The 72,089-nt window shown below is 33.6% G+C and overlaps 1 protein-coding gene across 2 annotated transcripts; it reads right to left on the bottom strand.

The window, feature by feature from the left end:
* Window positions 1–34,592: 34,592 nt before the first annotated feature.
* Window positions 34,593–60,001, bottom strand: LOC131034883 (transcription repressor KAN1). 2 transcript variants are annotated; one of them, XM_057966499.2, is made up of 6 exons: window positions 57,924–60,001; window positions 56,869–56,945; window positions 56,572–56,614; window positions 43,235–43,418; window positions 36,341–36,449; window positions 34,593–35,274 (listed from the first exon to the last, which is right to left on the bottom strand). In XM_057966499.2, the coding sequence occupies exons 1-6, from the start codon at window positions 58,801–58,803 to the stop codon at window positions 35,047–35,049; spliced, it is 1,521 nt and encodes a 506-aa protein (XP_057822482.2). In that variant the 5' UTR covers window positions 58,804–60,001; the 3' UTR covers window positions 34,593–35,046. The 2 variants fall into 2 exon arrangements, with proteins under 2 accessions (XP_057822482.2, XP_057822474.2); XM_057966491.2 differs by having other exon boundaries at window positions 36,341–36,452; window positions 57,924–59,974.
* Between the last annotated feature and the right edge of the window lie 12,088 nt (window positions 60,002–72,089).

The following is a 72,089-nucleotide window of genomic DNA, read 5'->3' as shown; positions in this document are numbered from 1 at the left end:
GACCAAATCTTTGTTTTGATTCGACAGTATAGCTTGCAAGGGAGACGGGACCGGAACAATCTAGTTTTTTGGCTAAGATTGAGTAGCTTTAGCATCTCCCTAATACTAGTTCTATTGATATGGAGGCCTTTCAGCTTGGTAATTCTGGAAAGGCGGCCTTGCAGGGGCTACTTGTTTCCTTTTAATATTAATTATCTTGTTTGAGAAAGTTCGTAGGATAATTTTTATGTCGTTCACCTTCGCCACCAAGGAAGACGATGCAACAACATCACTTGGTTGGGAATTTGAAAAGACATACATGGACTGTGGTGAATCTGACATGCTTGGGAACATTTATTCTGGTACTTGATTTGACAACTCGGGGAAGACTGGCATCAGAGGTCTCGACGAAAGCTTTCCTTCATTGATCAGATTATATTTTTTTTTGGACTGCAAGTTCATATGCATCTGAAAGCATATAGCCACCAAGGGATTGAATCATGACTGATATATTTGAGTTGAATGCCTTGAGATATAAAACAAATGCCATATCAGCTAGAGGACTGGCAGTGACAAGGATCCCCTATTAGGTCTTGTTAAACCTTGTTTTAAAATCTGCAATGACTTCCTGAGGAGCCCGCTTTATGGTTATCAACTATTAAAGCAGGGAGAATCTGTCACCCTTTTCAGTAAATCGCTCAAAAAATTGCTCTCTAAGCTGGTCCCAGCCAACAATTGAGTTTGATTGTAAGGTTCTATACCAATATTGGGCCTTTCCTTTAAAGGAAGCTGTGAGCAACCTTAATGCCACATTCTGTTGTGTGACATTATACACAGTGCATACATCTGCCACATCTTGCAAGTGTTCTATGGGAGTTTTGGAATCCTCTCCGATGAATTTTGGTAAAGCTTTGAGAGTGGATGCCAAAATGGGATCCCATTGGTTAGGAGGCATGGGTGGAATAAGTGGGCTCCCACTATTACATGTGAGAAAATTTTAAGGGATAACAACCATTTGTACATGAAGTTTCAACTTGAGCTTGTACACCTCCTCCTGAGATTCTTTCTTAGACTGCTACCAAAGGCGGTACTAATAGGTTTGGATTTAGGGCAGTTTGAAATCTAGTAGCAAGCTTATGGCTCATACACCCTCTCTAGTTAGAGAAAAAAATTTCCCACTGGGTGTGCCAGAAAAAGAACTGTTGATGTCTAAATTTGATTTTAGGCACACAGTCCTATGGGAAACTCGGCATTGTGGAACCTATGTGCTTTCACTGAGTAACCTCTGGAATTTTAGAAGCCAACTCCTCTTTTACTTGAGGGGAAAAGGGGAGAGAAAAAATATAAAATAAAACTAATCTAAGGTGAAGCGCTTGATCTCTCTTTTTGTTAAACAACTAGCACAAAGAGTTTCATATATATGTTACTCTAAGACCCATTCAACAATTTGTACATGCCTTATGAACAATGTTGAATACATTTAGAGACCTTTTAAATGACATAAAGTAAAGCATACATGAACATCTACTAGAATGAAAGAGTATATAACATGATTCAACTAGAAGAGCTAAGCATACACCAAATTGCATAGAAAACCATTAATGAATACTGAACAAAATAACTCCAAAGGATTGAGACACAATTTAATTACTTCTATTTTGAAAACAAAACAGTGTTGAGGCTTTTTAGTCTAAAGATCTCCTTTGTATATCAAAAAACAAAAGTCCAACAACAAAAAGTCCTTAATTTCACAAGCATTCTTCCTTAAAAAGGGAGGCCTCACCATCCACTACTGAGGAAACAGAAAAAAGGCATGAGACCGTGCCAACTAGACCAAGTCATCATTTTGCAAAGTCATCAAATGCCGTGAAAGTGATGACTACTTTTGGCCTGTAGCTTTGTGATGTTACATTTTCTATTATCAGGATCAAAGTCATCAACATGACCACTCTGTTGCAACAAACACGTGGATGAAACTCAAACGACACCCTAAAAATAGTTAAGAACCACTCATTACATTAGTCATGCCTTGCAAGTGGTTCCACTTTTTGTTACATGGATGTGTGGAGCTTCTTGCATCTCTTTGAAGTGATGCAACAACATGGTAGAGAGTCTCATCCTTGGGCAAACTTACAACATCAAAACATCTTGCAAAGAAGCCACGTGTCTCTCGAACTATGTCCCCACAAACAACAAACAAAACTCATAGGAGAGGAAAAAACGGATGCCACATGGCCCTTAGACGGGGCTCCGCAACACAAAGAAGAGAAGGCTCTCAAAAAGATGTGTTGCGTCAACACATGGTGGGCATGCGTGAACTTCAACCTTAAACTTTCTTGATCTAAAAAAAGGCCAAAGGCCTAAGCAAAAAAAAAAAAGTGGTCTTTATGGGGCGATGTGGATTATAAATCCACAAGACTTACACCATATGAGCTCGTCTATGGTAAGAAAGTAGTTTTGCCCATTGAATTTGAAGTGAAGACTTTGCGTACTGCCCTCTAGCTAGGTATGAATTTGACTGATGCTCAGAAGGACTGAATTGCACAATTACACTCCATTGATGAACTCCAACAACAAGCTCTCTTTCATGCTGAAGTTGTTCAACAACAACATGCTCTTTAGCATGATCGCTTCATTCGCCAATGCTCATTTTACCCAAAAAATTGAGCATTACTTTATGACTCTTGATTCAAAGACTTCAAAGAAAAATTCCATACTCAATGGCTAGGCGTCTATGAGATAGAGGTTGTTTATGACAATGGTGTTATCAAGCTTCATACTGTAGATTCTAAACGTATGGCTCTCATTGTCAATGGGCACCGTCTCAAGCTCTATAAGAGACCCCTCTCTATGGAATTTTTCACCTCCAATATCATAAAGGAATTCACTTTTGTTGATCAAGTTCCTATTCCCTCAATAGGTACATGTAGACACCTAAAAAATGTCTCATTAATTCTACACTAATTATTCGTCCATTTAATTAAGTAATTCTTTAATTATTTGATTAAACTAACTATTCCTTCTAATCATCGCCCTTCAACACTTATAATTATTCTATTTCTATTCTCAAATCATTTTAATCAGTTAACCCTATCTCAATTATTAATTATATATCAATTATATAATTAATTGCGACATTTTCCTTAGTTAAATAATCTTTATTATTTAATTAATTCTATTTCCTAAGTTTAAATAATTTTATTTAAATTATTTAAATTAATTAACTTATTCCTCCAAATCCCCAAATTATAATTCCAATTAATTCCATCCAATTTCATTTCATATTTCCCCAAATTCAAATTTCACTTCATGTCATCTAATTTCATATTTCCAAATTGACATTTTCCCCAAATTTGAATTTCAATTAATTTTATGTGCATTTCAGCATTCAAATGACCAAATTTAAATCCAAATTGAAAATGAAAATCAAATTCAATTTCAAATTCCTACAACACATGTTAAAATCATAATTGATTGATCAAATCAGTTGTCTAATCAGTTAACTCATCAATCATCCTTTTTAACTCAAAATTGGCTTTTTATGACTAATCCATCAATTCAGTCATCTCCCCAATCTATTCAGTGCACTAATTAATCAAGTGAGTTGACTAATCCATCTATTCAGTTCACTCTTCAATCTATTCAGTTCACTAATCAATCAAATGAGTTGAATAATCAATCAAATGAGTTAACAAATCAATCAATTGAGTTCATCGGTCAATCAATTTCAGTTATCTCCCAATCAACACTTGAGTTCTATTTCTCACCCCCTTTGTGTTGAAAATTTATAAATTCAACGTCTTTTCATCAATTCAAGCTAGCTTTTCTAGAATCATAGAATCATAGTCTTCAATATTGTTGCTTATCTTATGCAGGAAATCAAGTGCAATACCTGAGAGCCACCTACATCAACAACAATGGAGAAGAGAAAAGGAAGTCTTGCTATGTCAATTGAGGGAGTCTTAGATATATCATTTCAATTCAATTGATAATTAGATTTATTCTATTGTTATTTAGGAGTAATAATTAGATTTAGAGTTGTGATTATCTCTTTGATAATCTTATTTATGCAATTTATGCCTATTTACTACCTGAGTACATTTTGTGAACCCGACGTGAAATCACTATAACCTTCATTTTTGTTTTGACATGTTTTGCAGATCCGTACAGACACAGGAAATTGGATGTCGCAATTGCTCATATTATATCACAATTGCCCTAATATCATATCGCAATTGATTACACATGATATCGCAATTTCTTAAACAGATCGCAATTGTTCTTAAGGATTGCAAATTCAAAAAAAAATGTGTCATTTTTACATTATTTTGTATTGTGCATCTAACCCTGAAGTTTTATTAAATTCTGGAAAAATTGATTTCTACACATAAAATGTATCTAATCCAATGGCAGGAAAGGTGACATTCTGAATTTTAGGTGCAAGAAAGGCAAAGCGGAATAGGAGACAACAAAAATCTTGTCAAAGACTTCTAAAAGCTGAAAGGGAGCTTCGTTCGATTGAAGAAAGAGAGGAGATCGCTCAGTATCACAGAACCATCCATCGCTTTTTAAACAAATACAAATTCTTTGACGAAATCGATGTATTGGCTCGCGTAGTGTGGAAAAATATCATTGCAGAATGACTCCTCTATATTCTTTTTTTTCTTTTGTTTTTCTATTAAAAGTTTTAAAAATAAAATAAAATTCAAAATCAATTAAAAAAAACAAGAAGTCGCAATTTCTATCACATCATATCGCAATTGATCTGTCATCATGTCACAATTGCTTACACAATAATTCACAATTGATAATTTATCATGTCGCATTTGATTTGATGTCAATTCATATTTGATTAGTACGTTAGTCACATTTGATAGATTTATTTTTTCACTTTCTATTTTATTACAGTTCTGGTTTTTACCAGAATACCTCTCTGTCTATGAAAAGACAGAACTCTGTAACCTAAAAATTAGGCTGGATAGCCTACCATGTGTTGACTAATGTTATTCTTTTTCTGTAAGGGTAGCTTAGAAACACTTCCTTTTGATGCTTTAATAAAGAACAAAATAAGTTTCATCATTGCTATGCTGGTTAAAATGAACATCATGTTTGTGTGGAGCAACGTCTCCACTTAGAATAGAAAATCATTGCAATGAAGGGATAAAAATAGCCTTGCCTTTTGTGTCTTCGAGGAGATAGGTATTATGCTCTCCCCTTCAATGGCTAATCAGAAAACCAGACTCTCTCCCTTCATGCTTTCCTTTATTTTTGCAATTAAATCCTTTAGAAGGCCTGCCCTCTCGAGTTGCCCTTAGGGTGCCATTAAGGCCGGTGAGAGGGGAACGACCTAAGTGGCCAACAGTTAAAGCCAAGTAATCTAGGCCACTCTAAATAAATGTGTATGTGATGAAAATCATATGCAACAAGTGTTACATGTTGTCATAACGGTGTTATGCCTCCCTCAGTACCTATACGGTGCATTAAAATCTATAGAGCATAACCTCTATAGACTGGGAGACCTCCCTCAACAGAGTATAAAATGCTGCTGATTGTGACCACTTGAACGAAATCCTGTCTAAACACCATATAAATTAGAAGCCAAACTAAGTCAGTAACCATACAGTTGTTTTATCACAGTGCAAGGGTGGGGAAGAATCCACCCCCAAGACACTCACCATATATCTCCCAGGATAATGGGCCAATTGAGGAGAAATCTTCTTTGGTCTAATTTCTGGAAAAGGGCAAAAAAATGGGTGCACCCTAGGGTGTGATAGGGTTGTTTGAGCTGATGGAGTATTAAGATGTGGGTTGTGGTAATACTTGTGACCTTTTGACCTTAGGAGAGTTTGCTTGATATGCTATCGAATTTCCCAAATACAACGAAAACAAAATGGGGTCTTGAAAAAAACTCCAACATTCATGGGAATTTGAAAAAAGTTCCTTAAACAAGTATTCTTTTCATGGTTTTATTCTTTTTGATGTGTCTGTTGTGTCCTTTACTACATTTCACCAAGTTCAAACATTTTAGAAAATACCAAAAAACAAAGTAAAATCTCAACCAAAGCTTTGTCAAAAACATCAACAAGATCAAATCCCTCAACGAAGTCAAGTTTCAATATCAACAAGATCAAAACCCAGCAGCAAACAAGTTTGTCAACATCAACATCAAGTCAAACTTTTGCAATATTCTATATAAGAAGAAAACATCTTACATGTTGTGATCTTAGGTTCAAACCAATCAAGCAAACATCATGGATTGGCATTATGCATTTCATAGGGAAGGTGAAGAATTCATCTCTTCCATTCCTATTCCATCACCATCCATAGAAATATTAGCTCAACAAATCAATACTTTGCAACAACAACTGAGAGACATGACTAGTCCTAGCAACCATAGGGGTTGGTTAGAAAATATGATGAGGGAGGTGATAACCATGAGGGAATCATTATTAGGCCAACCTTCTTCTTATGAGACCATTCAAAGATGCCAACCTTCAATCTTCAACAAAATCATTCCTACCTCAGTTCAACCAACATTAGAGTCATGTCAACCTTCTTTCAACCCAACATATCAATCACACCAACCATATCAAACCAACACTCAAAGTACCTCTTTCAACCAAAATCAAGCCTCTTTCAACCAAAATCAAACCTCTTTCAACCAAAATCAACTCCTTTTCAACCAAGGTCCAAATCAAAATTCATATCAACCCAACATTCAAATTCCTTTCAACCAAAATCAAATCCCTTTCAAACAAAGTTCAAGTCAAAACTCATTCAACCAAAATCAAACATCTTTCAACCAAAATCATACTCCTTTCAACCAAAATCAAATCCCTTTCAACCAAAGTCCAAATCAACCACATCTATCCACCATTTCATCATCCCCTAAGGTTACAAAAGACCAATCCTCACTATCTTCATCCAATAACACAATCTCCCAAGGGGTATCCATAGCACAAATCCAATATAATCCAAGTCATGATTCAAAGAGTCTCATTCAGGATCCTTTCTCACCAAGTCAAAAGGATAAAACCTTCCAAGAATCTCCCATGAATATCAAACTCCTTCCCTATGTCAGGAGGACAATCCAAAATCAGAAGAAATTGGTCATGAAATAAATCAAGATCAAGAACAAACCTTTTCATCCTACCCAATTTTCGATGAAGACTCCATCTATCAAGAATCTTATGATGATCCCCTCATTCTTTTCTACTCCACTCATAATAACACCCTTGTTTCACAAGAGCAAGATGTTCTTCCAAGTACCATCCAACATCCACCTCCTAAACAAGATCCCATTATCATTTCTCCTAGTCTCTCTCATGATTCCAATACACAAGTTGTTCATGAACCCCCTATCAATAAAATCAACAATCTAGATCATACTACACTAGACAACTTGTCAAGAATTGTATGTGCACCATCATCATATGCCAATGTCGTGAAAAAAACAAGAATAACACCAGCTAATAAAATCAACACCTATATTGTTACATCATCTTCTTCAAGAACATGCATAACACTAGCTAATGAGATCAACACTTGGTTGGCTTCATCATACTCTTCAAGTGCATCAATAAAAATAGGCATAGCACCCACTCATGTCACAACTCTCATACACCCACACTTGAAAGACTAGGGGCAAGAAGATTTACTACAGCTAAATTGGTTTGAAAATAAGGAGGCTATAGCAAAAACTGTACATGAAAGACTCCCGACTGAATATCCTATTGAAAAAGACAAGTTGATCCAACTCTTCAAACAAAGACCAATGAATTATCTACACAAAGTTCATACCAACTCAATAACAACGTACACGTAAAAAGATATTACATCTGAGGGTGGGTTCATTTCAATTTTTAGTACTGCATTTGCATATTTCTTTATTGTATTACATATCTCCATTTCAGAGTGCATCACAGTTACTTGCATATCACCATTGCACAACATATAGCTACATATCATTATTGCCTTCTCATATAGTTGCATCAATAAAAACATGATGATTGTCTAAGTTATTCACCTGTCTGCACTGAAAGGAACGAAGGTTGTCTCATTTCCTAGATACTTGTTCATGAAGTCTTTAGGAGGCCTTTAGTCATTCATCTTCAATGCCACATTGTGATTAAGCTTTATCCTTGGTTGGGTAGAAGTTTCACTGCCAAGTCTTGTTACCCAAAATCTATCAATTTCTATATCTCACACATTAATCAAAAACTCTAAGACGTTATAGATACCTAGTTGATCATGTGGCTAGTGAAAAATCCAATATTCTGCTTAAACGTCACTATAATTGTCATACCCAAGTAGGTTTCATTACTTACAAGTCAAGGCAAGAAAATAAAATAAAAAAGTGTTATGTCAATCTCAATGCAAAACAAAAAAAAAATGATATATTATTGAAATAACATGCATACAAGTGCGACAAAAAGAGAAAACTTGACTATGGGAACATGCAATTAACTCCATCAGGGCTATGGAGCAATATTTGAGAGATTAGAGTGCATAACCTCGTCGGAGCCCTAAAAGCTTGCTGGCAGCGAGGCTCTATCCAGGTTTCTTTTGAAGTCAAAATAACTCATGTATCTAGCCACATAGGATTCCAAGGGTCTTTGATGGTTATAAGAGTTAGAATAAACTCAAATGCACACACATGGGCAAAAGAAGATCAAATTTTCAAGAATTGATGGAGAAGTTTTCCGTGCCTCCATTCATAAATCTTAGTTACATAGTGTGCTAGGTTGGATGGTCTAAGTCTTTTGAGAATGGGTTGAACTTCTATCTCTGAAACATTTCACACCTTTAATCCAATTAGTGCATTTCAAAATGAAATACACATTCACTCATCCTTGTTCGAATAGGAACTGCATTTTTGTCATGCATCCTACATTAGCATCTCATATAAAAAATTGATTGTCTCCATCGCATTATGCATCATCGTGTTATCATAGGTCTACATACTTGGGGGCATAACTGAAAAAATTCTAAAAATCATAAAAAGTCCTGAAATTTTTTTAAAAAAAATTAATCAGATAAAGCCATGAAAAAATAAAAAAATCACAAAATGTCATGAAAAAATTAAAAAATCACAAAATGTCATGAAAAAATTAAAAAAATCACAAAATGTCATGAAAAAAAAAAATCAAAGCAAGAAAGCATGGGCCATCCATCAAATCAAATCAACAACAAGAAAACTCTCAAAGTCTACAATCAAATTGATCACATGTCTTGTTAATAAATCAAACTCTATCGAACATCAACATGTCCTATACATGATTCTCAATATTCACAAGTTGGTTTTTACTCTAGCATCATTGAGGAAGGTCAAGCGCCTGTGTAGGATGCGGCCTGCATGAGGGCTTCGGGCTTCTGCATGCCGGTCTCCTTGGTCTCTTTCTTGCTGCATGTTCGTGGGCTTGGGTGTGGGATCGGTGGAGAGTTTTGGGACCCAGAGAATCATCAAAACCATAAGTTTTTTAATTTATTTATTGTGAATAAGGTTGCGACTTGCATGAGGGGGCTGCTGGGCTGCGACCTGCATGAGGGGCTGCTGCTCTTGCATGTGCCCGATATTGAAATACATCAGAATCTACATCATTGGATTGTTCCTCGAAACCGCATCAAATATTGGTTCATGATAGTTTTTCAAGCAGGAAGTAGCAAACAGAGTCATCATTTGACAGGCTGCGACCTGCATGAGGGGGTTGTTGCTCTTGCATGTGCCCGATCTTGGACAACGCAATCATGAGGAGTGATTTCAGTAGATGGAAACCAACTAAAATCCAAAAGAGTGTATTGAACTCCAAATTCGCGAGCGGAACAAGAAATCCACCTCTAGAGGAAATAAACCACATTACTATAGAGCTGCAGTGTCATGGACCTGTGAAAGGAAAAAACGTGTTCTTCTGGTTTCAGAATGCTGCATGCAGAGATAAACAGAAAAAAGAAAAAGCAGAATCATGTGAGATGGAAAGAGGAAAAAACAGTATCATATGATGATTTTTCTGAACAGCAAGTGCATGGCGCTAGGATTGATGATTTCTAGGAAATGATAGCACTGGTCCTTCCTCACAAGCAGATGCGATGGGCAGATGTGCCATTTGATGACCATGATTTTCTTAGTTACAAACTTCTGATCATTCTCCTCAATGGGTTGTCAAGGATGGTCACTGGCATGACTTGGCTTATGACAAATTCCTGTCGGCTTCATCATATTTTCGCAAATTTACAGGTAATTCTGTTCCAAAACCTTTGCATTCTTATTATAAATCTTTTGTTCCCAAGGCATTAATATTTTAGGGCATTCTGGGTTCTCATCCTGTTGATCACCCAAAGACTCCTTTTAAGCATTTTCATTCCTTTTTTGGTTCTAAAAAACCTAGGAAGCATAGATATGTTTCGCCTCAACTGCCATTTGACATTTGTGATGGCTCCCCACGTTCTGATGGTTTTTCCCAATTAGCTTCTTCTGGATCTCCCTCCTAGGATTGTAATCCTTCCCTCCCATCTTATGTCACCTAGCCAAATAACATTTTGGTTTCAAACCCTCACTTCCTTTCTTCCCCGAATGACATTCATGCTGCTAAACGAACTCCCTTCCATCCAAATCCACTTCCCCATAACTCTCCCTCTACATTTTCCAATTCGATAAGGGGTAATTTGCATTCTTCTATGCAATATAAGGTTATATTCCCTGATTACATGATTCAAGACTCTGTGAAGTTATTACGTTCTACTACCCTCATTGGTAAACTTCTTTCTTCGGTTTCTTTTGGTAAATTGTTAACATGGGCAAAGTCTAATTGGGATGGTATGAAGGATTTATTTCTGTTTGATAAAGATTCTCTATATTTCAGTGTGATTTTCAATTTTGAAAAGTATAGGGATTGTGTGCATAGATTTAAAGGGTGGTTTTGTTTTGGGATAAGAATTTTTACCTATGCTTGGTCTCCTCATTTTGATATTCAATCAGCGAAGCCGTAGTTTATGCCCTTCTGGGTAACTTTCCTGGGTCTTCCTTTGGAGTATCATGATATGTATATGGTTGAAATCCTGGCAAACAAATTGGGCATCTTTATTAAGCATGATTTAGTTCCTTTCGAATGACCCCATCTTCCCGTTAGGGTTTGTTTGTTATTAAATCTATCTAAACCCATTTCCTCTGAGATTACTATTTGCTCCAAATATGGTGCGTGGATTAAGCCTATGGTGATTCAAGATTTGATCGCTATTCATTCTTGTGCTTAGTTACTTGGCCATTTCACCTCTCAATGTTGTGGTATTCTGATGCACCTTTACAAGTTTGTTAAGATTATTCATCTGATTTTTGCCAATGTTCCCTTTTTAAAAGTAAGGATCATCAGTCTTTAAAGGATCATAATGTTAAGGATTCTGCTCCTTTACCTCTTTCTGTTACATCTCTCGTTCCTTTTTCTGGATATACAGTATGTGATGTGCCTCTGATGGATTTTACTTTTCTCTACTCTCTAGCCGTGTTCTTCTTTGTTTTGTCTACCATTCGTCAGTTTTGTTCTGTTTCTTCAAACTTGGTTAAGTTTCTTCCTAGTCCTTTCAAGGATTATTGATCTTCTGAATTTCGTTTTGAACCTTTTCTGTTCTCCTCTGCGATTTTTTTTCAAATTCCTTGTCCTTCGGTTCCATTTCCAAAATTGTTGTTACCTTCGAATGGTTGCACAAATCATTGCTCTGTTAATTCTTCTCCTCGTTCTTCTTTTGTGGGTCTGGCGGATGATACCAAAACTGTTCATAGTTTGATTTTTGATAGTGATTCTTTTTTGCCCATTCCAAGGCCTCCTTCTCCTCTTTCCATTTCTGAAGAGAAGATTCAGCTTATTGCTTCAGATATTTTATTTTCAGTTTCTTCTGATCTATTTGATGAGATTGTTGCAAAGGAATTTCCTGAATTTTCTTTTTCTTCTGCATCTGCCTCTTTGGGGCCTGTCCATGATGGTTGTCATGTTTCCTCTTCTCAGCCAAATTTAGTTGAAGGTGTGGATGCGAATCTTATTGATAGTCCTTCTTCAACTGTTCCTAATGTGTATGGATTTGATTTCTCTCAGAAGTTAGCCTTGGAGCAATCTCCTTTTGTTTCCCCCCCTATTGTTAAAACTCCTAAGAAGAGGGGTCGAAAACCAAAATTGGCTAAAATCAAGGAGGAGATTGCGGCTAGTATTCAATCCACTATTGTAGAGAAATTTTCTTCCCAAGTCAAAACAAGGAGGGCATGTTTCTCTCCTTGTGATAAATGAGGATTTTATCTTGGAATGTCAAGGGCTTAAATGCCCTTGACAAAAGGGGAAGGATCAAGAAATTTCTTGATTCTTCAAAAGTGGATATCATCTTATTGCAAGAGTCTAAACTTTCTCAGGATTCTTTTGATAACATAATTTCCAAATGGTCCCTTTGGAAAGTTGTTCATGTTCCTTCTTTGGGTGCTTCTGGTGGTCTTATAACTTTATGGAATCCTAAATTAGTCAAAGTTGAGATGTTATCTTTTGCTTCTCATTGGCAGTTGTTAAAGGTTGACTGGTTTGAAGTCTCTTTTGTTCTATTTAATATTTATGGTCCGACTTCTCCTTCAGATAAAACTGACTTATGGGATTCCTTATCTGAATTGTTTTTACGATATGATGTTTTTTTTATTGTGCTTGGGGGTGATTTTAATGCTCTCCTTTCCTCGAATGAAAAAAGAGGGGGTAATCCTATAGCTCAGAAGGTTATTGATGACTTTTCTTCCTTTGTACAAAATAGTGTGTTATTCGATATTTTCCCTTCTAATGGTTCTTTCACTTGGACTAATAGGAGATCTAAATGCCATATTGCCTCTCACCTTGACAAATTTCTTATTTCCCTAAACCTACGTTTGAGCAACTTTTCCTTTTCTTCTAAGATTCTTACCTCCTCAGATTCTGACCATTTCCCAATTTTGCTCAATTTTGATAAATTGGATCATATTCCCTCTGTTAGACCTTATTTTAAGTTTGAGAAAATGTGGCTCACTCATCCTCATTTTCTCTCTTTATGAAAGCAATGGTGGATAAGTGCTCCATTTTGCAAAGGTAATAAGATGTTTCAATTTTATTCCAAACTAAAATTTGTAAAATCTCAATTTATGGCTTGGAATAAATTGGTCTTTAAGAATATTTTTCATGAAAAAGAGGCAGTTTCCAATGATTTGAAGGTTGTTAATGAGGGGATTATTAGACATGGCACTAATCCTCCACTAATGATGCTCAAAAGAAATTGCAAGCTTACTGGGAGATTCGTTGCTCCCGAGTTGAAATCTATTGGCAGCAAAAGTCTCGTGAGGTTTGGCTTAAAGAAGGTGACAGGAATACTACCTTCTTTCAAGCTGCAGCCAACCTTAAAAGAGCTGCTTCTACAATCTTTAGTATTAAGGATTCTAAGTCTGGTTATGTCCTTAATTTAGATCAGAAGATTAGAGAGGAGGGGGTGTCTTTTTTTAAGGAATTGTTATCTCCTTCTTTTTCTTCTACCTCTATGGATCATCATGTGGATTTGCTTTTAGATTCTATCCCCTCCCTTGTTTCTCATAAGGATAATGGCTTTCTTATGAGGCCTTTTTCTTTAGATGAACTTCATTCTGTTGTTTTTTCCATGGCCCCTGACAAAGCTCCAGGTCCTAAAGGGTTTACTATCTTGTTCTTTCAGAAATGTTGGGATTTTATTGGTTTTGACTTATTAATGGCTTTAGAAGAGTCTAGGAGGGGTGGGTATATCCTTAAAAAATTTAACATCACTTATATTGCCCTTATCCCGAAATCTAAGAATCCCCAAACTTTTGATGAATTTAGACCCATTTCTTTGTGCAACTCTATTTACAAAATCTTCACCAAGGCTATTTATTTAAGACTTAAAATTCTCCTTCCTCATATCATCTCTCCTCAACAAGGAGGTTTTGTTCCGGGTCGAGAAACTCATGAGGGAGCAATTGTTGCTCATGAAACTTTACATTCCATAAATTCGTCCAATATCCTAGCTTTTGTGGTCAAACTTGATATGATGAAGGCTTATGATAAAGTTTGCTGGGCTTTTTTGCTCAAAGTTTTGAGAAAATTTGGTTTCTCTAAAAGCTGGTGTAAATGGATCAAGAGTTGTATTTCTACTGCTTGATTTTCTGTCATCATTAATAGAGCTCCCTTTGGATACTTTTCTTCAACCCAGGGTGTTAGACAAGGAGATCCTTTATCTCCTTTCTTATTTATCATTATGGCCGAAGCTTTTAGTTGATTGGTTATTAAGAAAAGGGATCTGGGCTTTTGGCAAGGGGTATTAATTCCTAGCTCTAATATTTCAGTCACTCATAACCTTTTTGCCGATGATACACTTTTATTTGGGTCGTCTTCTATTCAAGAGGCTACTCATATTAAATTTATTCTGGATACTTATACTGCTGGATCTAGCCAACAGATTAGCCCCCATAAATCCAAGATCTTCATTTTTAATACTCCTTAGTTGGTGGCTGATAGACTTGTGAATATCTTAGGTTTCCCAGTAGACTCTCTTCCTTCTACCTATTTGGGGATTCCTTTCTTTATGGGATCTGCTAAGTCTTCTTTTTGGAATTCGGTTATTGAGAGACTTAAATCTCATATTTCTACTTGGAAGGCTAGGTGGTTGTCTCTTTCAGGTAGGATACTTCTCATTAAAACGGTCCTATCTGCCATTCCCAATTACAATATCTCAGTTCTTCAAGCTCCTAGATCAGTCATCTCCCAAATTGAAAAGATTATTCGATCTTTTCTTTGGAAAAATAACATGATAGAAGATAAAAAGATTCCACTGATTTCTTTGACCAAGATGTCTCTTTCCAAGCAAGTTGGTGGTGCTGGGATTCAAGACTTATCTAAAAGAAATAGGGCTTTTGGGGGCAAACTAGTTTGGTCTATGTATACTAAGCCCCAATCTTTGTGGTGCCAAATTATGCAGGCTAAGTATTTGGATTCCCAGAATCCTGCTAGGATCTTCACAATTTCTAATCCTCCACATGGGTCTGCTCTTTGGAACTTTATGATCTCATGTAGGGAAGTGGTCTCTAATTTTCTCTCCTGGTAGGTCCATTCGGGGGAGGATATTATTTTTTGGAAAGACTCCTAGAATCGCTTTCCCCCTCTTTCGCAACATGATTCTCTTACTTCTATTTCAGTTGTTCTTTCTCAATCATGGGGAGTTAGATTAGTTGATTAAGTGGATAGTGTTGATCTATTTTCTGACAAGGTCTCATGGAAGGATCCCTCTACTCTGCCATTGTCCTTGCAGGAAATTCAAAATTTTAAATATATTTTGCAAGACCGAGTGGCTTTCCTTTCTAATGTCAAAGATCAACTTATTTGGTGCCCTTCTAAATCAGGAAACTACTCTGTTAAAGAAGGATATTTTGTTGTTCAACAAATGGCCAATCAAAATGTTCCTCATCGGGCCTTTTTGTTATGTTGGAATAATTCAATATTACCTAAAGCTGGTGTTTTTTCCTGGCTCGCACTGCAAAATAGAATTTTGACTAGTGATCGTTTAGTCAAATTTAATATTGCAGCCTCCTTTTCTTGTGTCTTATGTGGTAAAGTTCTTGAAGATGTCAATCATCTTTTTCTTCATTGTGAGTTTGCGAGTAGTTGTTGGCATTTTTTCCTCCAAAAGTTATCTCTTTCATTCCCTTTACCTTTATCTTTATGGGACATGTTTCAGTCTTGGCCAGTTTTGTATTCATCTTCTCTATTTGCTTGTTTGTGGTTTATAATTCCCTCTTCAATCATATGGGCCATTTGGTGGGAAAGAAACAAGTGCATTTTTAGATGCAACTCATCGGATTTATCGATTGTTCTTGGGATTTTGGAAAGAAGTATTATTGAGCAAGTTAATGCTCATGTTTAGAAATATTTTAATATGAATTCAGAATTCTCTTCTTGGGACAATTTCATGATATCTTCTTGGAAAAATATCATTATTTTTGTATCACTTGCCTTTCCAAGGATTCGGAAAACACCTGTAGACAGAAATTCCATAAAATGACATCCTCCTAATTCCCCTTTTTGTAAATTGAATTTTGATGGATACTCCCGTGGAAATCCTGGTGATTCAGGAATAGGGATAGTTTTTCGTGATCATTTGGGTTCTTTATTATCATTTAAAGCTATGCTAATTTCTCCTAGCACAAATAATATGGCCAAGGCTTGTGCTCTTTTAGAAGGTCTTGTTATGGCTAAGGATTTGAATTTCAAATACCTTCATATTGAAGGTGATTCAGCTATTGTCATTAATGCTTGCAAGGCAAGAAAAGCTGATAATTGGCATTTCCGATATATTCTTGAACAAATATGGACTCTTCTTGATACGTTTGAGCACCTCATCATCTCACATGTTTATCATGAAGGTAATGCATTGGTTGATTGCCTCGCTAATATGGGTTGTGACAAAACTGTTATTGATTCCTCTCAATTGGGGGGTGAGTTGATGAGCTTCCCAAACCTATTAAGTATAGCCTGTAGAGAGTTGAGTATTTAATCTTTCTTATTATATGATTGCTCATTTATATGAGTTGATATTCTCTTCTCTTGGTGATGTATTTCTTTTCATAATTCCATTTGGTTTTGATTTGAGGTACTTTGCTTTACTTGATCATCACTTGGCATTCATTAATCATGAGTTGGTTGTTATTGATGTTGTTCATGTGTTTGGTACTCTCTTGTGGTGCGAAATCTGGAGATATTGATTTTCACATTGGGAATCTGTCCTTCATATGCCATTTAAAATTTGGCATAGCGTTGTTTTCATGATTATCTTTGTACGTCGCTTCTTTTGGTTTGTCAGATTTTTTTGATATATCTCCTCTTTCTTTTCATTTATGACATAAAAATTTTGGGCTTCATTTCTCTCTAGCATTTCCGCATTCACCTTTTCTCCTTTGGTAATTTTCTATAATGGCAGACCACAGATCTCATGTCGTTGGTGTCAGTCATGTTTTGGAACCTTGCATTTCTTGTAAATTCTCTGCGTTCTATAGTATATATATATTTTGGTTGCAGTTTTTTTTTGGTGCAAGGGCATGTCAATTCTAGTTGTAGGAGTTCTTTGTTGCAGGGCCTTCAAGATATCCCAGGAACCTATATATTTTCTAAATAAGTTTGCATGCTCCTATTCTGTAAAATGAGCTTGCATGCTCCTATTTGTAAATGAGCCTACATGCTCCTTTGTTGATCTCTATTTTGTAACTAGCTTCGGCTAGAGGATTGTTCACTACTTCTCTTATATAGTCATGTTGATGAGCAATGACCAGAGTTTTTCTTGCAGGTTCTTTTCTCTGGGAGCTCAGTTTGAATCAGTTTTTAAATATATTGTAAAAATTATATATTATTAATAAAATATATCAAGTGGCATTGCCACCTTGCCAAAAAAAATAAAAATGTCCTATACAAGGAAGGGAACACTCAAAACCAGACAGGTTGGTCTTATACGAGGGTACTCACTCTTTGAAACCAGACATTCCTATCAATTATCACACAAATCAAAATAATGACATAGATTAGTATGACTGTTGGGTTTTGTCCAAGTTAGTCTTATCTTTATCAATTAATGACAGGTCATGTTTCATCAATAACAAAAACATTTGAAAACCATAAAAATACCAAAAACATTCAGAAAAACTCCTGAAAAAATCAGCACAAAAAATATCAAACATAAAAAAAATCAATAAAAACAAACTAAAAATCAGAAAACATCAAAAACTTGCAATAAAATGTCTCGCAAGAATCAAATATCCTAGCAACTATCCAGCAAACACTCCACACGAAGTTAAACAAAGGATACAACTATCTTTTCAAAACAACTGCAATCAAGCTGATCAACATTCTAATCTATCAAATCACTATCAAACTATCAACGTGATCAACATCTTGTCTTAAACAGAATCGGTACACTCGAAACTAGACAAATCGATCTTATACGAGGTCCAAAACTTTTGAAACTAGACATTATCGAAATCACATCAAGAAATCACACGAAGACACAAATCAGTATAGCTGTTGCATTTTGTTCTAGTTGGTTTTATCTTTCAATTGGCAAAGATCATTGCTTTTAGCTACTCAAGGATATCCAAAAAGTGACTAGAGGAGCCGTGATGGGCATGATCCTTTTCTTTGTTTGTTGTTTGTGGTTTGAACCAATGAATTTTTGGGGCAATTGCTCTAGTGGGTGTCTGTGATAGGAGCATTCAGCTTGTGAATGCCACATACCTCGACCCCTGGTGCTATTCCCAGAATGGAGGATTCATTCCTTGTCTGCTACGTGTTTGTTTCTTTGCAATGAGATATCTATGCATCTTGGTTCCTCATACCCTGATGTACAAAGCTTCATTGTTACATAATAAGGCTCAATGATGAAAATGTATTGCACTATGAATAAAGACAAGAAGACTATTTATCATCAATCATATCATTTCATTTTTCTAATCTCATCATGTTGATTGTCTCTTCATATCATTCTCTCATCAAACATTTTTCTACTTGATCATTCTTTCCAATCATTCTTTCATCTAACATGATCTCTCTCATCACTTAATTTCAATATTTTCATCTATAATTCTATCATTTTCTCATATCAACTATTCTATCTATCGATCAACTATTCCTCACTTTCATCATATTTTATCATTCATCCAATTTTTATCTATCTTCGTCTTATATAGGATGTATCCTTCCTGAAACCAGACGTTTTTGATCTATCATTTATCTTATATAGGATGTATCTTTCCTGAAACCAGACATGATCATCTATCTTTGTCTTATACAGGATGTATCCTTCCTGAAACTAGACAGATCAATCTTATATAGGATGCATCCTTCCTGAAACCAAACGTTTTGATCATTTTTTGTCTTATACAGGATGTGTCCTTCCTGAAACTAGACTTTCTGTTTATCTTTATCTTTATTAGATCAATCAGATCAATCCTATCAATCAATCTACAAATCACTTCAACCATTTCTTTTCTATAATCAAACTCATTCTTTTCATCAAGTTAACCATTCTTCCATCTCTCATCTAACATTCTTCTTCTTTCGAGAGATCATTCATGTCTTCAATGCACAAACAATCTCTCAAAGGGACATTATACCCTAGCGTCATCAGGGCAGTTTTTTCTTTTCATTTTCTTTGAAACGTCATTTTGATATTGTCTCAAAGAGGGGCAAATATAGACACCTAAAAATGTCTCATTAATTCTACACTAATTATTCATCTATTTAATTAAGTAATTCTTTAATTATTTGATTAAACTAACTACTCCTTCTAATCATCGCCCTTCAACACTTCTAATTGTTCTATTTCTATTCTCAAATCATTTTAATCAGTTAACCCTATCTCAATTATTAATTAAATATCAATTATTTAATTAATTGCGATATTTTCCTTAGTTAAATAATCTTTATTATTTAATCTATTTCCTAAGTTTAAATAATTTCATTTAAATTGTTTAAATTAATTAACTTATTTCTCCAAATCCCCAAATTATAATTCCAATTAATTCCATCCAATTTCATTTCATATTTCCCCAAATTCGAATTTCACTTTATTTCATCTAATTTCATATTTCCAAATTCACATTTTCCCCAAATCTGAATTTCAATTAATTTCATGTGCATTTCAGCATTCGAATGACCATATTCAAATCCAAATTGAAAATGAAAATCAAATTTAATTTCAAATTCCTACAACACATGCTAAAATCAGAACTGATTGATCAAATCAGTTGTCTAATCAGTTAACTCATCAATCATCCTTTTTTAACTCAAAATCAGTTTTTTATGACTAATCTATCAATTCAGTCATCTCCCCAATCTATTCAGTTCACTAATCAATCAAGTGAGTTGACTAATCCATATATTCAGTTCACTCTTCAATCTATTCAATTCACTCTTCAATCTATTCAGTTCACTAATCAATGAAGTGAGTTGACTAATCAATCAAATGAGTTAATAAATCAATCATTTGAGTTCACTGATCAATCAATTTCAGTTATCTCCCAATCAACACTTGAGTTCTATTTCTCACCCCCTTTGTGTTAAAAATCTATAAATTCAACCTCTTTTCATCAATTCAAGCTAGCTTTTCTAGAATCATAGAATCATAGTCTTCAATATTGTTTCTTATCTTATGCAGGAAATCAAGTGCAATACCTCAGAGCCACCTACATCAACAACAATGGAGAAGAGCAATGGAAGCCTTGCTATGTCAATTGAGGGAGTCTTAGATAGATCATTTCAATTCAATTGATAATTAGCTTTATTCTATTGTTATGTAGGAGTAATAATTAGATTTAGAGTTGTGATTTCTCTTTGATAATCTGAATTTATGCCTATTTACTGTCTGAGTACAGTACCTTTTAGGTAAGTAAAATTCAACAACAAAAACAAATGCAATAAAAGATCTTCCAATGAAAACCTTCGAGCATTGTTGGTTAGTCCATACTTGAAAACTGGATTCTAGCGGGTATTGACTACTAGATAAACTTGGAGGTAAAAACTAGTTTATCTGGCACCTCTAAGGTGGTATTAGGTTGAAAACCGAGCAAACGACAACCTAATGTCATAAAAAAAGGAAGAAAAGAAAAAATATATATATAATAACAAAACAACAACAAAAAAAAAACACACACACAAGGTGAATCCTCAACGTTACTTCTTGTCGCTTCTGTGACAGGATCTTTGCAGATCCTATAACCACCTTCCTATCATCTTTCTACCAGTAACCTACTTCTTTTCTTGTCTATTTGCTTTGGTCTACTCTGTTACTACTTATCGAATTGCCATTAGTTTTTATATTTAAAGTCATACTATATACTCTAGTCGGTTAACACTACCGAATCATGCAGTCGGTATACACAGAGAAGTCGGTATGCACAGTCTAATCGGTTACAGAGGAAAGCAGTCATAGAATGCAGTATACACCGAGCTGTCTACCGAGCAGCAAAGATGACACACCGAGTTGATATACACCGAGTGAAACATGTTACCAGATACATTGAACCTAGACATACATATGAAAATGTGTTACAAGATCAAGGCACATCCAACCATTATTACATTGGAAATTGCACTAGAAGATTGTGTATGATTCTAAGATCAATCTAACCAATGAAATATTTTGTATAGTTATTCATTTGAGGAATCTTGTTTGTAAGATCTAAGTAATGAATTAGATCACCGTCTTAAGAGATCTATTTATACAGCATGAGTTAAGAGTGTATATATATGTGTAAGAAGACAGTTACATAGACACAGAGGTCACCGAGAAGGTTTTCAGAGAACAGTCGAAGAACAGAGTAAACAGAAGGGTTTACCGAGTTACTATATGGGTTATCGAGGTATGCTATAAGCAAGGTAATCTATTCTAAGCATATAGAATTTTCTATAACATTTCAGATGTAAAGTTGCAGATATGTGTAATGATTTTATTGTAATATTGTGAAGTTGAAAGAGAAACCTTTAATAGGGTAAAAGACTCTAATCAAGTCTATAAATTGTAAATCCTCTAACCAGGTGCAGCATTCAGATTTTTGTTGTAAAATCCTTTAGCAAGGTAGATCTAACAGATCTTGTTACTCCTAACAGGGTAAGCTATCAGAAATAGCTAATATGTAGCTCTAACCGAGCACTCTTTATTATTGTAGTAGTGAAGTTGTGGGTGCCATCCCCACTGCAGTTTTTCTCTCTAACCAAGAGTTTCTGCGTAACCAAAATATATGTGTTATGGAGAGAATCATGTATGATTGTTATCTATTTGTTTTAACTTTATTTTATGTTACTGAACTATTTTGTTTATGCATAACAGTAAAGTTATTATTCAAGAAAAGTTTTGGAGTACTGATTCACCCCTCCCCTCTCAGTACATTAGCTTTCCATATTGGGCCTAACAATTGGTATCAGAGCTTGAATCTTGGAAAAGGGTTTAACTGCCTAAAGAGAAAGATCTTATCAATGGAAGGCTACAAACAATCTTAGAGGATTGTATATCTGCAAGAAGAGCTGGATCATGCTAATCAAGTAATTGCAAACATGCAAAGGCAAATGCAAAAATCTCTGAAAGTAAGAAGAAGATTATCTGATGATTTGCAGGACTCTCAATAATTAGTGGAACAAATTGAGACATCATCTGAGAATAGTATATCTGAAGAGACTCGAGAAATGATTGGAGTATTGAAAGAAAAGAAGAAAGCACTGGTTGATCAACTAAAAGCAATGAAAAGAGAACATGAACATTCCAGCACACAAATGACTAAAAATCTAGATGCATTAAGGATAGCTGAGGATAAAATAAGAGATCTAGAAAGAGAGAAACAACAACTTGAAGTCTTAGTATCTGATAAAAATGATGAAATCATAAGGTTGACTGGGATTCAACAAAATATGACAGATCAACTAGGTTATGCACATCATGAAGCAATTCTAAAGAATGATGAAAATCAAGCATTGAAACTTGAAGTATCAAGGTTGACCGATGAACTTGAAACAGAGAAGAAATCCAAAGAAACACTAAAGAAGAGTTATGAAGCATCAAATATGTTGGATGAGCAACTGAATACAAGAAGACCCAACAAAGATGCAGGACTCGGTTACAAAGGAAAAGACTCTACCGAGAGAGGAGAATCATCAAAGCAAGCTAGAAACAGGAATAACATCAAAAGAAAGAAGTCTGTTTGCTACTACTATGGAAATCAAGGTCATACTGCCAACATGTGCCAAATTAAAAAAGGTAAGCAACCAAATATCACTAAGTCCAATGATTATTGTTACAATTGCAATAAATATGGTCACACATTTAACCAATGTAGGACAAAGTCTGTTAACAATTATCAGAAGGCAAAATTCAAAGGGTTTTGTAGAAACTGCAATAGATATGGACATAGTACTGAGAAGTGATGGATTAAGCAAAAGAACTACATGTGGTCTACACATCAAGCAAACACTAGAGGTTACCAAACTCACACAGATCCTTACTGACAATATGCAGTAGTACCATGGGATTACAACATAAGGATATGGTGTGAATGTTGTGGAAGATATGGACATATTAGTGCCAACTGTTTTATAAGGTTTGGAATGAACAACCGAAGATCATAGAGAAATCCTGGTATGGCATGTTTTCATTGTCACAAAGTTGGACATTTAGCTGGAGATTGCAGAGATCAACCTAGAGGAGACACTGAAGAAATAAAAGAGAAATTAAAGATGATTTGGAAAAAGAAGGAAATTGTGTCAAATGAAGAAAGCACCTTACCTACCGAGTTAGGTGCACCTATTCCAAATTAATCAGTAAAGGTATTAAGGGACTGCATTCTCTAAAGGTTAAAATCATAACAGTTCCTATTCTATTATGTACTAAATTCAAAATCTGCATAGTTAAGATGCATTAGTAAGTTTGAAATTCTATCAAAAGTACTTTACAGGAAACCTATCAAGTCAGTGAATACAGGAAGCCTACCAATTCGGTAAATGAAGGAAATTTGGTTGCTCGGTTAAAACAAAAAAAAAGGGAGAGTAAATCGATTAAAGAGGAATCGAGTGCATTTAATGTTTTTGACCTAACCCGCATGGAGCCCGATAAGGCATTGTGTGTACTTAAAGGTATTTTCGCAATCATTCACACTTACCAAGTTTTTGAATGAGCAAAGCAGAGCGATTCCAAGGCGATCAAACCTCATTCAAAGTGAATCCAAGGTATTTACATCAAATCTCATCGCATTGTTAAGCCAATTTACCAATATTATCAAATTGTTATTATCTGCTGAGTGTGAAGTGTCAAACCCTAAGGATAGTTTGCTAAGTTTTACCTGAAATCTACAATGGCACCCAAGATCCAAGATCCCATAGTTGTCAAGAATGTAGAGAAGCCCTTCGGTGAACTCACAATACGGGTTCCCACTTTTTGACCAACTTTGACACTTAGATGAATATTTTGAAAAAAACCTTCACTTTCTGACACCTATAACTTTTAAACTGTTAAGAATTTGAAGATGATATAAACTAGTGATTTTTAACATCTTGTTTGTAGATTCTAAATATATTTTTTTGCAAATTTGTTTGAATAAAATTTTATTGATTTTTTCATCTCCCTCAAAAAGTAGTTGTTTACAGCAAACAACATTTTTTAAGAGTGATGTGTATCCCGAAACGCATAATTTTTTTTCTATAAATGATAAAAACTTAATTCCTTTGAATTTTGGTTTGTAACATCAATACCCAAGGCATGCACTTGGTTTGATAGTGATATATTGAATATTTTTTATTTTATTAAGTTTTGAAGTTTGACTAATTATAATTTGGATATAGGTGTACGTTTGAACACATAACTTGTTCTATATATATCAAAATTTAATTTTCTTTTTTTTGTTAGAAAGAAAACACCAATACCTAGTGCATAGATATTTTTCAGATTTTTTTGAATCAGTTTACTATTTTTCCCAATGCATTGAACAAAGAAGTTCATGTTCAGTGAAAAACCTACATTCATAAGAAATAAAATAAAAATATATTAAAAGTTATACTATTTGGAAAGCTTATAATAAGGACTAAATACTTTAAAACAAAAAATTTTTAAATGAATTAATTTGACCCCCCAAAAGATAATGTAAAATTGGTTTTTTATCAGCATTTGATAGATACTAAGGAGACTCCATTGCAAGTATGATTTAGAAGTAGAGAGGTTCTATCCAAGAAATTTTGATCTAAGAGCCTTTGATTTAACTCTCTTCAATTAATTACTCCAAATGGGACCTCTTAAAGCTTAAATCATTTTATTTTTTTAAAAATGTATGATTTCAGTAAAAAACAGGACGTACCAAAAAGTGGAAACCAGCTTTGTGAATTCACCCCCTCACTGAAATACACTTTGACTCCTAAAGTCGCCTTTGAACTGGATGACAAAACCACCTTTTCACTCATCCCGGATCGAGTCTTGTTAGTCGAAGATGTGAGATTCTTCACCAAATGTTGTGTTGAAGAACTCGGTCATGTTGAGATAAGAGACACCTATGATGAACTATGTACCGATGGTGTATTAAACAGCAAGTATGAACACATCAAAATCAAAGGATTGACTGAAGCCCTAACCTACCCTCGTGTGTTCAAGTCCCAATGGGTCAAATTTGTTTTAAGCAAAGTTCATGATGATTTCATGTGGCTAGAAGAGCAACCATTCAAAATCACCAAGGAAATCATTCATGTGATCACCGGTTATCCTATCTATGATCATGCACGAGCTCAAAAAATGATATCACAAAAGGAATTAATCAGTTTAATCGGAGTTGAATCTGATTACAGAGGACTGAAATTGAACAATGTCACTGATGTAGAACTTAAGTTTGCCATTAGAGTAATCGGTTACTGTTTCTTCCAATCTGCAAGGGAAACAATGTACCATGTGCCGCAGTTGACATAGCTTATAAAATTGTGAAAAAGGGAATAAAAGTTGACTTATATGAAGTGTTACTGAAGAACCTATTTGAGAATATGAACATAATAAGGAAGCCGAAGAAGAACAACTTGGCAAATACACTAAAGTTTGGTTCACTTCTTGTATGCATGTTTTTCTACTTTGAAAAATTCTTTCCATCAGTCAATAAAGTAGTTTGGGAGCTACACCGACCAATCACCCATCAGATTAATGACTTTATCAAGAAGCTAGGTGATAATTTCAATGACATAATGGATGATTATTTCAGTAAATTTTAGGAGAAAATGCACAACAGGTACCGGATTCCACCCCAGCTAGTGGAGAAATATAAAGGTGATATATGCTTTGAGGTAGACACTGATTACTATTATGTGAATGCTGTGGAACCAAGGACTCAATCTTTGCCACCTATGGGTTACGATATTGACTTTGATATCACATAGCAGCAAATTGATGCATATCTTTCATTACCAAGGCATGCTACCAAGTTGAGGTATGGAACCTATGAAGAGGTGAAGGGAAAAGTAAAAATGAGCATTGTAGTACCCAAAGCTACAAGGAAAGTAACAAAGATGATAAAGATTTTAACAGAGAAATTCGGAGAAGAATCTTCCTCCACACCTATCAAAGGCACTCTTGCCATCACCGAAGAGGAATCAGAAGCTCAAGAGTTAGCAATAACATTGAACATCAAATTTCCTAAGGGTAAAGTGTTGAAAAGAAAGAAACAAGACACTTCAAAGGCCCTACCGACTCCTCCAACAAAGAGACCTAATACAAGAGCATCAGCTGCATCACCGAGTAAGAAAAATAAGAGTGTTACTGCTCCCAAGGTAACCAAGACATACAAGAAATCTACTCAAAGACTCATTCTGGCAAAAGAGTCTAGTGATACAGAATCTGAAGATGCAAACAAATTCCAGATTGTCAAGAGCAAGAAGGTAAATATACATAGTGTTGAAAACTTCTGTGCCAATCTGAAAGAATATGGCAGATTTGGTTCTTTTAGATATGTCAAGTATGAAACTAGAAATAATGAGGAGAAGAGACAAATTGAAGAAGCTGTCATTTGCACACTTCTAAAGTTTCGGCTAGCTCCATTGAAACTAGTAAAGTAACTTCCAAATGAACTTTACTTGCATATTGATAATGGGTGGAAGTATGCAATGGACTCAAAGAAACAAATCAAAGAAAGAAGTCTAGTCCATCTATTTCCTGATATGTCTGTAGCAGAAATAAAGGAACATTTGACAACCTACAATTCAAAATTTCTTGTCAAACAAAGAGCCTTAAAACTGATGAATGGGCTATATATTGACGAAGAAAATGAGACAAAAGCAAAATGGTCGGAAATCTTCAAAATCAAAGATGTCGGTGAACAATCTACAGTTGAAATCATTGATGTCATCGAGCACGATCCTGATGTCACCGAGCAAGGTCCTGATGTTATCGAACAAGACCCGGCTGACACTATTCAAATTGATGAAGATGTCATGGATATAGAGGAACAGGAGCAAGAAATGATAGAAGGCACTACATATGCCAAACTTGTATCTAGTGAATCTGTTTTAGAACAAGTTCAGCCTTATCCACTGATCAATCAACCTGTCTCTATCGAAGCTCCTCAGGATACAGCACAAGGCACCAAAGGTCACAAGTCTACAATAGGAGAAGATACTACTCTAGAACAGACCTCTCAAGCACCTTCGAGCACTAAAAATGTAGTAGTTGAGCCACCCAGTACCGAGGCACCGAAAGACACCACCACGGCTACAGGAATAGACCAAAGTGTTGCCTCTACCGAGCAACCTACCGAGGGTCAGCAAGCCTCTCAAGCTATTGTCTTGGTCCAACCAACCAAAGGTAAAGAGAAGAAAGTGAAAAAGCATAGTTTCAAAGTTGATTTATCTAAACCAATAGTGTTGCCCAATGTGGATATATCAAAATTAAAGGGGCAAGCACTCATTGATTTTGGTGAACAATGCAAAGCAAAGGCCGAACAAGAAAAACAGATGGCCATACAAAAGAAGAATAAAGTACTTCAGAAGGTGAAGACACTACTATCAGATATGCTACCTACAGTTATAGTGTCAACCGATGCAGCCATCCATATTCAACTGGATGAACTCCTTAATCAAATAGAAACATCCAGTGTTGATGCATCTGAGTATTTGAGCAAGCTAAAAGACAAAGAGCTTACTGCAAAAATGATAGAAGAGGTACAAAAAGCTCTAGCTATTGGCAAAGTCAAACTTGTCAAATTCATTGCTGAGTTGTCCCCTCAACTCAAGCACATTCTTTATTTATTTCAAAAACTCTGTACATTTTCTATATTCATTAAAGATATCAAGAATAAAACTGATGCAATTGAGAAAGAGATCACCGATCTCTCAAATAAGTTGACCCCAGAGCCCAATTCCATTCAGAATTTTTATACCAAGCTTCAACAGCTCATGGCTCAACAATTGGAACTAAGCAATGAAGAACATAAGATCAGGATGGATATAATGACACTCTAGACATTATTCCTTCCTCATCTTTCATCAATTCAAAAATAGATTAACCGAGCCACACACCTATCTACTACACAAGAGGGAAGCACTCTTGATGGCTTAATATCACTATTGGCTGACATTCAAGCACAAAATTATTTAATGGAAAGTGTAAAGGATGCACTCTCTGTCGCACTCATCGATGTCCGGAAAAATTATAAATCTATTTTTGACCAGTTACCACCCCCGGATGGAAATAAAGTTTTTGATGTTTGTCAAAAAAGGGGGAGTGATACTATATTTATGGAGTAATATGATAGTCTTGAGTGATACAGTTTTGGTGATATAGTTTTGATATAAGTATTCGGAGTATTGTATACAGGGGGAGTATACCAAGCAGAGTATGCAGAGTATCCAAGGACAGTAAGCAGAGCACACAAGCACAGAACCGAGCATGCAAAATCAGATTTATGTACAGTATAATGATAAGGGGAGTATATCTGAATATACTATTTCATTGACTATTGTATATACTGTCAAGTATAGTCATTTTGCAAAGTATATAGATTTTTGAGTTATGACTTTAAAAGTAGTTTTTGTCAAACATCTCAACTAATGTCAAAAGGGGAGATTGTTACTACTTATCAAATTGCCATTAGTTTTTATATTCAAAGTCATATTATATACTCTAGTCGGTTAACACTACCGAATCATGCAGTCGGTATACACAGAGAAGTTGGTATGCACAGTCTAGTCGGTTATAGGGAAATGCAGTCACAAAATGCAGTATACACTGAGCTGTCTACTGAGTATCTTTTCATGTCTATTGAGCAACAAAGATGACACATCGAGTGAAACGTGTTACTAGATACATTGAACCTGGACATACATATGAAAATGTGTTACAAGATCGAGGCACATCCAACCGTTATTACATTGGAAATTGGACTGGAAGATTGTGTATGATTCTGAGATCAATCTAACCAATGAAATATTTTGTATAGTTATTCATTCGAGGAATCTTGTTTGTAAGATTGAAGCAATGAATTAGATCACCGTCTTAAGAGATCTATTTATACAGCATGAGTTAAGGGTGTATATATATGTGTAAGAAGACTGTTACAGAGACACAGAGGTCACCGAGAAGGTTTTCAGAGAATAGTTGAAGAACAGAGTAAACAGAAGGGTTTACCGAGTTACTATATGGGTTACTGAGGTATGCTATAAGGAAGGTAATCTATTCTGAGCACATAGAATCTGCTATAACATTTCAGATGTAAAGTTGCAGATATTTGTAATGATTTTATTGTAATATTGTGAAGTTGAAAGAGAAACCTTTAACAGGGTAAAAGACTCTAATCAAGTCTATAAATTGTAAAGCCTCTAACCAGGTGAAACATTCAAATTAAATATTGTAAAATCCTTTAGCAAGGTAGATCTAACAGATCTTGTTACTCCTAACAGGGTAAGCTATCGGAAATAGCTAATATGTAGCTCTAACCGAGCACTCTTTATTATTGCAGTAGTGAAGTTGTGGGTGCCATCCACACCGCAGTTTTTTTCTCTAACCAAGAGTTTCTGCGTAACCAAAATATATGTGTTATGGAGTGAATCATGTATGATTGTTATCTATTTGTTTTAACTTTATTTTATGTTACTGCACTATTCTGTTTATGCATAACAGTAAAGTTATTATTCAAGAAAAGTTTTGGAGTTCTGATTCACCCCTCCCCTCTCAGTGTATTAGCTTTCCATATTGGGCCTAACATACTCTTCTGCCCTATCTATGGGACCTTTTTTCCCTCATCATTTCACTTCCCATATCCCTTTCATGTGTTTCATGTTATTCCTTCATGGTCATCCATGCAATGATGTCCTTTCATGCGACCCACCTTCGTACTCTACTCTATCACAACAATATGGCCACTCTTTAGTCATGTCCTGGGCCGTATGTCGTCCTCATGTGACCACACCTCAGTCACATCACCTTGTTTTTCCTGCTTCAAATAGATTGCACCTGCTTCGAAATCTCGCTCATGTGGTTGTACATCCACTCCATGGTGTCATTCATGCACTAGATCTTTCCACTAATCTTTTTACATCTATTGCTGCCACCTCATCCTTCTTCGACCATGTGTTTATGGTCATCGGTATATTATTACTTTCTTAATTTTCTTTTTCTTTTTTTTTTTCAAATTATTGTTTCCTTCAATCATTTGTGTGTCGTCACATAGACAAATCGATGAATCAACTGGGGGGAAGAGAGTTCAATACTGAGTCACTTTGTTTCATAATAACCACTGTCCAATCGTACCTTGCCATTTACTTATCATAAATGTTGATTATCCCTCTACCAAACTTGCCAAATTCAAGGTTAAGTACTAAATGCTAATACCACTTTCTATCTTTGTAACCCTGGTTTTAAGTTTGCAAGTTAGTTTCCTATTTATATACTAGTTTAGATATTCTTGTTACATTCATGATAGGACCTCATCGCCCCTTCTTTGAGCCTACTTCTATGCATGAATTAAAGTCCAATGCATAGGTATATTCTATTTTTAAACAAGCTCACTGGGATGTCTACTTTAAACAGTTATGAGGGTTTTTCTGGAGTTTGCATAATTTTTTTGCAATAATAAAGCTAGTGTGCAAGGATTGGAAGTTACAGCCATAGTAGAAGTAATTGCAGAAGTCTCTAGGTTGCCATTAACAGGGGAAAATTATTTTCCTAGTAAGTCTAAGAAGGTTGTGGACTTGTAGCCAACTCGGAAGAAATTCTTGTAGAGAGGAGAATTAGTTGAAATGGTTTTTGGGCAGGGTACTAAACTGGAACCTTTACCTGACCACTAGAAGCATGTTGCTAGATTTATCATCCAGCATATAATATGTGAAGGAAAGTATGTATATGTTTTCACCCAACACTTTAGGTTGGTTTTGTATATACGTAGGGGTTTGTTGGTTAATGTTCCTTATTTTCTCTTTCATTCTTTGCAAGTGCAAAATGGAAAAATCAATTCTCTGTCTTGTCATGGCCTAATAAAACTATTGGTCATAAGGGAATTGAAACTATTCTCTCCCCTTGGTGATTGAGACCCATTTATCCACTCACAAGATGTAGAAAGTACATAATTATCTACATAAGAGGACTCTTCTATTGAGGATTCCAAAGAGGACATCCATTCTGATGAGTTTGCCTCTAAAGAAAATGAAGAACCTAGTCACGAGGGCTTCAATTAGTGAGCCTGAGTTATATCACGTGCATTCATGGCATACTAAAGAATGCCCCTATTTTCAAAAAATATTGTTGTAAAATCTTTTTTTGTTAGCCCCTCCCAATATGTAGTTTCAATTAAAACCCCCCTATTTTCACCAAATATTGTATTTTTTCATAGCTCGCATTAAAAAGCCCCTTATGTTCACAGATAGGCAATATATTGTACCCTCATTTTTGGGATATTAAATCCCCCAATATGAATGCATGTGATATAATATTGCCTAGGTAGTGAAGCCCCAGTGAACCTAGTGGGGATGAAGAGTTTGATGAAAATAAAGGAAGCCTTATTCAATCTTGCAAACCACCGAAACAAACCCTAAGCTTAAACACTAGGGTAACTAGAAGCGCAAGTAAAAACCTTGCTAAGAAGCCCACTGCAAGTCCTAGCAAGCAAATTGAAAACACCCCAAGTACTAGCCGAAGTAGTGGGAAGAAATGGTTATTCAAGAAAACCCTTCCCAAACAATCTAGTGATAGGAAAGGAAAAAGAAAGGAAGAAACCCTAACCAAGTTGGAAAACTTGGCCAATATAGCTAGTGTTTTTTCTAGTCCTAAGGATTCTGACCAGGATTTAGTGACATTGTTTGCGGTTACCAAAAAGAAAGGAAAGTTCATCAGGGAATATATCAGAGCTAAAAGAAGGCAAGAAAAAGAACGAGTAAATCTTCGCCTTAATGTAAACACCTCTGATTCTCCAACAAACTCACCTGAAGGCGATCATATGTAGGATATAGACCCAAATATAGCTTGTGATGATCAATTACCAATTAAAAGTATGAATGAGTTGGAAGAATTTGGGAACATGTCTTCTAAGAATCCACCCACAGAATAGGGTTTGAATAAGGACATAGGAACAACCATTTTGAATATTATTAATACAGAAGGTTGAAATTGGGTATCTTTTCCTGCTCAACTTTTTCTGACCCTTGAGGGTTCAATTTTGGGAACCTTTTGCCTAGACTATGATGCCTAACACCCTAGTCTATGAGGAATATGGTGCCTAATATCCTAGTCTAGGACGAATATGATGTTGGGAACTCTAGTCCAATCCTTCTAGATTGGGACAAGGTTAGGAAGCAAAGACAGAGATAAAATACCTAAGATTTGACATTGGTTTGAGCAAAATCGGGCATGATCAAGGCAAAGAAGGAGAAACACCAAGGTGAGACTTAAATGAGCATGAAATTGTACGAGGATACAATTTTTAACACTACAAAACTTAGGAAAAATACACAAATAAAAACCCATACAAATTTCTTATATCAATTATAAAGTAAGGTCAAACCAAGGCCTAAGAGTATAAATAAATTGAGACTCTAGAAAAATAGTATTTCAGAAAGGGAGATAAGGCATCCATGATAAAAATATTGTAATGAAAATACATAATGATGGATCCAAACTGTAACCAATGTAAAATATATCTTATATGAGAAAAAATAGATGGATCATATTTCATACAAGGACAAATCCTAGGGGGTGTACTAAATGTTGAGCTCACCAATGTATATATACGAATAAAATACAACCTATACTAAATATCTAAGCTAATCAATTAATTATTTCAATCAATTTCATAGTACTTATCCAAATAAAAGAGTTGAGAGTAAATAAGCATTAAAATATATAAAGAAACTAACAAGGAGGGATAAATACTTGTTCATTATGCAACAAGGAATCTTTTATTGTAACATGGACTATGTAATTTATCTCAAGAATCAACTATCAAATTTGCATTGATCAACCTCTAATTGAATTAAAAATTATTAATGATCTTGAAGATTATGACCCTCAACTATGGCAACCTTAAACCATGAGTTTTATTTCTTCTTAATCATGTTCGTTTTGTGTGTTTCTAGTTTAGGTGGCGCTTAAAAGAACAATTAGGACCTACTATTATGTGGGTGAGTGTGAGTTGTCTTGATTTTAATCTAATCCTTGTAACAATTTAACAATACAAATGCATAGATACACCACATAAAATATAAATGCTTATTTATTTGATCTTAAATGTTTGCATATGTTAATGCAATTCTCTATATGGTGTTTCATAATTTGTAATGATGATTCTTGTAAATGATTACACTGTCTTTAAATTGTCTAAGGGTTTCTCTTTTTATATAATAGTGTAGCATTCAAATTTAAATATTTCATATGAGTCAATAAGTAAAACTAGTTGGGAAAGATTCAACTTGGGTCCGTGATTAAATTTTATCTTAGAAAATGAAGTTTAAGGTTGTCTTAACTACTAAAGTTGGATCCGTACTAGGTGTGAGAATAAGAAGATTAAGAGCTAGATTCATGTAATTGTGGAATGGGGACTCAAATTTAGTTTAGATGAAGTATACCTACTAAAAATTGTACAAAATATATGCCAATTAAACACTAAACTATAACATTAGAGATAAAAAGTCAAAACAAATTAAAAATACATTTCACACCTCTACAAATTTAAATTAAAAATAAAAATAATATTTCAATCTTATAATACCTCTAAACCAATAAGAGACATAAAGATTTCACCATGAATTTATTTCCTAACATACATTTTTCCCTAAAAAGATAAACACACTAATTTTTATATTAAAACATCACCATATCACCATCAACAATTATTGCTTGTAACATTATTCAACCATTTTAATAAAGTCCATGTTAGTTTTCCCCGTGGTTGCATGTGCATTTAAAAGAGACTCATCAATTTTGTCAAGTTGAAAGAGAAATAATGGGCCACCAAATCCTCTTTTGAATACATCTACATCAATCTGTTGAGGTCAAGCATTCATTCTTTAATAGCAGCAACCCAAAGAAATACCTCTTAGCTACCAATCAATTGGAAAATGAAAAGAAAAACTATAACAAATTTGGCACTAATTTAAATGGTTAAGACTGTACTGCATGCATTTAAATGGTTAAGACTCTACTGCATGCATTTATTGATTGAGGCAGCCCCGTACAAACACCTCCAACAACTATCATTGAAAATGAAGCTCTTTGAATTATGACCACCTTTTTCACACTCGAATTAGTAATCAATTGGTGACATCAACGTCGATAGTGTTCATACAATTGATGGACATAGTACTGAAAGGCCCCTTCAATTCAAAGAAAACTTTATATCATTTCAGATTGTATTAATTAATCTTATTGGACATGATGATGGAACATGGAGTGTGATCTGAAACGTTGATATAAAAAGTTTACACGCAATCAAATTCAAAAACAACAAAATGATATTCATATGAATTTTAAAAATCTGATAACATTAAATGAGATATTCAGTCTTCTATCAATGAAGCATCCACGAAAGTAAGCGATCATGCCATTCTAATCACAGGGATCAGGACAATTTGGGTTACTATTCATAACTTAATAAGCCACTTTCACTCTTCTTATTTTGATTATAATTTCTCTTTAGTAAAAGATTGTACAATGCTTAATTGGTCCAAGTACTTGGCTACCAATTCCTTACAAAACCCATATTACAAAACAGTCAGAACAAGCATGCATGCAACATGTTTACAATTTAAGACCCAGCTCAAAAAAATTTAACAGCCTAAAATTGAGTTTTTATGCTCTTCTACCACCTCTGCGTTCTCCGAACTACTTGCCTTGAAAAAGGAGACTAACCAAGTGAATGAAAATATAGGGAGAGAATTTAAAAGAAAGAAAAATTTGTACAGAGAGAGAAAAAGAAACTGGCCCTTAATAATCTATGCCCGGAATACATATAATCTTTACTGCTTCTGTTTGTAATGTTCAGTAATTCGAGCTATGCCAAGATTAGCTTGTATATTCATAAAAAATGGAGTATTGGGTCTAGCATTTAAGGAGAAGCAGCTCTTTGGGGGTGTCAGAGTGCTCTCCTTGCCAATCTTGTCTGCCCAATGTAAATTCTAAACTGGGCATTTTCTGAATTGTCCGATTATAATTAGGGGCCATATGTAACAAATTAATGCTATTCACATTTAAATTGGAGCCCTGTAAACGGACATCATTGCTTATGCTGGACTGCTGCTCAGATTCTTGGCGTCCATTATAGTGTTTCTGTGAAAAAGAACAATATTGAAATTAACATTTTAGTGAAGATATGTAAAAGGTTGTTTGAGCAAATACTCCTAACAATATGACATTTAAATACTCCATTTTTTCCCTTTACACAGACAAATGCATTGTTATATGTTCAACCTTTAAAGAACTTGAAAAAATATGATAAGATGTTTTCCACAACATATATATAGTTAACATTTGGGAATAAAGGATTTTAAATGATTGATGATGATGCAGACAAGATTGGGGGAATTCAGCTTGTGAAGAGGAAAGGAATAGAAGAGAAAAAGAAATTTGCAGGTGTGTTGTAGGTGTTCAAAAGAGTGATTGAAAGTTTTAGAATGAAGAAAAAAAATCAGATTTCAAAAGATGAGTGTAATCAAAAAAGTTGAAGGCAAGAAGGTTTAAAGATTTGAAGGCGTAAGTGCCTAGAAACTCTTGAAATTTCTGAATTTTGTTTTTCTATGAAATCACAAATGTATGTAATTAACTCTTGAAGGATTTTCTGAATATAAATGCATATGAGGATTTGAATAAATTGGTGTTTCTATATCTTATTGTAAATCACATATTGTCTTTAATATATGTGCAAGAAAGTGGATTGGATGACATGTTAAGACGACAAGATTGGGTAGTTTGATCAGACCCTCTAATCTTGTCTACAGACAAAGAAATAATGGGATTGATGATCCTTTGGTGTCGCCCTCTTATAATCCTAAACTGGTAAGGAGCACCCATTTATTTATAATCCTTTGGTGTCGCCCTCTTATAGCTTATGGTAATGAAAGCTGGGAGTGTGGAGGATAATCATTGATGGTGGGTCTTCTAGAATTTGAATGTTCTTTCATTGTGTTTAGTTTTTCTTTCTAATAATAATAATAAGATCCATTTGATTTTCTGATAACGAGCTATACAAGTAAGGTGATATTTTTTTTTTTCCAGTTTTGCATTTTAAGCTTTGACAAATATGAAGTTGGAGGAAAGGAAATCTCTGAGCTTTGAAAGCTTGTAAACTTCAAATAAAATGGAATATAAGATGAAATTTGAACTGTTTTCTAATTACCTTAAATGGATCTATCAAATGTTGTTGCATGGGAGAAATTTGTCGAGAGTTAGTTTCTTTCGTTAGCAATTTTGGATATTGAAGCTGATTTTGCTTTGGCCATAATCCTCTGCTGCAAATATAAAAAATCCAAACATTTAGTAATCCCTTGAAATGAAAGAAACCAAATCAAAATATTTCTCTTTGAAATGAAAGATAGCAAACTATGACTTGTCAAACTTCTAAAAGATGAAAGATAGAAAGTGCAATTAGAATTTTGAAACGAATATAGGAGAATTCACTGTATATGAAAGTAATTATTAATTAAAATTTAAGAGCTTCGTGTATTGCATTTAAAAAAATATTAATTATTTTGATGAAAAGTGCATTAAGTAGACAGTGTGTGTGAGAGAGAGACTGGCAAAAGAGAGCAAGGATAAGCTTGTTCCAATAATCTAAGAACAAAACAAAAGGATACTCATTTATTTTCCTTCTAATTTGCAATTGTAATTGAAGATACCTGAAAAACATAAGCTATTATTTTGACATGAAGAGGAAAAATTTACTATCACAGTGGTTGACTCGAATTGTTGAAATCCATGAATAAGAACATGCGGCAGCACAAGTGAATGAAAAAATTGAAATCCTACATGTTGAGAAAACTAATGCTGTATATTGAAGATTTTGAATATGATCTCGCTGTTCCTTAATCCAACTGGAAATCAAATGTTCTAGGCGCTTGTTTTGAGGCATATAAAGCCTTCTTTAAGTGTAGTATTCTTTATACTACACTTCAAAATCCTGTAGTTAAGCTTTTAAGTATTTATTTAAGGAGGTGTTTTTGACATTTGGATGTGATCTATTGTCTTGTTACTGAAGCAAATTTCTCTTTAGGTATTTCCACGCTACCCTCACTCTTGTATTCAGTCATATAAACTCATTTAGTAGCCATACATTTCTTGTTATGGGGAATTTTGTACAGTCCCAAGTATCATTCTTGCTTTTCTTGCATCTTAACACCATTAGTACATGCATTTTCAAGATATGATGGTTCAAAAATCAACTTATGAAATTAAAGAAAAAATATATTGCTTCAGCTCTTGAATCCCCATAAAATTTTCTTAACACTTCTTACCTTCCTTGAAGAACTTGGTCTTGCACTTGCACTTGGAGTAAAAGAATTAGATAAAGAATTACTTGATGGATTTGTAGTACTTGGAATCGAAATATTAACAGACTTCTTATTAGAAATATCATCATTAATACAACCATTATAAATAGATTTAAATTTGTCAACATGATCTTTTTTATAGTTATATACTCATTACATTGTTGGTAACATGATTATATAGCCTATGATAAGGTTTTTTTTTCTTTTCCATAGATATTTAAAAAAATAAAATATGTAAATAACTATTTTGGATCTAACTTTTGTGTCTTACAATCAATTTTTTTAAAATGATTAGCCTTCTTTTATCATACCATGCTTCGAAAGAAGTTATCTAGTTAAGTGTACTAACAGGATTCTGATAAAATATACACGACCGTTGGCCCAAAAAGAGTTGGCAATCCTTTGATTTGTAACATATATCTTATCATTTCGACCACTATGACATTCTTATCTAACATATACCATGTTTATAATATGACGTCAGATTGGATAACTGTGTAGCTATGAAAAAATATGGAAGAAAGTAGAACAGAAAGACAAACTTTTATCAGTTTGAAAACAAAGACTACTGTAAATTGTAATTGCAGTGTCTGCGTACATAATTTAGATTCCAACTGAATGGATTTAATAGCCGCCATATAACAACTGTTGAATCCTCTCAACATAAAGGATATTAATCAATACTAAATCCAGTTTATTGTTTGCATGTTAAGTTTGTATGGATCAATTAAGACTCGAATCTAGACTTATTTCCAACATTACATTGATGGAACCGATAATAATGAGTGAAACTAATCGTTTATATGGTGGAATGCTCTACTACTGAACATTTTTCTGTAATCATCTAATGAATAAGCGGCTTATTACAATAAAGATCGTAGTATTATAGGTGCACTACTGAATGCTTTCTTTTCAAGATCGACGTCCCATAAATAAGAGAGAAATTTTGATCTAAATTAAAGAAATGTCAAGATGCCACTCTTATCAATACTTGCCTTTGAAGGCATTTCTTAGTTGCCTTCTTTCTATTAAGTGCAAATTAAGTGAAATATTTTGAAATTGATATTTAAGCTTTACATTTAGTTTCGACGAAGGTATATGGTATATAATGAAAAAATCTCCTTTTTATTGTAAAGATTTTTTTTTCAGAACTAATAAGTTTCTTACTTGGCATTAATCTTTAAAAAAAAAAAAAAAAAAATTTATTTTTTTAATTGACACAGTTCACTTATCTCAACATTTCATTTATCTTGATTAATTCTAAAAATATATATTTTTACTTGAGACGAAGTGGGAAGATTATAATAAGTTAAATGGTGGATCCTCTACAAATGCAACCAAGAACAAATGTTGAATGATCCTTACAAATGCATCCAAGAACAAAAGATCAACGAGTTAGAAAGAAAAGAACATCATGGAACATGTATGGTAGAAGTCAAAGCTAAACTCTTAAATGACACTACCATAATTAAAAGAAGGCCTTAAAGAAGCTAATAGGCTTGTAATTGTGAAATCACCAATAAGGGATGTGAAATCATAAGTTGTGACCCCACAGGCTTTGGTATACCAAGAGATGAAGAAATACTTAAGTCCCTTTGAGCACTAATGATTGCTTTTTGTTAGGAATCTTATTGCAACTAAGGTATAATGATGAAGATATAATTTCTAGGTAACAACCACATAGCATGATTGAAAATAAATTTTCACCAAAAAAGGATATCAAAACTAAGCATTAGTTATTATCCCCTATACTAGCGCACTTATCCCAAGCTATATCAAATAGTATCATTAAATTTGGCTCAAATGAAGGATTCCAATATAGACATGGCCTTATCTCTTTCGTTGTGATGTGTGTGGTGGTTTGGAAGTTGTTTGAAGAAAGGATAAATACCAATAAGTGCTTTTGCTGGCTTCAATTAAGAGGTGTTTTTAATGAGAGCCTTTATCAAAAGTATGAGACTTAGGGTTTACCTCATACCAAAAAATGATAGATGCCAAAAATAGAAATATTCAACACGAAATGTATTAAAGGGACTTCATCAAATGATTTCCATTGGTCAAAGTTTCCTAAGGATGGTTATAAGACCAAAATTTTGTTGATGAATTTCCCAAACAATGCATGGATTTCATGACACTATCCATATTTCTTTCAAATATAATGGACATACTACAAAACAAGGAAATAGTTATAGCTACAATGCATGCTTATACACAAGATATTTTTTTAATATTTTCAAACTTTCATTGACCATGGATGCTTATGATGAGGATGCTAGTGTGGTGAACATTTGGGGGCGTATTCACTTAGGATCTCTTAGCATATTTACTAGTGGAAAACTATGTTTGTAGGAGTCAAGGGTTGGTCTAGTGGATGAATCACAAGTAGATTTTCAAGCCACTTTGAGTGTACACAATTTGGTGCTTGGTTACATAGAAGACTACCTCAATGAGTCATACATGTATTTTCTTACCTCTTGCATTACACTGTCATTCAAGGAAGGATAAAAGAGAAGCCAATAGTACCAACTTATTTTTAAAGGACATTAAAGCACAAGGGAAGAGGCTTAAGGTGCCAACATTCAAGAAATTTATTAGATCTAGTGGTAGTTGCTAGCGATTTCAAATCATATAAAAATTTCACCATAGAACGTGAGTATTTTTGCCATTGTTAAATCATATAAATTCATCATAATGTCCAACTTAACTTCTTCATATAATTGCAACAATAGAACATAAGTATGTGATAGTTAAATTTCAAAACACGTGCAATTTAACCATTAAAAATTAATAAACAATCAAATTCAAAATAAAATAGTTAAATTCTTTTTATGGATTTTTTAAATACAAAGTTAACTATATATATAAGATATATTTTAGTTTTACAAATTAATGAACATTAGATTGTTAAATTTAGTTTTTTTGGTAGATTAAACAAAAATAGATAAATAATGTTGTTTTTTATTAAAATGAGTAGGGAAGGACCCCCACTTATTAATAATTTAAAAATATCGTATAGACAAATAAATGATAATGTTAAAAATATCTTATAGATTTTTAAAAATAAAAAATAAATTAATTTTTTTAACGATATTTGAAAACAAGACATTAATTTAGTGTATGAATTCAACATCTAACTTTTATTATAGAATATACACAAGAAAACTTGTATAGTAAGATTCGCTCTTAATTTTTATTGAAACAGAAGATTTAAAAATTTGTAACAATATATATGTCAATACCTTAATAAATTAATATTATAAACTAATGTATATGGTAACACAAGTTAAAAAAGAATATAAAACTTTCTATTAGGATAAGGTTAAAGCATTATCCGTAAAATTATAAGAGAGATTAAATCTTAATATTAATATAGATTAAAATACATGATAAATAGATGAAATTGTATAAGTTATGTTTAACTTCAAACAAATCATTTATATTTTAACCACTTATCATTTCAAAATGTGTGTTCCAATTTATATGTTTAATTTTTCAATTTTATTTTTATTTAGTAATATAATTCTTTAATTATGAGTGATCTAGCTAATTTTTATTATTCTAATATTTTTATTTAGAAGATGCAATATAATAATAAATTTAACTATGCAAAATTTGGCTCAATATCTAATGCATATACTTAAATTGTGATTCTTGATATTCTATTGTTCAAAATTTGGATATAATATCTAATGTATGTTTCTAAGTTGTGACTCTTGATATTCCATTTGTCGGCTTCTAGTATGAGTATCTAGGTTGTTATCTAATACTAAAGCTCAAAAGGAGTTAAGTATTGGTCTCATTAATATTCAAGATCTAACTATTAAGTATCATCCTGATTTGTAACCAATTCCTTGACCATAATAGTAAACTTCTTCAATATAAATATAAATAATTTTATTTTTTTTACCTTTTCTATGATATAAATTTATGATTGTTTACTACTTATTTAATAAAATTTTCATTATAACTGTATAAAAAATATTAATATGTTATTAAAAATAAATAAATAATATAACTTATTCTATGGCTTGTGAATGGACCTTCCTAGGTTGATCTAGTCGATTTGAATCAAAAGAATGTAACTTGGCTTAAACTGGAAGATGGTTGGATCAAGATCAACTTCAATGGTAAGTCAAATGGTAATCACGGTCCATCTGGGGTTGGTTTTGTTGCTCGGGATGACAATGGTAATATTGTTGCCAAAGAGCCAAAAAGTTGATGGATGATACAAATAATGAAGTTGAGGCTCAAGAAGCCATCTCAAAAATTGGTGAGTAGGTTATTGGTCCTGAAACTACATTTAGAAGGCAATTCCTTAATAATTATAAATGAAATTCAGAAGGGTGAAGCTCTAGCTTGGAGATTAAATTAACTTATTAAAATAATTAGAAGTGTGTTGTAAAAATTTAATGAATTTAAATTAAATCATATGAGGTGGGAAGGGAGTGTTTTAGCTAACACACTATCAAACTAGGTGGTGGTAATTAATGATGCTCAAACTGATGAGATTTTGGAAGATTTAAGAGATTTGCAAATTGATGACTGGACATTTTTGTACATAGCCAAAGAAGGAAGTATTAATGAAGCACAATGTCTTGCTCTTACACAATGGTATACATGCAAACCCCTTCATATTTGTTGGCCATGTCTTGTCAAAGCTCATTTGTATTTGGCTTTGATTGTTGTGAGAAATGGTGAGATTGTCAAAGGTTCTAGATGGTAATGGAGGTGAACTTTACTACAATTACTAGAATGCAACAACTCACTTTGTAAATGTTGGATGTTTTGTTGGGCGAAGAATACATGAAGTCAAAATATAAATATCAAACTAATGTCGATATTGCATCTCTCTTTTTGGTGTAGTGTCTAGGGCTTGAGAACAAGGAAGGTGTCCACTAGTTAATGAGGGAATGTGTGAGAGATGAGTGGACTTATGGGATAGGTGCATTCATTGCAATGGCAAGACCTAGTGAAGGGTTTCTAGAATTGAATGGTGAGTGGATGAATGTTTTAGAATTCTCTCTGCCTATGAGACCCTTTCTCTTATGGAGTGCATTTGGTAATAGGGAGGAGCACTGAGTGGAAGCCCAAGTGGGCCGGCGTTTCATCATGGAATATCTTCAAGATAGAGAGTGGGAGGTGCAAACATTGGGCCCTAAGGATGTAAAGAATCCAAGGAAGAGATTGAAGTTCAAGAAGAAAGACTACTAGGTTAGAATGTCACTGGAGGAAGAGAAGAAAAATTGATATAGATTGGTAAAAATTAGTTTTTTCTGGACTTTTTTTCTGGTTCCATTGAGTCTATTAAAAATGTAATTATATTAACCGTGCTTGGAAGGTTTGTTCGTAGGCATAGCTGGATTGCTTTTTCTCTATTATGTGAAGCAGTAAACATACAAATGTAGTAAATTAAATGTATAGGTGGTGGGTAGTTCTCTAATGGGTTGTTTATTGGTATTTTGATCTCTTGTTTGGTTCATAGTTTTATTAGTGGATGAAGCTACAATATTATTGAACTTTGCATGAAATCTTTACTATTTTATATAAATAAATATCATATTTATCAATAAGAAAAAATTGTAAATTATTTTATTCTAAATTATTTATTATGATTTATTTACAATTTTAATGTAGTGTAAATCTATTAAAATTAAATGCAAATACACATTATTCAACTTTCATAATTAAGAATTTAAAAACTATATTTATACATTATTTTATAAGAAAGGGATAGAAATGTGTACCTTAATGAGTTGCTCAGCATATTTCGATACAAGTCTTCTGAATTGGATTTAATTTCCACTGTTTTCAAAGGTCCTCTCACTTCATGAGCTCCAAACTTAAATTCACTTAATGATTTATCTACCAAATCACTTTGATTCACAATATAATCTTCTGGTGTTGTATTTGTTGATGTTTCAAACGTTTCTACAAATAATAAAATCGAAAGTTAGCAACATATAACTATAATATTTTGAACATTTATTTATTATTAAAATTAAAAAAATAATCACCATTATGATAATTATAAATGTTAATATTTAACTTCATAAATTTTTAAAATATTAAATATGTATTTTCAATTAAAAAAACTATTTTCTTTATTATTTAAATAATGAAAATATAGAAGAAAATAATTCACAATTTATTTTATTTTTTCAAATGATATAATATAATTTTTTATAATATAAAAGTAAACTATTATGATAAAAGTATAAATAAAAAGTAAAACATAAAGCTACTCAACAACTCAATTATTAAAAATAAGAGTCAAAATAAGTACATTCAAAAGAATTTAAAAATAAAAATATATAATAATATTCTCTTTAACATAAGAATGGTGGAAAAATATTATAATTTTTCCTTTCCTTGAGTGTGAGGTCATTGGAACAAAGGTCTTTGACTGTAGTTCTTGAGCATAAGAATTGAAGATTGGGAGATTCACTATCTAATGTGTGTAATGAGAACATCATATTTGCTTATATTTAATAATTATTAAAAAATTAATTGGTATAATACTTTTAATATATTAAGAATCAAGATATAAAGGATCATTAGGAATATCTTATAAAATGGTTAAGGTAGATTGTATTAATATAATAAAAAATATTTATATTTTTGTCTTATAAAAATAAACATGGAAGACTAAATATCTACCTTTTGAATCTACTATTCAATAAATCTTATAATATTAAATAATATTTTAAAATTAAATTCAAAATAACTATTTCAATATATATTAGAAAAATGGATATAAAAATATAGAATCAAAAAATAAAATAAGACATTAATAATCAAATATTAAAAAAATATTATGTTTAATATTTTATAAATAAACATAATAAGATATAAATTTATATAGTGAATCTTCTATACTTTTAAAAAATAAAACTAAAAAATCTTAATTAAATTTAAAATATATGATCTTTCAATTAGGCAGGGTTGCCCCCTTGCCCCTGCTCTATTTGTCATAGCATCAGACGCCCTGTACTATCTCCTAAGAGATGACACCCTATCCCCTAGAGTGCATGGCATCATGATGCCAGACAACTCTGAATTAATCAACATTCAGTTTGTCAATGACACCTCGCTATTCCTGGAACTCTCTAGGCATAATATCATTTCCCTCAATCAAAAACTTGACACCTTTGGTAGAGCGTCAGGTGCCCGGATTTCCAGCTCCAAATCCATTCTACTTGGGTGGAAAGATGAGCCTCCGGACTGGCTTCAACAGTTTGGCTATGCTTGGGGAGGACCTAACCAAATAGTTAGGTACTTAGGTATCCCCTTCTCTATTTCCCCATCTCTGAGAGATATGTGGAGCTGGGTCAAAGGGAAAATAGATAGGAAGCTAAATAAATGGGACAATAGGGTCCTATCCCTAGCCAGTAGGATTCAAGTCTGCCAGAAAATCCTCTCCTCCTATAGTATTTACTATTCCTCTGTCTAGATGTTTAGCAACTATCAAATTTTTGAAATACAAAAGGCCATCAGATGTTTCCTTTGGTTAGATGGCAAGGGCAAGAGGAAAGCTCACACAATCAAATGGGCTTGGTGCCACCTAGACAAAAAAATTGGTGGGTTGGGCCTTAAGGATCTTAGACTGCAGGGAATATCCCTTGCGGCCAAATGGATATTCCACTCACTCGAAGGTCATGAACCTTGGAAGATTCTCATTAGGAACAATATACAAAATGGTGTCCCCAAGACTGCCAAAACCTGGAAAACCCTCCCACTCAGTGATCTGATTGCAAGCAATTTCTCTATATCTGTCCAAGGTACTTGGGTGTTTAAATCTATATGGAAAGCCTGGGAGCATGTGCGTAGGATTATTGTCAACTCTAACATCGATTGTGATGCTACCCTCCACGGTGAAAGGTCAATATGGTGGAACCTATATCACAACTCTAAACCCCTTGCCTTAACTCAAGGATGCTCTGCTAAGTACTGGCACAATAAAGGTGTCAAGTACCTTATGGATATATTAGAACATGACAATCTTATTAGCTGGGAAAGTTTTAGCAATAAATATGATCTCCCTACCTCGCATAAGAGGACCTACAACATGATTAAGCAGGCATGCACTCCTCTCCATCTTCCTAGAGTCACGCATGTAGATGCTCACAGGTACCTTACCTTCCTTTGGAAAGATGGCTCTACCCTCCCCAAGATCAAGGCCAAGTCTATTTATACCCTACTTAACAATGACACCTCGGTAATCAATCATATTAACGCTCTATGGTATGTTGATCATAATCTCCACACATTGCAGAAAACCTTTGAGAAATTATGGAGATCCCCCATCCCCCCTAAGATCAAATGCTTTAGATGGCAACTTATATTAAACATATTACCTATTAGGAATAAAACTGTTGCATACGACCTATGCTTTGTTTGTAAGAAACCTGAGACTGCGTGCCACATTTTCCTTGACTGCCCATTTGCTAGAGAAATATGGTTGTTGTTTGGAATCTCTATCACTGAACATGTCTGCACTCTTGATATAATCACTAGTTTTATTTATGGGCTCAAGAAGGATGCTAACCTAGTCTGGCAAATTCTATCTACCTACATAATTTGGTTTATTTGGAAACTAAGGAATGAAGAGAAGTTTCAAGGCAATGAAAGGGTACTTACTGGTTTTTTTTAAAAACTCACACATTACAAAATTGTTGTGTAGGTTTGCTTTCTGATGAACTTAGAGAGGAACAAGCTGCTACAATTCCTCAAAGATGGCAGAGCAACTATGTTTGTTTATGAAATGCAAGACAGCTATGAATGGGTCAGACTCGCTGAAAACCAAGTATCCTTTGATAAGGCTGTGAAGAAACTCATTAAGGAGCTATAGGACAATAGGTCTCCACCCTTCAACAAGATAGAACTGTGTTCCTAGATCCTAGAAGGAAAAAAGGTGGCTTGGATGGAAGGACCACTAGGATGGACCACCTGGCTGGAAGATCAGAACGAGATCCTGCAGTAGCACCCTCTAATAAATTAGAACTACCTATACTTTATAGCTGATAACTGCATATGATGTTTATTTAGTATGATTTCACAGTTTAGTGGTTGAGGCTCTGCCTCCTGCCCCCTTTTTTTGTATGTACTCTCCATTTTTGGACTTCCAATTTCTAATATAAAAAATATATATGATCTTAAAATAATGTGAAATAAAATACTAAAAAGTAAACTCAAAACATTATATTTTTAATAATTATTTTTTGTTTGAAAGACCATTTTTTTTCTCAATCTAAAATAACAAAGATGGCAATGGCTGATCTAAATTTTTAGGACTTAAATTGTGTATTTAACAATCATCAAAGATAAAAATATAACTTTCTCTTCTTGTTTTCAAAGTATATTAAAGATTACATTAAAGAGAAAATAATTATGATTGGCTTGATTATGTAGCATATTAAATAAATGAGGGTTAATGTTTCTATATTCTTAAGTCTTTATATTTTATTATTTGAGTTCTATATTAAAAGAGTTTAAATTGTTTGACAATTTAAATTTTTTTTATTCAAAATTATAAGGGCCTATTCTTGTTTAAATCAAAATATACTGCATTACATAGATATGTAGTAAACACTGCCAATAAATATGTAAGAATGCAACAAGTTTTAATAGACTACATATTACTACAATCAAACTAAGATATTGTTAAAAACAAAGTGCTTGAACACCATACAAGGGGGGAAAATAAAAACATATTTGAAATCAACCACTTTATGACACTACAGTTGATATAAACAAGAATAGACAACTCTTTACTATTATACATATCAAAATCTACCAAAATTGCCACCATGAATTGTTGTTGGTGAAAACATTACAAGTTTTATCACTTATTAACATTAAAAAACTTTGTAAGGATAGTTTCCTTGATACTTATGTTTTACCTTCTTTGCCACAAGATGTTGCTACATGGCTAAAAAATATGATTATTCTTCACAATCTATTCATGAAAGTGATACAAATGTTGTATATGTTTATCTTATGATGTATTAGATTATGCTCTTATAGAAATGCATAGTTGTTTAATTATTTTTATTTTATATGTTCACATGCCTGATGAAGCTTTTATAATGTACATGTATTTAGAGAAATCAATGTTATAATTATATTCATTGTTTGATGTACCTCATTATTATTATAGTACATTAACACCTCTACAATTGAAAATTTTGAATACTTTACTAATCACCCTAGGTTGTGCTCAATATAGAAACACATACTTCTCCATCTCTAGTGTCCATTCATTATGAAATTTTATGGGTACCTTTATGCTTTCAAATGATAAAGTATATTTAGGTTCCAATTATGAATATCATACAAAACATCATGCATGATCTCTTGGAGACCATGCTAAACATGATTACCATTTCATCCCATAAACATATCCCACTATCCAATAAGAGGCCCTACATCATGTCAATACTCTCACTTATTCTCACATGATAAAGTTATCCAAGATAAACTAAAGGAGTTTAGAAAGATAACTTTATTGGCCCAATTCCTCATCACATAATTTTACAACTCTTACACTATATATATTGTACCATCTTCCCTTACATGAATCAATTTGATAAATCCATATATATTAATCGTGAGAGATTGATATATTAATTGATACTACAAGTGCATTTACACATGCAGGAAGTAGTTACATAATTATAGCACATGAGAAAATAGTTCTACAATTGTAATATAATCGACAATAAATTAATTTTTAATAATGTAATATAGAACCACTACAAACAATTGTTATGCTAGCATTCCCCCCTTATAACATTGTTCTTTTAAAAGTACCTCTTAAACCTCAAATTTCACCTTTCCAAGAGATTCCCCCTTGAATCTTACATAAAAAAAATTTGTTGATTACATCAAACAAATACACATTCTTGAGAAGATCTTTCTTTGAAGAAATAAATCCTAAATCAGGTGGAACTCCATTAAGCTAACTCATGACCTTTGGAAGGGTCTAGCTTCAAGCTAAATTATTGAGTACCTAAACTATTATCTTCCAAAACTCTTTAATATTAGATTCCTGAATCTTGGACAAATATATTATCTTCCAAAACTCTTTAATATTGATTTGCAAAAACATCTTGAATCTTGGACAAAAATATATATTGAGCCACCAAATCCAAATGTGAAGGCTCAAAGTACAAATTCATCATCAACCAAAGCAACATTTGGTGGATCCTCATCCTCATCCTTAACATAGATAAAGTTAAGTTTATCTGATTAATCCTTTTCCTTTAAGAACATCATTCGCTCAAGTTTTACAATACCAAGCTATGTGACCCTTTTCCTTATAGTAAAACAAAAATAATTCCCCTTTGTTAGTAATTGACCTTTTATTATTGCTTTTTGATAGTAATACATTCTCCCAATGAGAATCACTTCTCTATCATCTACTTTTATTCTCTTTTCTTTGCTAAAAGGGATGAAATCATATCTTCTGAGGTTTTAGAAGTTATTTGACTTAGGGTGAAAATATCATTATTGTATTTTGGAGGAAAACTATTTATCAAAATACCTTTAGCATCATCATCATCATCATCTACAAGAGCCTTGACTTCTACTAGTTTTGTAATGAGAGACCTCAAAATGCTTATGTGATTTGATATAGTAATTTTATCTTGTATTTGAACTTGAATAATTCAAATTTTAAGAAAAATTTGCATTAATTTTTCTTCAAACAATTTATTTAGATTATCACAAATTTATGTTGATGATTTTCCTAAACCTAAATGATGTAATTTAGAGTCAAAAAGAGAAAGACCAATAATATCCTTGGATTGATCATCTCTACTGGTTCTAATGAATAATTTATTTGCATCTAGGCAAGTGTTTTTTCCTTTCCACTTTCTATTCCCCATAAAATTTTATTCATTAGTTACATTTGAATTTTCATTTTGTAATCGTGAAAATTGAATCCAAAATACTTGTCTAATGGAATCTCCATTTTTTTTTTTTAAGTAAAATAATACCAGCCTTATCACTCCAAAAATAAAATATCAGTTACATGTAATCACTTTCGCATTCACTTCAAATCCTCCACAAAAATTTCCATAAGCATTTGGCAAAAATGAAAAGATAAAGTGCAAATGCTCAAACTAGCACCATAGCGAGCACAACAAAATGAAAGTACCTTAACATTAATGATTTTCTTCACCAATATTTACCTATATTAACTCCTTCAATATTTTCAATGGCAGCATATGTATTTCCTTACACTAGTTTTCCTTTCTAATTCAATAGATTTTCATAGCAACAAATTTTATTATCTAATTCCCAAATCCATTTCTTCTTGATTAATGGGGCTATCTTGGTTTCTAGCTTCTCCTTAATAGTCTCTAAGGCAAATGCCATTGTAGCAATATGGTTGAACATGGTTTTCTTTGTAGAATAAAAAGCCCTATATTAAATTCTTTTAGAAACACTCTTAGAAAAATATGGATTAGACACATTAAAATCCTTACAAAACAACCCCACATTAGGGGACAGTTCCAGTAGCTCACAAGGAGCTTGAAAATAGCCTAATTCTACAAACTTGGAAAAGGTTGTCTATGTGTTAGCCATATTCAATACTCTTCAAATTCATTCACATTGCCTCCATGTCATTATTCAGTCTCATACCAAGTTCTTCCACACGTAGATTTTAGTTTTGTTATTTACATAACTATCAACATTTAACACACCATAGAGTTGGCCAACAAGATAGAATTCCTTGGTTTTCATCTTGACACTCTATCATACTATATTCCAACTTATCTTCTCATGATACTAGATCACAAATTGGGTTTGATATTAGATAATGGTAAAATGTTGATCTATTAATTGACACTACAAGTGTATTTGTACATGGAGGAAACCTTTCCATACTTGTAGCACAAGGAAACAATTCTACAAGCAAAGCATTATTGGTAGTAGATTAAGTTAATTAAACAATGTACTATATAATCACTATAAATAACTGATATGCTAACTCATTACAAAACACTTTGATGTAATTTTTTGTTAATCATAGGATACATGGACAAGTTATGAGTACATGCATCATACTTAAGGATAAAATTCAAGATCTTATTGACAAAAGTGCATATTGAGAATCATTTTATGAGTAGTCATAAGGAACACCTCGATTTCAATCAAAAGTATAATGTCCTATAGCTAGTACATCATACATCAATGTTATGAATATAGATAGAAAATCATATGATAGTGAAGAGTAAATATATAAAAGTAGGCATCAATGTCATGAAATGTGATGATATGATGATTAACCTTAGTACTATAATGAAATAACATTAGAAAAAAATATTTTCCAAAAGCATCAACATGAGAAAAAGTTTATAATAGATACATCACGGTACCTACTAATCAATGTGATGGTTCAAAGAAATGTCTATATAAATGACTTCAAAACAAGGGTATGAAATTCAAGTGACAACGTTAATTTAAGCTCCATCATTATATACCACTTTTATTCTTATAGATAATTCATGATCATGATCGGGATCACCACCATAATGTATTGTGGGTACTCCCATTGTTGGCAGTGGGCCAGCATCCCTCACGAGGATTCATGACATGGTTTAACGACCTCTTGTGGATTCTATAATTCTAGTGGTTGTATTGGGCATTGGCAGGTTGATCTTTTGGTGGAACGACAACCCTAGCTTGTAACAAGTGGTATCAGAGCTTGGTCACAGGTTCGAATCACGCAGGCCGTAACGAGTGATGTTGTGAGGGGAATTGTTGGTAGTGGGACAACGTCCCTCATGGGGATTCGCGACATGGTTTAACAACCTCTTATGGATTCTATAAGTCTAGTGGTTGTATCAGGCATTGACAGGTCGATCTTTTGGTGCAACAACAACCCTAGCTTGTAACACCCAGAGGGGACATGATTTCCCTAGGAAACAACTTGGGTCTTCTTTACATAGAAATAAATCACACTACAATTTTTTTATTGCTACTCTTCCATACCTCTCATGTGTTTTCTATATCATATTCCATACTTGTCTATGTTACATGGTTTCACTTGATCTTGGCACTTGAGAGGAAAGGCCTTATTTCTTTTTGCAAACTCTACATGCACTCATACTCTAGTCTTCTTAGGTGCAAAAATGTTGGGAGCATATTTAACCACTATCAAGAATATGATTAGACTGCACATGTAAGTACACTTCAAGAATGAATTTTATACTCGGCCTTACATTTCCATATCATGTTCAATGTTCATACATTTTTCAAATCAAGCTTTAATTTTATATTCATACTACATTGTTCATCACAATTTCTCTTTCTTGAACTCAATTTATGCGTACTCCTTTGTAGTACACACAATTTAAAATATGACTACTATATATTGATTTAATTTTTATTTTGACATTATAGTCTCATAGGTGACACATCTTTCTTTAGTGGCTTGGATTTTTTAGATCCAAAACTTGATAAATGTATTTTTATCACAATTCATCTTCTCTATTTATACTTTAGCAATAATGGTCACTAAGTTTTGTTCAAGCACCAATATGGGGTAAAATGTAAAGGATATACACACAAAACCAAACACTTTTCTCCAATTATTTTATGCCACATTGGATCGATGTTTATGATGTATGATTTTAGTGTATAATTTGGCTATTTTGGCACACTCACTAACAAAATATCTCATCCAATGTACACTTTTATTCTATATTTCTCTATAAAAAATTTTTAACTAATTTCATTAACTTACTCATTTTGGAATAGATCATAGTTAGATGGTATGAGTATTCCACGGTCCATGAAAAGTAGTTGTAATCTTCTGGATTAAACTATGTATATTTTTGCATTCAACATTTTGATTCACTCTTTGTGTGTATATCTTTTTTTCTTGATGTTGAATCATAGAGAGTGATTTGAAACATTGAATGCAAAAATACACACATAGTTTAATCTTGAAGATTACAACTATATAGATCATAGTTGTGATTATACCCCATGGATATGATTGGTGTGTGATTGCATGATTTTTTTTCAAACTTTTAGGTTCTAATTTTCAAGGCTAACACTTCTGACATATAATTATTACCCATGACTACGACACTTAAATAAATAAATTATGCATCTAAGGTTAGTTCCACACCATTGAAAACATATTTTGAAAAAAGCATAAAAAATAATTTCTTCATAAGAATCAATCATCAACCACCATTAGCTAGCATTGGGCATCAACATCCATCAATTTATATTATCAAGACATACTTCAAAAGGCATCTTTGTTATAACCATTCATTCTTTTGTAGTAGGTTTCCACAAGGAAGACTCCATGATTGTCTCAATAGACATCCATTTCCACCTTGCATCAACATCCATATGTATTCCTTCTCTCTTTAATGTTATCTAATTATTTGGACATGATTAAGGTTTTAAAAAGTATTGAAACCTATGCATTGAAAATCATAGAATTCTCCTCAATGCCACCATTAGTTTCCTTGTACCTCAAATAGCATTAGAAAATTATGTTTTATATGTGTTAATTATCTAGTTATATTCATTATGAAGTAAAAAAAAAATTAGATGGAATTGTGCCTTTAGTTAAAATTTCTATTAGTTACATCCCAAACACTCCAAGTTTGTAATTTTAGCTTTCTAAACTCTCTAATCTAAAATCTAATTTTAAAATTTAGATAAATTAAATTCTAATCATATCATGATATTAGTCAAACTTCACCTCATGTTGAATACAATACACAAACATGTAAAAATATCTCATTTTTATTTATAATACATTTTTACTTAAATTATTTCAATCATATATCAAGCTCATCAATTAATTAATTTAAAATTAAATTTATATTCAATTTATATACTTTAAATATCTTTAAGATACATTTTATTTCCCTTCAAATCTCTTTATATTTACTAGAGTTTATTATAAAAATGAAATTAAAAAATTACTAATAATAATAAATAATATTTTTTAATATTAATTAATCATAATACATTTAAGAAAAAATATAAATATCAAAGTTAAAATAAATATAATTTTATTTATACTCTATTATGTACTAGTGAGTAGTTCCATGATTATAGAATCACTTTGGCTTCATAAATCCTTCTCCGGAGATTTAAAATGGTGCCTCCATTCATCATTTCCCAACTTATAGGATAATTTTTTTAAATTATATTTAATGAAAGAGATTTTATGATTAATTAAGATTAAAATGATTATAAATAAGATTAAAAATAATATTCAATAAATATTTGTATAATACCTGAGAAGATAATATTTCGAAATATGTATGTTTTAAGAGTAGATGCCATCCACTTACTAATATGTTTGTGTAGTTTATGGGAACATATAATGTAAAAGTCCATAGTATTTACTTTATAAGCACTCCCAATATATATCCTTGTTAAATATTTGTTCCAAAAAATATACATCCAATAAAGCTTGTGAGTCAACAAATGCAATGTCTCTATCAACATGTTATAGATGTTCCATAAGGTTGTGAAGATCAAGGAGTTTATCTTTTAGACTAGCCACAAGGATATAAATAAAGAAGTAATTTAATTAGGTAAAATTAAATATAACTATTGAAATAGGACACCAATTTTATTTTATATATCTAAATAATAGAGTGTATTTGTTGAGATGTTAGGAGATTCTCTAAGTTAATAAGATATTATATAGAGTAGATTTGTATACTTCATTTATAAAAATTATGACTAATTAAAATCATATTCGAAATAGTTAATTAAAATATCAAATTATCTTTCTAACATTTAAAATAATTATCTATGGAAATCATGTTTTTAAATTTTCAAAAATGTTACGTTAATTGAATGTTTAACTGCGTTTTCCCTTTCAAATCACTAATAAAGCATTTCTATAGTGATGAATGACACATTTGTAATAGTAGTGATATGGGAGTGCTAGATACAAATAGACATTCAAATAGTTTGGGAAATATTGAATGTATTATATGATATTTTCTTACTTGAGCATTTGTATTAGTATTACTATATGTATGGATTCCCAAGAATGTACTATGATACCATATATATGAATGATTTTTCAAACTAAGTTTCTTTTTGTGTGTCCATGTAGAAGCTTAAATTTGTTTACTCACCTTAGAATAGTATCCTATCCTAAATTAGGAACCATTAAGATGCCAAGAATGGAACTCAATGGCCTTTTAGTGAGAACATAAAGTCCATCTTTCACGTCTTTCACATTTGAGTTGCAAATATAAACAATGGGCTAATAAGGTTGTGAAGATAAACTCCTTGATCTTCACAACATAAAGTCCATCTTTTACCTCTACAAGTTGATGCCATTGAAAAAATAATATGTCTTTATTTCTTAATGTGGATGCCAATTTATTTGTATCATTTATATTTTAATTGTTAATCTCTTTTGTAATAAAAAATTATATAGCAATAATTACATATTTATATTATATAAAGAACACTTTTATTTCTTATTTTCTAGAGTAGCATGTTTAGAAAGACTTATTTATTGTGTCTTGATATATAAAAAACACTCATTATATTTTATTTCTAGAGTATTATCTATAACTATATTATTATTATATGTCTAAATATAAGAAAAAGTACCATTTGATACACATTATTTTCAAGAAAATATTTATTTTTTAAATTAATATTTAAATCTAAGTGAAAGTATTAAAATAAAAAATAGTTATGAGCATCCATTAGTACTCATAAGTCATTACCACGACTTAAATATGTATCACAATAAATATTTAAAATAAAGACATTGCAATATTAAGTAATACTTGTTTAATTTCTATTATTTAATAATTTAAATATAAAAATATATCCAATTTAAGTTTACCTCATTATAATACTTACTAAACATTATTATTGTATCTTTTTGACATTATATGTCATGATATCTTTAATAGTATGGTGTTATCTTAATCCTAATTTTAATAATAGTATGATATTAATAATTAACTAGATCTTAATATTTTTTGGCACAATAGATTTAAGTTAGCTTCTCTCCTAAATTATATAACATTCCTCAATCATAACTCTCCTAGCAAACTATAACTTTTTTTAAATGAAAAATAATAATAAAGACTTATTAAAAAAACACCAAACTATACTTTAAAATATAAAAATATAAACTATATAACTAAATTAATCTTACGTATATATATATATATATATATATATAGCCCTTAAAACATAAACATTTGAAAAACCTAACATTTTGAAAAACCTAACATTTTGAAAAACCTAACATTTTGTTCAACTAAATGTGAAACCCTACACTATATTTCAAACTCTTTTCCATAAAAAAAATGCACATTCTCATTCCAGCCATTTCACAGCTATTAAAATCGATTTAGGGCTGAGACTCAGAAGGAGAATGGAGCAAAAATGACTTTCAAAACTTTTGAAATATCTTACCTAGGACTATATCTTCCTCCTATTACTATGAGTAGCTAAGTACGTCCTGTCATTTCGCATTACAGCTACTACTACAAACCAGTCTAACTATTTTGGCAATTGCTGGGCATCCTCAATAGTTTTCTCAAGGCCTTCTGTTTCAACGTTCAGATTGTATGTAAGTTTGTTCTTAGCCCAAATAAAAATGGCAGACTGTAATGGCTTAGAAAGTACCTCCTCCATTTGCTTGTTACGGACTGAAAGTTCATGGGAAGCAAGTGATAAGCATAGAAATTGCTGCAAATGGCGATTTTGATTTTGACGTGCTGTGCGATGTGCATTGGATACCTACTTGAAAGTACTTTTTTCGAGGCCCATGAAACAAGAATTTGAACTCGTGGGGATCAAATCGATTTCAGTAACAATGTGATTCTTCTTCTGTAATCATATATTCCTTACCGTGTATGCAGAAATCTTGTGTCATAGCCAAAAACAATGTACACATATGTAGTAATCTAAGCTTAGTATAATGGGCTGTTCACAGTTTTAGCAATGTTTTGGTTTGAAAGAAAGGCACCATACAGTAAATATTGCCAATTTGCCATTACTTGATTAAAACAGCAGTTTCCCAACTTAAAAAGAGGTGTTTATAGAGCCTTACCTGAAGATGCAGGTTTGTCGGTATTCTTTACAGTTCGATACATCTGCTTGACGCGCACAGCAAGAAGAGCAGTCATTATCGTGAAAATGTTTCTTAGACAGTCGTAAGATTTAAAAAGGAATGAGTCATTTAAATGAAGGAGACAGTGGCAGTGTATTTTCCTTTGATAAAGAAATGGTCTGTATTAGTTTTGAAACAAGCAAAATACATGGTCGTATATTTCTGCAGATCTAAATGTCTGCATATGTTTTAGGTCGGAAGATTAAATGTGAAAAAGAGCATATAGAAATGTAGTACCTGCAGATGGCTCTTAACATGGGCCAAAGTGAGATCCTTCACATTCATCAGCTCCAACACTGACTTGGGGGTGGCTCCTGCCAATCAAAATCCAACGCTTAATATCTTCATCATAAAAGCATGACACAAAACTTCATGGCTACTCAGACTATTTATTGATTCCATTTAATGAATGGGCCAGAAAGTTTCGTCATTTTCTTTGTGTAACAGTCTTTCCATAGGCATATCCAAGCCAAACAGACTATGATCTATGCTAGCCTATATTTTCTTTGTTTAACAGTCTTACCATAGGCATATGCAAGCCAAATCTATACTAGCCTACATGTAGCCGATAATAAATAGGATAGGGCTAGGAGAATCATTTAGTGTGATCCAAATTATTGATTAAAAGAAGTACATGATTGATTTCAAAAACAAAAATATCTAGTGTGATTCACTTTCAGAAAAAAAACAAAAAAAAAACAAGGTAATGTGATCCGAAACATCAAACATGGATTCAAAAAATGTACACGATTGATTTCAGAGAAAAAACAATCTTTTGAATGCTGAAAACTAATGGCAAGTAATGTGGAATATTATTTTGTCATGACCAACTGCACTATATTAGGGTGCAAGGTTAGGCCTACTATATAGGCATGACAGTAAAACAATGAACTGTTATAGCACCTGCAGACATGGCCTTACACCTTATAGTTTATCTCCAGTGCCCTTCCATTAGAAAATGCAGTAGTTAGTAAGTAGTAGTTTGGAGCTGACAATTATTGACCTACATGCAGACAGTATAAAATTCAACCAATTTCCTAATGGGTATCTTATCTCATTTGAATGACAATGTTAGCAAACGCCATTAAACAAAGACAATTTTGTTGCATGCAAAGACAGTAAACTGAAAGTTGTATAACGTAGAAACATGCAAGAAAAAGGAATCTATCCTAAGAAGTTTGTAACACGACAACTTAGGGAGTCTGATAGCACACTGCTGAGACACCATTGCTTTCTTTTCCAATTTTAATACCAATTTACAATATCAGTGAAGCAAGAGAATAGCTGCATACTTTCATGGCCTCCGAGTAGCTCAACTGCATGAACAAAATGGGCATGGAGAGTACTGGTCCAACGCATCCGTGGGGCTCGCACACTTCTCTTGCTGGGCAGCTTCGATATGAATCTAGATCTCATCGACTGTATATCAGAAATATGGCTAGAGGGCCCACTGTTGCTGCTACTGAATAAACTTCTCTCAGGTCTTAAGAACCTCAATGAGTTGAAAGTCTCTGAAACAGTCGAATCCTCCTGTGAATCAGGTCGACCATAGGAATTGAAGATCCTATTAGTTCGACCACTGTTCTCCATAGTCTGAATCAGCCTTAGAGACTCTAAATGCTGCTGGTGTTCTCTGCCATTAAAACTATAGCTACCTGGCTGCATAATGGATTTACAACCAGAAGATATAAGCCGATTGGCATGCCCAATTTGTAGACCTCTTTCTGCCCCTGATGTGAGTAAAACCAGCTTTGGATCAAGTGTATCTGGTCTTAGTTGAGGAGGATTCAAGGCTGAAAAACAGGAGCTTGGAGAATATACAGGAACCCCTTTTATGTAAGGAACAGCTCCAAAGTCTTGAATATGCCTGCTCTTGATATCTGTGGAAGAAGATGGATTAGGAGGAGGAGGAGGAGATGGGTTTGGATGGACTAAACTCAAGTTGATGGTATCAGCTCCACGCTTGCTGGAATGGATAGAAGCATTGGCATTGGCATCAAGATTACTGTTTGACTTTTGGGCCTTTCTCCAAAAATCGAACCCGTGATCTTCAGTACTTGACTTGCTAGTTGGCAGACTGATATGCAACGACAAATCCGGGAGGCAGGATGATCCCACCACATTGTTTGAGCTGATGCTGCTGCTCCCTAAGCATAGTCTTTTCTCTGGCATCTTTCATAGATCAGATCCCCCTTGATTTACTTATCCCTGTTCCTCCACCATAATACAGATTGCAGAATCAATTGAATAGCAGAGATAAAATTACTTCAAGGCTTCTGATGCAGTCTGCCATTCTTGTGGGTCTCTTTGCATCCAGTAGTGGCTTGTTTCAAGTGCTTCTGCAACCCTATTTAGTATTGCCAGGTACCCTTTTAAGTAAATCCTAAAATGGCCTCTTTGGAATCAATTGAACAGCAGAGATAAAATGACTTCAAGACCTCTACTGCAGTCTGCCATTCTTGTGGGTCTGTTTGCATCCACTAGAGGCTTGTGTCAAGTGCTTCTGCAACCCTATTTAGTATTGCCAGGTACCCTTTTAAGTAATCCTAAAGTGGTCTCTTTGGAAGACATTGATTTGGGTTTGAGGATGGTTTTTGAAGATTTGAAAATTTGGGATGGCAAGAAGTTGAGCACCACAATCAGAAACAAATTAAACTCTGAGCATAGTTGCTCACCATGGGCTATTGAGATTGGGGTGTTTGCAGCTTTCCATATGATCTTGTCTCCTATGGCTTTGGTGGCTTCATGCTTTCCAGATTATGATAAATGGTTTCTATGGATTAGATCGATTTGAATGAGGGGGACCATGATCAGGCCGATAAAAGAGAAGAGATATAGAAATGGATACGACAATCTGACAGCATGAGCAACCCTAATAAAAGATTGCATATCACAAAAAGGTTTTATCTAACTCATTTCATGCTACATGACTAGCAAAACAATTGAAAAGCAGAAATCTAGGTTAAACTCAGGCTTATCCTGATTCAACTCCTAAGGCCTCCCTCCTAAGACATGATTTCAACGTGGGCATCTATTAAAAATAGTATTTTGTGCTGTGTTTGAGCTCTCTGAGAAGAAAAAGATCGGAGCTTGAGGGAGCACCAGTACACCATTGAATCTTTGGGATAACTGCCGATGCCCAACAAAAGAGAGAGACGCGCAGACAGCATAAAATCCAAAAAAAAACAAGGGGAGGAAAAGAAAAAAAGAGACGGGCATGGTGGATGAAAATGAAAAAACTGCAAGGAATAGAGTATTTGTCAGATGGAGACAGACAGGCGGCAACTTTATTAATAAAATAAAGCGCAGACAACAACACGGAGAATATGGAGAAACGGGAAAGCAAGGAGCACCACAAGTTATCCACTATCGCCACCAAACATACCCCAAACCCACACATTTTCCAGCCAACATGCTTGGGGGCTAACATCCACCGCCATCCCCTAATAATAATTTATTCCTTCCCACTTTATCATACATTATTTTCTCTCCAGACACACGCATCGTATTGCGCGCAGATTCGGTGACTTATAAATACCAAATCAGTACGTATAAGAATGGGAAAAAATTATGATTGGATTAGTGTAGCAATCACATGACACGAAAGCTAATATAAAAATTTGCTCTCAGACTTTATGCTCCCAATAACACAAAATAATTGAATAACATGCATGCATGCATTTGTTTTTAGTAAACTACATACAATGTCCTGCTAACAAATAGAATTCTGTAAGATGGTTCAAATAATACACCGTGTCTTTTAGCTTTGATGTGGGAACACACACTATTGTTTTGTTTTTTCTCTTGCAGATAATCAGTCCTTTTGGTTACAGTCACAGTCCTTTTGGTGAGGAGATTTGAATTTTCTTCTAAATATGGTATTAGAAGTAGGAGGTGTTTTCACACTCTTAAATTATGATATTGGTATGGTAAGTTCATTTGAACAGGTTTTTAATCAAACTTATTTATTTATATCTTATGACTATTGGTTTGTACGAATTTATTTTTTTCATGATAATTAATGATTCATTTAGCATTCATTGACTTATATTTCATGAGTATTAGTTTGCACGAACCTATCTTTCTCATGACAATAAATGGTTCATTTAGCACTCATTGATCCATATTCAATGAATATCGGTTCACAGAACCCATCAATAATAAATGGTTCATTTAGTACTCATTGACCTACATCATGAGTATTGGTTCACATGAACCCACATCTCTCATAATAATAAATGACTCATTTAGCACTCATTGAACCCTATTTCAGGAGTATTGCTTCACACAAACCCATCTCTCATGATAATAAATGGTCCATTTAACATTCTTTGACTAATATTTCATGAGTATTAATTCAAACTAACACATCTCTCATGATAATAAAAGGTCCACTTAGCATTCATTGACCCATATTTCATGAGTATTGGTTCGCACAAACTCATCTCCTTCCCATGATAATAAATGATACACTTAACACTCATTGACCCATATTTCAAGAGAACATAGGTTCACACAAACTCATCTCTCATGATCTCATATTCGATGAATGGTGTTTCATTCATGTGAACATCACCTAAATACAATAAATACTAAGTAGACCATTCATAATCGTGAGAGATGAGTTTGTGTGAGACAATATTCATGAAACATGAATCAATGAGTTTGACTTAATAAACCGTCCATATACAATCATTGACCCATATTTCATGACTATTGTTCCACACAAACTCATCTCTCATGATCTCATAATTAATGTATGATGTTTCATTCATGTGAACATCACCTAAATGCAAAAAATACTAAATAGATCATTCATTGTCGTGAAAGATGAGTTTATCTACATCATTTGTCTGAAATACTAAATAGACCATTCACTATTGTGAGAAATGAATTTGTCTCGATCAATATCCATGAAATACGAATAAATGAATTTGACTACAAAACTAGTAACTAAACCCCAACTAATCATCATATCCAAAATATGCAAAAAGGCATTCGACCTCTAAAAGTGATTCAACATTCTATATACTAAACAACATTCTTGAATATGAGAAATAGAAGAGTCAAATAATTCTTCCCTACATTCTTAACATTCATCTCACCCACATAAAAATACAAAAAATACTAAATAGACCATTCATTGTCGTGAAAGATGAGTTTATCTACATCTTTCGTCATGAAATACTAAATAGACCATTCATTATTGTGAGAAATGAATTTTTCGCGATCAATATTCGTGAAATATGAATAAATGAATTTGACTGAAAAAACAGTAACTAAATCTCAACTAATCATCATATCCAAAGTATACAAAAGACATTCAAACTCTAAAAGAAATTCAACGTTCTACATACTAAAACAACATTCTTGAATATGATAAATAAAAGAGTCAAATAATTTTTCCCTACATTCTAAGCTTTTTCTTCTTACCCACATAAACCTCCAATAGCTATATTCTTAGCATTCTTAGTTAAGACCAAATCTTTACTTCTCCCCTTTTCCCCGGTATATTATTCCATCACCCCACTTGATTTGAACATCTTTCCCAATTGGAAGCCATGCAAACAAAAGCTTCAAAGAAAATGGCAAAAGCCTTAAAACACCTACGTCAAGTTGAGCGGCGCAGTGGGGCCCGCAGAGGTGACCGGCGAAGCGGCAGAGAATTGTAGATGTGTACAAAGTACTGACTGACTGGTGTCCAATACCATACTGGAATCACACGGTCAAACCATACAATACTGACCATCCATAAAATAATAAAATAATATAACTTTTTTTCGAGGCGCTCATTCCACGTGGGGACACCAAAGTCACATGCTTGTCTCGTTGAGGTTGACTATTTAACTTCCCTAGGAAAAAATTATTACCCACCTTATTATACCGTTATTATTGCGCGTAAAGTTGAAATTTAATCCCTATCGAGGAATCTGCAGATTATATTTATTGGTGGACATATTTGTTTACGTGGTCCGAGAAGTCCAGAAAAAAGGTCTTATGTACGTAAAGAGTAAATTTACAGGCGTTTGTCAGATCTTATTAAATGTGGCACGAGCGAGATTGATATTGAGATTGCGATTGCGAAATGGAATAATAATAAAAAATTCTGAGGCATATCATTTTTTCATCATCACATTATGATGAGGGGGGGGCCATGATAAAGTGCCGGCATCCATGCATACAGAGAGCCCTGACATTGAGGGCTTTAAAGCCTGACGCATACAATACATTAAATATTCCACTGCTACCAATATTAATTATTGGGATTGCAATTGTTTTTATTTGCTGCTCACATCCTCCTTTTTCCTCTTCTGTCGCTTCTCTCTAAACATGTGAGCGTACAGTGCACCGGATCGTAAACACTGGTACTTTCTTTCTTCTTTCCATCTCCAGATATAATGGCCATTGGGAATTTCGATGTCACCGGGCCCCACACCCATTTACCAAACCCTAAAAACCCTCATTGCACAAAAACATTCCTAACTCCTTTGACCTCTTGGACTGACTTAACCAAAAAAAAAAACCAAAAGGGATTGATAGGTAGTCTCAGTGTCAAATTGGAGTTCATGTGAACTCACATGAGAAATGGAAATAGAATCTTTTATAATCTGCGGTATCAACAATCTGTTTTTGAGTTTACAGATAGCGTACAGTATATGTGACTACCTTGTACTATTGTACTTCATGTAGGAGGCACTAATTGTGCTATAAACCAAATACACCTGGGATGACTACAATACATGTAGACTACTTCATATTCCATGCAGGAGGCATCTCAACCATCAATCTTGAGCTCCCATTAGTTCACATGAGAAATGGAAATGGATTCTTTTGTAGCTGACAATATCAAAGAATCTATTTTTGAGTCTAAGGATGGGATGACTGATGATATATGTAGACTACTTTATATCCCATGCGGAAGGCATCTTGACCGACAAATTTGAGCTTTCATAAGTTCACATGAGAAATGGAAATGGCTGACAATATATGTAGACTACTTCATATTCCATGTAAGAGGAATATCAGTTGTCAATCTTGAGCTTTCATAAGTTCACATGAGAAATGGAAATAGATTCTTTTGTAGTCCACGATATCAGACAATTTGTTTTTTGGTCTATGGATGGGACTGATTCATGCATGAGACAGAAAATTCAAGAAAGGTTATTTCACAAATAACACAAAAATGAAAATTGCTCTCAATCACACCATGAAAAATAACTCAGAAATGAGAAAGGCATAAACTGGTATCTGTATTGAAATTTACTGTCAGAACTACAAAATGGGTTACAAGATACAAAACTCAGCTAGGCTTGAGAAAATCCAGAACCCCCCTAAACTGAAATCCTTCCCACCTATATGCAAAAAGCCCTCCAAAGGGAAGGATTAGATGACTGCAAGTCAACTCCCAGCCTCTTTGAGTGATCTCCAAATCTAAAATATCTCCCAATCCGACTAGAGAAAGAAACCCCCACAAAAAGTCTTCAAACTCTGCATAATTGTGTGAAATCAGGTGTAATCTCTTAGTCAACTGAAGGTTGACCCATGAAGTACTCAAAATCAGGCTCTAACTGCTGGAGAACTAGCCCAAACTCATGAATAACTGCATCCCAAGCCCAAATTCAACCTCAAATTCTTGGGATAACTTCACCTATCTAAGGTTCAATATTTTCCTTCCATGTGCATATTGGGAATGATTTTAAAGACACAATTATAATAAATATTAATTGGATTTATAATCCATCCAATTAAATATTCATTTTACATTATCATGTGTATATGGAAGAAAGGTATTGAATCTTAAAGTTAAAAGATGCAAGAAAATTCAATTTCCTTTTGAGAATATTGCTAGGAAATTTAACATGTGCAAAAATAATTAATTAAATATTTATTAATTATATAAATGTTGTTAGAAAATAGCAATTTTTTCAACATTGATATAATTAATAAATATGTAATTAATTTACATCTTTTAAAATTTGATAAGTCTAAAAAGACTTAGGGGTTTTAAAGCCTCCCCACGACTAGGCAAAGTTATTATCTAATAACACATAAGTGGGAGTTTACAAATCGACCACTATGTATTAATCATCTTGTTTTTACAAAATGCAATCCCATTAAAATGGGAAAAAGAGAGATGAAGGAAGAATAAAGCGATGAAAACCTAAAATTAATCCTCATTTTGGATTTGTAAACTTCGATGAAGAAGAACTGTCGAGCTACTAGGGTTTGGACGTGGAGATGAAAACTGGAAAGTGCGTGATGCCTCCTTCTCTTCAGCAATTGTCTGAGGCTTGATTCGCTCTGCTCCATTCTTTGAAATTCAGAGGGTCTTCTTTAAAGATCACAACATTGCTTCATTTGTAGAAAAATGAAAGGTATTTTTATTGCATTCTTCAAAAGAATCATTGCATTTTTTCTGGTTTCCAACTCAAAACTCGACATTTTGGAATGAGTTTTGATAGTATCTTGGTGCAATCTCTACAATCTTTTCCTTCACGAAACTCTCACGTTTTCTGTATCTTGCCATCTCTGCAATTTTTTATGAATTTTGCTTGAATATTAAGAAGGAATTTCTGCATTTTCTGTACAATCAACTCTGAAAAAACTTCACGCACAAAACTCTACAAAAAATTTTCTTTCACGAAACTCTGCAAACTTGTTTGTTTACAGGCTCTGTTGGTGGGGTTTTTGCATTTTTCCACGAAACCCTTTCTGCAATTTTCTGGGTTTTTTCTGTATCAATGTGTTGGATATATCATATTATCATGAATGAAATCTCTGCAATTTATGGATCTTAGCTTGCAATTTAAAGAAGAAATCTTTGTTTGTTTCCCTATGAATGAAACTCTGCTGGTGGGTTTTCACGCACAGGTAGCTCTACAAATTTTCCACGAAACCCTTTCTGCAATTTTCTACACGAAATTTACACAAATCTTCATAGCACAAAATGTAAATGGTTTTCTATTATTTCTGCACTGTTCTGAAAAGAATTCTGTAAATTCATGTTCTAGGTTCTCTGCATTTTGAAAAGAAAATTTGGGGTTTTTCCTTGCTAAAACCGATAGAAGAAAATTCTGCATTTTTTGAAAAAGATTTTTTGAGAATTAATTTTCTGTGCTTTAAAAGGAAATTTGGGATTTTAAAACAGCTTGCATTTCAGTCTAAAGAAAAAAGCATTGTCTCTTTGTAAGATCTTACAGTGTGCAAACTCCATCTAATCTTTTCACCAGCCAAAGCATGACTTATTGTTTTTTGAAAAATTAACAGGTTGCTTTCCATTCCCATCTTTTACATATTTGAAACCACTAGTTGACAGCTTCCTTGAAGTGAATTTTTTTGGGGTGCTAGTCATACATCTAGTATGCAAAGTATCACAATTGCAATTACATCTTGTGAAACGTTATCTTTATCTTCTCTTTTCCCCTGCTCTGTTGCATCATGTGTGGCTACTTTTACACCATCTTATGCTTCTTGTATATACCTGCAAGTACCCTCTGAACAATTACATGGTTTCTATGAGCTGGGCTCAACCCTTGTGGGAGCCTCATTTAACCCCACTCATAATAAAACCTCTGAAATTTGCAATTCTTTACCTGTCTTTGCACATTAAACAAATAGTTAGAAAACAATAATTCTCCAAGCAATGCAGATGACCTTTTGTTATTTGTCTTCCAAGATATTTATTTTTCTGTGACAAGGGGAGCTTGATTAAATGATGCAAATGTATAGGTAGGATAAGTAGACATTTAGTCATTGCTTAGATCTTTTGATCTAACCAACTTCACCTTTTGACTTTTTCAGGACAAGGAGGAGACTGGAAGAGAACAGATTTCAAAAATGTAGACCTACTACTTCGAGAGCATATTTATGCCAGCCATATACCCCTAGGCAATGGTTAGTTCCTTTCTTATCTTATCTATACATTTTCTTTATTTAATTTAGTTTTTCTCCTTTGCATAGGAAAGTAAGGATTACTCTCATGGTCTTGTGTGAGAGAAAAGTTATATGTAGATTACTTCTCGTAATCCTTTCTTTTTTTCCTGTAGATTACTTCTCGTAATCATTTCAACTGTATAAAATATTGAATAAAATAACAATTGAAAGATTTCATTTATGTGACTGTAATCTTTGCCTAGGTACTTAAATTTTCCATTGAATTGTAAATATAATGAAAATTTCAGTAACATTTTTGGCGATTTCTGCTTCATGTCGGCCTGCTAGTCATAAGGAAACCAGTAGCCTAATCAGTCCATTAGGCGGATAGAGTCATTTTTAGCCTTTAGCATCAATAAAATCTCTTGAACTCAAAAACACAACTTGACAACAAAACGAAATAGCAAACTAGAAAACTAGGGAGGTTTTAGGCAAAACCTCAAATGTGCAAGTGCACTTTTGGGAAAACAAAACTGACAAAGCAAGAAACCCAATTGTATTTCTTTCACATTTATGACTATAAAGGTTTCATGAATTAATCATGTCCCTTTCAAAAGTCATTTTTAGCTTTAGGCATCAAAAGAAATCTGTTATATAATTCCCCCTCTACCTTTAACAATGAGGCTCTTTTGGTACTTATAAGGTTTCAGAATAACAATCTCGTCCCTTAAATAATTTTGCTTAAAACTTCATATCTCTGACTCTATTCAGATCTAGTGTTTTTGCTCTGTGATTACACTAATAATTCATCAGTGACAAGAGAATACTGAATCTGAATGGTTTGAGGGGTAAAATTGCATATTTTAAACACAAACAAAGGGCTTTGCTGAAACAAAAACAGAACTGAAAAACACAAGAAAACAAGAAAAAAATGTGCAAAGCACTTATTAGGAAAACCTGGATCAAAAACATGCTTTGAGATGAATCCCATTGACTGTGATTGGTAAAATTTCTCCATCCATCTTTGAGAGTTGGAATGCGTTATGCTCCTTACAATCCACAATCATGAAAGGACCAGTCCAAATGTTGTCAAATTTGCTATGGTGTCCTGGTCTGCTTTTGAGAACATCCCACATGAGAACTACATCCCCCTCTTTAAAGCTTCTAAAATTTCCCTTTTTGTCAAAGGCTCTCTTTGTTTGGAGCTGATGATACTCCATTGTCTTGAAAGACTTTTCTCTTTCCTCCTCTAGTTGAAGCAATTGTGTATATCTCTATTGTAAAGGGTCTCCTTCTTCAAACAAAACAAGCTGGTTAGCAAGGTCTAGTGCTGGAAACTCAGTTGAAATAGGCAGTCTTGCTTCTTTTCCATATACCAACATATAAGGAGAATTACCTATAAACTTCTTAGGAGTAATTCTATCAAACCATAGGGAAGATTTGAGTTTAGAATGCCAATCTCTTTGGTTCTCTTGTAATGCCCTTTTAATAATCCTGATTAAGTTCTTATTGGTTGATTCAGCTAACCCATTACCTTGTGGGTAATAGTTAGAAGAAGTATTCAGAACAATGTCATTTTTTAAAGCCCATTTAGTGACTTTTGAACCAACGAATGCCAAAGCATTATCTGATATGATTGACTCAAGTATACCAAATCAGGTTATGATATCTTCATAAAAGTTCAGGACAACAAACTCATTAGCCTCCCTAAGTGCTATAGCTTCAATCCAACAGGTGAAATAGTCTGTTGCTGTCAAAATCCATTTATGACCAGCACTAGAATTTGGATTAATTTGGATTAATGGGACCTATAAAATCAATACCCCATCTTGCAAATGGTTGTTCAACTAAAATAGGGTGCAAAGGGAATGCAACCAATCTTTCTTTTCCTACAAACATAGCACATTTTCCACATTTCCTAACCCAAGAGTGAGTGTCTTTGAATAATGTTGGCCAATAAAAACCAGCCCTTCTAATTTTCCAAGCTATGGTTCTTGGATTAAAGTGACCTCCGACAGATCCATCATGGAATTCAAATAAAATCTTTTGAGTTTCAGCAGTATCAATACACTTAAGAAGCTTTCGACTATAATCTTTCCTAAATAAATTTCCATTGATTAAAACATAAGGAATAGATTGAAGATGGAAATACCTTCTTTTTGCTCTGTCAAGGCCAGCTGGACATTCTCTAGTCTGAAGAAAATTGGTCATATCAGTTACCCAACTTGCTGATTGATTCGGATCAACAGGATCATCTTGAACCAAGACAACTTCCTTATCCGATTCTACATTCGAACCTTCCCCATCAGTCAACTGTATACATAGACCTTTTCCTCTTACCAGCTTAGTAACATGAAAACTGACATCATACTCCATTACTTTAGTGATCTAGCCTGCCCTCTTTTCATTTATATCCCTACTTAGTAAGAAATCTTTGACACTTGGGTGGGCAACCATTAAATGAATTTTGTTGTTAGAGACCAAATGTCTGAATTTCTTAAGACTTTTAACAACTTCTAGTACATGCTTTTCAACAAAATTGTACCTTTGTTCATACTCTTCCAATCCTTTGCTAAATAAAGCAATGGGCTGTTCAAGTCCATCATCATTTTTTTGAATTAACATAGCAGAAATAGTATCAAGTCCTCCATAAGCATATAAAATGAACTCTTTTGAAAAATTAGGATTTACCAATGTAGAGGCAACAGATAAGGCCTTTTTTATTTCTTCAAAAGTACTTCTTCCCTCTTTAAACCACCTGAAAATAGCATTCTTTTTCAACATTGTTGTCAAAGGTTTCAACAAGTTAGCAATATCAGGCATAAAGCACCTTACAAAATTAATTCTGCCAATAAAACTTTGTAACCCTTTCTTATGGCTTGGCAAAGGCAGATCCAAAATAGCTTGAATTCTCTCAGAATCAACTATAGTACCATATTTGGAGACCTGGTATCACAGAAGTCTCCCTTCGTGAACAACAAATACAGACTTTTTAGGATTTAGAGAAATACCAAACTCTCTGCATCTTTGAAGAACTTGTCTGAGATGATCAATGTGATCATCAGCTTGCTTGCTGTAAACAGTAATGTCATCCAAATAAACTAGCACAAATTTATACATAAGATTATAAAAAGCCATATCCATAGCCTTTTGGAAGGTAACACCAGCATTTGACAACCCAAAAGGCATTCTTCTATAAGCCATAGTGCCCCACTTGGTAGTGAGGGCAGTCTTGAATTGATCTTCATCCTTTACAAGGACTTGGTTATAGCCTGAATAGCCATCTAACAAGGAAAACCTTTTAGATCCAGAAACAAACTGCAAGATTTGTTCCATGGAAGGCAATGGGTGTCTATCTTTCAGAGAAGCTCTATTCAAATCTCTAAATTCCACACAAAGGCGGAGTTCTCCATTCTTTTTCCTAACTGGAACTAAATTAGAAACCCATGAAGTGTGTTTGATAGGAAAAATAATGCCACTATCCAAGAGTTTATTCAATTCATTAAGCATAAGGGGTTCTAATATGGGATTAATGGGTCTCTGTTTTTGCCTAATTGGCTTGGCATTTGGCTCTAACTCAATGGTATGTTGGGTAAGTTGAGGATCAAACCCTTTCAAGTCAGAATAATCCCAAGAAAATACGTCATTAAATTCTTGAAATAAAGCAATACAAGCTTCTCTTTCTTTATGAGAGTTAATCTTACCAATTTTGAGGAGTTTGTTCTTGAATATTTCAACCTCTTCATAGTGCTCCTCCTTGATCAGTATGCTGGTTTTATTCCTTTTTGCTTGGTCATCTGGATTAAAGATTGTCTCCAAAGTGACCAATCCTCTTGGCAACTTATTCGATTTCAGTTGTATAATCTGATCACTGAATTGTTGATTCAACTTGTTCTGATTAGCAACTGAAAACACATCCTCTTCTTTGAGGAAATTCAAAATCTACTCATCACTGTCAAAAACTTGCCAATTAAACTTGTTATTAGGAATTGATGGCCTAACAACAACTTTCACATGATGCTGCATATTTTCCATACTTTCTAGAATATTGAATTGTGCACCTACAGCAACAAGTCTATCAACATGCTGATTCTGGCTTCTAGGAATGGATATAAGGTTAAATGCATCAAATTCTTCTATAATATCCCAAACCCTATTCTTGTATAACTTTAAAACATCATTCTTAACAGTATGCAAACCTCTGACTTGATTGACAATTAACTCACTATCACCAAAGACCTACAAACACCTGATTTGCCTTTTCCTAGCCCACTCCAATCCTTGAATCAATCCTTCATATTCAGCATTATTGTTAGAACAAGGAAAAACAAAGTGATAAGATGAAAAATATTTCTCACCTTGTGGAGATACAAGCATTGCACCTCCACCTGCCCCATTTTTGGCTTTTGATCCATCAAAGAATAGCTACCAAACTTGATTCTGTTGTTCTAAAAATTCACTTGTATCTTTTACAAGATTTGGCATTATAGAATCTAGTTCACAAATCATATAAATCCCAAAACCAGCATCTTCCACCTTGTTGTTTTGTGCATTATGAGCATCTTCAGCTGCCCATTCATCCAAAAGGATGTCTAGAATACCATCAATCTGTGTATTAGGAGATGATGCAGAAAACTCTTCTTGTTCAAAGGCTAAATAATTAGCATTAATTGGACTGGGCACATAAGGTTCCATGTGATCCTTAGCAAGATCCTCGGATTTTATAGTGACCTTTGTACCATATCTAGTTCGGAAAAGCATATGAGACTAGTTTGATGAAAGATATCCCCCAATTTTAGCTGTAAATTCCCTTGATAAATAAAGAGCAAAGTATGGGGGTAAATCAATCACATAAATGTCTTGAGATATGGAGAAATTGGGGCAAGCATGAAGGGTTAAACTTTCTCCTTTTATTAGGCCAACTGTATTAACAGATGAGCCATCTAATTGCACTACTCCTTTCTCAAGAGGTTCATATTCTAATCCTAACTGATCTGCTACCTTTTTTGGCATTACTGAGCATGTAGCTCCACTATCAACCATACAATTATGAACCAACTTATCCCCAATGATCAAAGAGACATAAAATGGAGGGGGTTTCACATCTTTACCTTGTATTTTAATCCCTTTCTTGTCGTTGTTATGAGGTGTAGCTTCTTGATTGGTCAACACTACCTTGCGGGGTTCATTTGCAACTTGTTTAGAAACTACCTCATCAGATAAGGCTTGCTTCAACAAGTCAGTCTGCCCTGGAATAGCTAAAGAATCCCACATAGACATAGTCACATTCATTTTTTTCATATTTTCAACTATATTGAACGGAATAGTAGCATGTACCTTTGGCTGGACCTTAGCAACATCAGGGTATAATTGATGTTGTTGATGCTCATGAGTTGTCACAGGATGAGTTTTTTGTAGAATATGTTGTACTCTAGGCACAGATGAGTCTGCTGCTGTTGTATCTTTATTTTTGTGTGTAGAATCATTATCTAAGGCTCTTTTCTTGGCTCTATTGTATACATCAACAAGAGGATCATCTTTGCCTATAGCACAAAACTCATCTCCTTGCCAATTTATGTAAGTAG

Source organism: Cryptomeria japonica, chromosome 5 (assembly GCF_030272615.1).
Source record: "Cryptomeria japonica chromosome 5, Sugi_1.0, whole genome shotgun sequence".
NCBI classification, from domain to species: Eukaryota; Viridiplantae; Streptophyta; class Pinopsida; order Cupressales; family Cupressaceae; genus Cryptomeria; species Cryptomeria japonica.
Note: the sequence above shows the minus strand (reverse complement) of the source record. Positions and strands in the feature narration are given on the sequence as shown.

Coding starts and splice junctions, on each gene's coding strand:
- LOC131034883 (XM_057966491.2), bottom strand. CDS start 58,803: ATGCCAGAGAAAAGACTATGCTTAGGGAGCAGCAGCATCAGCTCAAAC. Junction 56,946..57,923: donor GCTACTCGGAGGCCATGAAA/GTATGCAGCTAT, acceptor TTTGATTGGCAG/GAGCCACCCCCAAGTCAGTG. Junction 43,419..56,571: donor CGACAAACCTGCATCTTCAG/GTAAGGCTCTAT, acceptor TATTATTTGTAG/AAACGTTTGAAACATCAACA.